Source organism: Molossus molossus, unplaced genomic scaffold, assembly GCF_014108415.1.
Source record: "Molossus molossus isolate mMolMol1 unplaced genomic scaffold, mMolMol1.p scaffold_m16_p_17, whole genome shotgun sequence".
Lineage (NCBI taxonomy): Eukaryota > Metazoa > Chordata > Mammalia > Chiroptera > Molossidae > Molossus > Molossus molossus.
The window spans coordinates 70,289,027-70,360,841 of NW_023425352.1; the positions used below are offsets into that span (position 1 = coordinate 70,289,027).

Sequence of the window (71,815 nt, forward strand, 5' to 3'; positions counted from 1 at the left end):
CAGGCTTTTACTTATATCTTATTGACTAGACTGAGGTCTATTGACCAACTGTAGCTGCAGCAGAGATTTCGAAGGAGAGAAGTCCACTTTCCTGCCTCTGTGATAGCAGGAACCAGGGGAAAGGAGATGGCGTGGTCATGAGGGTGGCCAAGAGAAGCCACCACAGCACACAGGCGCTGTCTAAGGCCTGCATCCAAGCCCGCAGCTCTGTCAACCCTCACGGCGTCCCTCCTCTATTTCCCTGGAAGGGAGTGTCCATTGGCCTTCCACAGAGTCTCCGTAGTTCTGGGCAGTGTCTCTGTGATCATCCTTGCAGTAATTTCCTGATATATTTGTCCTCCCACGTGGGGGCTTGATTTGTGTTTGGGTCCCCAGCACTGAGCCCAGCGGGGAGCCAGCATATGGTTAGATAAATGTCCACTCCCTCTGCCCTTTACCTTGTCCACTCTGCAGGCAGCTACCCGGACTCCTGCTCCCCTGCTAGCACTATGAGACCGACGAGGTGGACGGGTGGGGAAGGCGGGTTTCGAAGTCACTTGAACTTCCCGTGTGCAGGTGTCGCACGCCCCGCACCGGCCACCCCCCTCCGCCCAGGAATGGAGCGTCAGCACTAGGACCACACAGGCGCCCACCGCACCGGCCAGACTGGACTTGGCCTCCGTCTTGCAGCAGCGAGCACAGAAGAGAAGGTGAGACTCGCTCTAAAAAGAATGAGGCTACAAACATTGTTCAAATGCCTGGCGACGTCCAAGGTAGGACCTTCCTGTGGGAGCTGGACGGCAGGCCTGGGTCTTCGGATCTGGACAGTGAGTGTGGGACCTCCGTGCTTTCCCAGGACCCCGGTATCACAGCGCAGCGTGGTGGCCACGCGCACCAGCCCCCAGGGCCGTCCCTGTCAGTGCCTGCACTGTCCTTCCTTTGCCTGGACGATGCTTCTGCTGGATTTGCCAGGGATGGCCCTGGTTTATGCCTGGTGTCCCTGTGTAATTTTATTAGGGCCCTTGTTTGACAACATGGTGGTGGTGTCCATAGTCAGAGACAGCTCAGGGGCCAAGAGCGGAGGTCAGTTGTGAAGCATCGCCAATCCCTCCTGCTTAGGTTGCCCTCAGAACCTCAAACCAGCCAGTCCCTTTCAGAGCCAGGCCCACCAACAAGGACCAGATTCCCCTGCAAACCAAGCCCTCACTGCAGGCTGGCTCAGGGCCCACAACCCGTGTCCCTAGTACAGGACTGTACTCAGCCACCAGAAGCTCATGCGGATGTGGATGGAGGAGGCCAGGACACCGGAGTGCTCACTAGAGACCTCGTCTTGGACGACCCTAAGCTCCGACCAGCCAGCATTCCCTCCTCCCAGGATCTGCTCCACAACAGACACCTTGCACAAGACAGGTGGAGCAGGGCTGACCTTGCACAAGACAGGTGGAGCAGGGCTGACCTTGCACAAGACAGGTGGAGCAGGGCTGACCTTGCACAAGACAGGTGGAGCAGGGCTGACCTTGCACAAGACAGGTGGAGCAGGCCAACTTCTGCCTCTTGGCCGGGTGCCTGCCTTTCTCTGCTCCCTACCCCTTTTCCTTGCCCCAGAGCCAGTGCTCATGTCCACCCTGCGTCCTGGTGAGTGGCGCCTGCCTCACTTCCTGGACCTGAACCACCCCCAGGCCCCAGGCCCTCCAGGGTCGGCCCTCTACCTGCTCCCAGGCTTCCGCAGTGGCCCCTGCTCGAAGATTTCCGGGGCTGTGATCCACGAACCGCTCCCCCCACTCCCAGAAGCTTATGGGGATGCTGGATGGAGGAGGACACCCTCACATCCGTGGCCTCCCATCTTATTGCTTGACTTCCCAGGAGACGTTGGGGTGGGGGTCTTCACCCCAGCATACAGCAGACTCCTGGACTCCTCAGATGCACGACATTGCTGGGTTACGAAAGCCACAGGGACACAAGGCCTGCTCATGCTGCCCCTCACCCACCACAGTCATGTCTGGAGCTATGACGCAGAGACAGGAGCTGAAGCCGGGGTACATAGGTGCAGAATCCCTGGAGGTTGCTGATGCCCTCCCTTCCTCCAGTTGGTCCATTGCGCCTTGGCTCTGTGATCTGGGGCAAGTTCTGTAAACTCCCCCAGCCTCAGCTTCCTCATCCAGAAAACAGGAGGAGCAGCAGTTTAGAAGACATCACCTTAGCTATGAATGAAGCCGGTGACTTAAGGGATCACATGATCTGGGGCAGCAGAAAACAGACCTAACCTTGGTTACTATTCTTACCGTATTACCTCCCTGGTAAAAATGATTTCTTAGGCATGACTTGTCGCCAGATTCAAAATGTCTTTCTCATTTGTTTGTGAAGATCGTGTGTCCCAGAACTCCCGTAGACCTTGCATTCCTTTGCTTCATCTCTAAGATGTCTCTGGGCACAGTTCAATCTCATTGTCTATGAACTTGAATTTCTGCCTCAGCGCACAGAAAATGTTTGGTGCCAGGAAGGGGCAGGACAACCCTGTTCTTCAGAGAGGCTTTGATCCTGCAGAGAAGGCTTGGGGGCCGTGTTCCCACTGATGAAAGGCCTTGATCGACACTTTGAGTCTGAGCCCCTGGCACATCTCAGAACAGATCCAAGTTAAAAGGCCCCTGACCCACCAGGCTCATTGCCTGACACACAGCGCCCCCTGGCGGGAGCTGCTCCTGCACTTGTTATCAGGCAAATCGCGTCATCCCTGGGGCTGTGAACACTTGCTAATATAAGTGATTAACGCTGGAATGATCTAGATTCCAGGACTTCAGTTCTGTTTCCCTTAGTGGCACACAGCTGCTAGCATGCCCGGTTGAGAAGTGAGAATAAGAAATAACGGAACCAGCCCTCCTCTCTTGCCGAGAACAGTACTTCTCAGCTCCTCAAATAATTGAAATAATATTAATTCTACATAAAGTGTTCCATAAAATAGAAAAATAAAGGAATACGGAGAACGTAAATTACTTCCCAACTCATCCTTCGAGTTCAGTGCTGCCTTTATATCAAAACCCAAGGAAAAAGACTGCAGCCATGTCTCCCTCCCGAGCATGTAAAATCCTTAGCCGAATGCTAGTCAGTGGAATCCAACAACAGATGAAGAGGGTGATACATCACAACCAGGTGATGATTACCACACAAATGCAAGGCTAGTTAGACTTAGAAAAGCAATCAATGTAATCAACCGCATTAGCAAACTAGAGCAGAGAAAACATATGGTCATCCTAACAAACACATTTGACAATAATACATATACATTCATGATTTTTTAAAATCCCCAAATGCTAGGAATACATGATACTTTTTTAAAGGTGAAAAAGAGCATCAATGAAAAACAGGTGATCTACAGCTAATATCATACTTAATGATGAAAGACTGAATGTTCTTCCCCTGAAGTCAGGATCACACACTGGGTTCCTAATGAATGCAATAAGGCAAAACCAAGAGGTAAAGTCTGTAGATGGGAAATAGAGAAACACAACGTAAATAAACCCTTAGAAAATTTCAAGGAATCTCCAAAAACATGGTAGGATGAATAAACAAATGTAAACCCATTGCAGGATATAAGATTAATACAAAATAAATAACTGAAAATGGAAATTTAAAGAAAAACTTATCATTTACAATAGCACCCCAAAATACAATAAATAATTAGGTATAAATTTAACAAAATATTTACATGATACGTAGACTGAAACCATGCAATACTGATAAAATAAATCAAAGAAGACCTAAATAAAGAGATGTACCATAGTTATGAATTGAAAGAAGATTTTTGAATTGCCCTCTCAACTGATCTATCAATTCAACTCAATCCTAATCAATTGTTTGATTCTAAAATCTATTATCTGAATCTAAAATTTATATGGACTATCAAAGGAGCCAGAAAAGTCAAACTAACTTTGATGAAGAATAACAAGTCCTGGCCAGTTTGGCTCAGCAGTTAGAGCGTCGGCCTGCGGTCCGGAGAGACCCGGGTTTGGTTCCCGCTAAGGGCACGTACTTTGGTTGCAGTTTGTCCCCGGCCCTGGTTGGTCGTGCGGGTGGCAGCCACTCGATGTGTCCCTTCACATCGATGTTTCTCTCTCTCTCTCCCTTCCTCTCTCTCCCTCCCACTCTATCTGTACAAAAAATGGAAAAAGTATCCTCGGGTGAGGATAAAAAAATAAATAAATAAATAAGAATAACAATGTTGAGAGACTCACATTACTGATTTCAAGGCACACTATGAACTGTAGTAACCAGGACAGTGTGGTACTGGTGAAATGACAGACGCGTAGATGAATGTAACAGAACACAGAGTACAGAAACAGACCCACACATATGTGGCTAATCACTTTTTGACCAAATGCCAAGGCAATTCCATGAAAGCCTTCTCAACCATTAGTGCTGGATCAACTGGATGTTCACATGGAAAAAAATAAACCTTGACTGCCTACTGCATACACAAAAATGAAGGCAAAATGGATTATAGAGTGAAACCTAAAACAATAGGGCTTCTAGAACAAAACATTAAAGACAAGGGCTGTGACCTCAAAATAAGCAAATCTTTCTTAGACGTGGCACAAAAATATGAATCATAAAAGAAAAATGGATAAACTGGAATTTATCAAAATTAAAAACTTGATGTTCAAAATCTATTGTTGAGAGCATGAAAAGACAAGCCACAGCCCGGCCAGTGTGGCTGAGTGGTTGAGCGTCGACCCTGCACCAAGAGGTCGTTGGTTCGATTCCTGGTCAGGGCACATGCCCAGGTTGTGGGCCCGTCCCCAGTGGGGGGCGTGCAGGAAGTGGCCAATCGATGTTCTCTCTCCCTCTCCCTTCCTCTCTCTCTAAAACAAATAAAAGAAAAAAAAAAAAAAAAGACAAGCCACAGATGGGTATATATGCAACAGATGTATTAGCAAAAGGCTCACATCCAGAATATAAAAATAACTCTTACTTTATCGACAATAAGACAAAAACTCCTCCCTACTCCCACTTCCAACAAAGGAGCAAGATTCAAACAGACATTTTATCATAGAATATATACAAATGGCCAATAAATATATAAAAAGATGCTCAACATCATAACTCATCAAGGAAATACAAATTAAAATCACAATGAGAAGACACTACATGCCCATTTGAATGGCTACAGCGAAAACGTCTGACTAGACCAACTGTTTGTATTAAGGTGGAAAAATTGGAGGTCTCACATATGGCTGGTAGGAGTTTAAATTTTAGAAAACAGGTAGTCTCTGAAGACATTAAACATGCATTCCTGTCTACCAAAACTAAAAATATATGTCCACACATAGACTGACACTCACATTTTCACAGCAGCTTATTTGTAAGAGTCACACACCTGTAAGTCTATCAAAACATGAGTTGATAGCAAACTGTGGTCTATTTACAGAATGGACTATTACTCAGCAATTAAATAAATGAACTAACGGGACACGCAACAACATCGGTGAATCTCAAAATCACTGAGGTAAAAGAAGACAGATACAAATAGTCCATATGGTATAATTCCACTGATATAAAATTTTAGAAAATGTAAACCAATCTGTAGTGTTTGGAGATGGAGGAGCATGAGGAAGATCTGGGGACGAGGACGATATATGTCATCATGATCATGGTGACAGTTTATGGGTGTGTAACACAAGTCAAAACTCACTAACTTCTACATTTTAAATATGGGTAGCTTATTGTACATCAATTACATACCAAGTTGTAAAAAAAATAAACAGAAAAAGTATACATTTATTATATGATTTAGAAGTGACTGAAAAATAGAATAAAGAAAATCAAACAAATGCATGTTCCCTTTGATTCAGCAAGCCCAGGGTTGGACATTTATTCTACAGAAACAGAAGCCCTCGTGTGTTCAAGAACACTTACCACAATGTTGTTTATAGAATCAAAAACAGAGTGGCTCGGTTGGTTGGAGCGTCATCCCATCTACCAAAGGGTGGTTGGTTCAACTCCTGGTCCGGGCACAAACTGAGGTTGTGGGTCAGGGCCATATAGGAGGCAACCGATCATTGTTTCTCTCTCCCATCAATGTTTCTCTTTGTCTCCCTTCCTCTCTCTAAAATCAATGAAAAACATGTCCTCGGGTGAGGATTGAAAAACAAATAAACAAACAAACAAAAAAAACAGAAATGGCTAAGTTATCCCTCATTAAGGAAACAGATCAGTAAGTTATCAAGGACTATTATGCAGCCATTAAAAGGATACGTTTTTGCATATGCTTCAACTTGGAAGAATTTTCCCCTGTACATTTAAGTGAAAAACAAAATGCAAATTACTGCTTATACTATTATGAGATAGATGGACAGATGGATGAAGAGGTAGATTTTCTACATATGTGCTTCCAGTCTGAACACATTAAACTGTTACTATTGGCTGGGCTAGAACATTTTTGGGAAAAGATTTTCACACATTTAGGAATTATTTAACTTGTAAAAATATGTTTCAGTTTTATTCTTAAACACTTTTTTTTTTTTAAAAAAAAAGAGTTAAAACAAAGACAAGATTCAACTTGCTTTGAATTGCATCCCAAAAATATCTTGGCTTGATGGTTAGAGAGGGAGCCAAAGAGACAGAAGATAAAGACAGGGTAATAAAATGTCTGTGGTAAAATCTAGGTAGATAGTACGTGGTTATTTGCTATACCACTTGAAAATGTTCACAATGACCTTTGAGGGAAAAACTAACATGAGATAATAGATAGACAGATAGATGATAGATAGATAGATAGATAGATAGATAGATGATAGATAGATAGATAGATAGATAGATAGATAGATAGATAGAGATGTGGGTGGGTGGATAAATAACCAGACAAGGCCTGTGACCACCGCAAGAGTGAATCCGCGATCTCACAGGTGACTGCTCCTCCTGGACTGCCCAGGGTGGAGGCATACTTTTGTTGACCATCCCGAGAGCATGCCTTCCGAGGCATTTGTCTTAGGCCAGGGTCACTGTGGGGTGTGATCGGAGTGAATACCAAGCCTGGGCATTTCTCAAATGTACAAACTCTCCAAATATACACAGGTTTGTGGGAGGTCGGGGGCCTCAGAAGCACCTGGTATCCCCGGGTCCCAAGGGCAAAGCCTGCGTCTTGGGGTATCCCTGCCCGGCCGCACAGAGGAGGTCTGGCCCCGCCTGCTGCGCCCCAGCCGCGAGCTCTCGGATTCTTCATACCTGCAAACACTGCAGCGACTGTGCCACGAGGGTTTCTCCTCCCGAGGAGGCCAAGGCACAGAGAAGCCATGTCACCCCATCTACGTCTCTGCCCTAGAAAGCAGTAGGGGACGCTCCTAAGCCCACATTCTTGACGCTCTGCCCATGTGGCTGTTTGTACAAGTGAGGGGGAGGCAGGGTCTTCCGACTCCATCGAAACTGCAAACTCACCCCCACCATCACCCGGAACTCCCTGCAGCCCCTGGGCCAGCGGCCAGCAGCTCCTGGCGCCCCTCTGGGACTTGCACAGAACGTGCTCTCCTCAGCTGCTGCCCCTGGGGGCCAGGACACCGCCAGCTCCTGGAGAATATGGGGCACTTTGGGGACAGAATTTCCTCCCACAGAGCTCAGGCCACACGGGGGGCACAGCTCGCCTCTTCTTGCAGGAACTGTCTACTCACACAACCCAGTGACTTGCAACAAACTCCGGTTCAGTTTCTCCTCCGCGAGGCTCTGGGCCATCTGCCTAAATCAAGACCAGCAACAGCTCCAGGCATCTGATCTCAAGATTGCATTTGATTTGTTTTCTTTATTGATTTTAGAGAAAGAAGAGGGGAGAGGGAGAGAAATACAGGAACATTAATAAGAAAGAACATCGACTGGCCGCCTCCTGCACCCCCCCCCCCCCCCCGACTGGGGATCGGGCCCACAACCTGGGCATGTGCCCTGACTGGGAATCAAACCGGCAAACTCTTGGTGCAGGGTTGACGCTCAACCACTAAACCACATCTGACAGGCTCAAGATTGCATTTTAATAAGAGTTCAGGGCAGCATTTTCCCCCAAAAGAGACTTATTCCAGTTCATCCTCACCCCCCACCCCCACCCCCCGCCCAGAGGCTCTGCCGGGGCTCCAGCCATGACGGGACGTTGTCCTCAGAGGACCAGAATGCATGCGCAGAGCTGGGAGCCCCGTGCGGAGGTGGAGCAGAAGGACCGGCCCTGTCAGCAGGGACCGCGAAGGCCTTATTATTATTATAAACCAGGCTCACTTCATTGGCTGCCAATAGTGGAGTGATGTGACCATATGTCACTTGGGCATTAAACAAATCCTAATGAGCTAAAAATATGTTTCTTTTAGCTAATTGACCTCCTTGGCCTTCATAAACCACTTGGTAAACATCCTCAGATAATGATTTCCAGAGAGTATAATGTGGCTGTCAAGTGGCTGAGAAAGTCCCCGCCCCCACCCCAAGGCCTCCTCCGGGGCCTGCGGAGGCGCACATGCGCCCCCCCTGCCTGCCGTCTGCACAGCGCCAGCGCTGCATGCTGGATGGAGGTCAGGGGCCGGTGGGGGCCAGAGCCAGGCACTGCCCCAGCGCTCTTCCCTGGCGGTGGGGCTGCCCTTGCAGCGGTGCTTGTCTCTGAGCCACAGCCTCTCAGCGTGACGTGAGGGGAGGCCCACCCCTGGAGGGATGGGAGAAAAGGCAGGGGTTCTCGTCCTAGGCGCGGGGAGGAGCAGAAACTGGGAACCTGAGAGTCCAGCAGTTGGTCACCTGGGACTGGTTCATGTGCCCCACGCAGGTAGGGAGAGCGATCTGGTCACCGTGGGGCCTGGGACCCCAGGGACCCAAGTCCTACTGCTCAGCGCCCTCTGTGAGCAGCGGGCCGTGGGCTGGGCTCTCACCCAGCAGAAGGGACGCTCCGCTGACCTCAGCTGGAGTCACTGGTCCGTGACGTCTGAAGGCAGGTCCCCTCTCGCTCACAAACCCCACGTGGAGGTCCAGACGGGTCATTCCTGTCACGTGAAAGCCGTCAGGAGGGCCACGGGGATAAGGTTCAAGCCTGCAGTTGATGCGCTTGAAGCTGGACTCAAACGGCACTGTGAGCCGCTGACCTCACAGGCGCTCTGTCCACCCCCAATCCTCCCTCCTCCTGAACTGCTTCTCCGCCATGAAGCAGCGCATACCCACCGGAGAACACATCAGGAGCTGGGTGCTTCCCTCTTGCTTCATTCTGTGAGGTGCTCTGTGTGCACTGCCTCCCTTAATTACACAGTGAGTGAGACCTCAGGCCTGCCCCGGGTTCTGCTGCTCCCAGAGACAGGGAGCACCCAGGGCAGTGGGGAAATGCTGTCACTTGCAAGTGATTAGCTCCACTTTGCAAGGAAGGCTGTTGGCCTGTAAAGCATGGGGCACAGTCCCTGCATGCGGCAGGAACTCAAAATAAATGATAGTTATTCAAATTACTGTGCACAGAGGTGACATGCGAGATGGGATTCAACATACCTCCTGGGTCAAGCCGCCCCGTCTGCGGCCCCTGGGCTGATGAGCTTGACTTAGCCAGGATTAAGGGCTTACTGGGGAAGGCAGCACCTCAGCTCCCGCATTTAGCCTCAGACCTTCTGTCTGTGCGCTGAGAAGGACGACGGCCGGCAGCGCCAGGGCAGCTCCGAGGCCTCCCACATGGTCAAGGCAGCTTTGTGGGGGAGCCAGCCCTCCTGGATCCCCATGACCAGAGTGTGGGCCCTGCTGTTGTCCACGCTGCTCAGTGGCCTGGCTGGCCCCACACAGCTCTTCCAGCCGAGCCTGGTGCTGGACATGGCCCAGGTCCTCCTGGACAACTACTGCTTCCCAGAGAACCTGCTGGGAATGCAGGCAGCCATCGAGCGGGTCATCAGGAGCTGGGAGATCCTGGACATCGCAGACCCTCACACCCTGGCCCAGGTACTGACGGCTGGGGTGCAGAGCTCTCTGAACGACCGGAGCCTGGTCATCTCCTACGAGCCCGGTGCCCTCGTGGCTGTCCGGCAAGTCCCAGCACTCACCAACCTCACACAGGAGGAACTATTTGCCCGACTGCAAAAGGGCGTCCGCCACGAGGTTTTGGAGGACAACGTGGGCTACCTGCGGGTGGACACCATCCCGAGCCAGGAGGTGATGAGCAGGCTAGGGGATTTCCTGGTGTCCACTGTCTGGAGGGAGCTCAGGGGCACATCCGCCTTGGTGCTGGACCTCCGTCACTGCGCGGGGGGCCATGTTTCCGGCATCCCTTACATCATCTCCTACCTGCACCCCGAAAACACAATCCTGCACGTGGACACCATCTACAACCGCCCCTCCAACACCACCACTGAGATCTGGACGCTGCCGCGGGTCCCGGGAGAGCGGTACGGTGTAGACAAGGATGTCGTGGTCCTCACCAGTGCCCACACGGGGGGTGTCGCCGAGGACATCGCCCACATCCTCAAACAGATGCGCAGGGCCATCGTGGTGGGTGAGCGGACTGTGGGGGGCGCCCTAGAGCTCCAGAAGCTGAGGATAGGCCAGTCCGATTTCTTCCTCACAGTGCCCGTGTCCAGGTCCCTGGGGCCGCTGGGCAGAGGCAGCCAGGTGTGGGAAGGTAACGGGGTGCCACCCTGTGTGGGGACACCCGCCGAGCAGGCCCTGGAGAAGGCCCTGGCCATTCTGACACTGCGCCGGGCCCTGCCGGGAGTCGTGCGGCGCCTGCGGGAGGCCCTCCAGGACCACTACACGCGGGTGGACCGCGTGCCCGCCCTGCTGCACCAGCTGGCCAGCACGGACTTGGCCAGCGTGGTCTCCGAGGACGACCTGCTTACTAGGCTCAACGCCGGTCTGCAGGCTGCGTCCGAGGACCCCAGGCTCCTGGTGCGGGTTATCAGGCCAGAAGAAGCCTCTCCTGGGCCTGCGGCGGGAGCCGATGGCCCCCCGGAGGTGACCCCAGCAGTGCCAGAGGATGAGGCTGCCCGGCAGGCCCTGGTGGACTCCGTGTTCCAGGTGTCGGTGCTGCCGGGCAACGTGGGCTACCTGCGCTTTGACAGCTTCGCGGATGTGTCGGTGCTGGGCGCGCTGGGCGCGCACCTCCTGCGCCGGGTGTGGGAGCCGCTGCAGGGCACGGGGCACCTCATCCTGGACCTGCGCCAGAACCCGGGGGGGCCGTCGTCCGCCGTGCCGCTGCTGCTGTCCTACTTCCAGAGCCCCGGCTCCGGCCCCGTGCGCCTGTTCACCACCTACGACCGCCGCACCAACGTCACCCGGGAGCACTTCAGCCGCGCCGAGCTGCCGGGGCCGCGCTACGGCTCCGCGCGCGGGGTCTACCTGCTCACCAGCCACCGCACCGCCACCGCCGCCGAGGAGCTGGCCTTCCTCATGCAGTCGCTGGGCTGGGCCACGCTGGTGGGAGAGATCACAGCCGGCAGCCTGCTCCACTCCCACACCGTACCCCTGCTGCAGACCCCAGAGGGCGGCCTGGCGCTCACCGTGCCCGTGCTCACCTTCATCGACAACCACGGAGAGTGCTGGCTGGGGGGCGGGGTGGTGCCCGACGCCATCGTGCTGGCCGAGGAGGCCCTGGACCGAGCCCGGGAGGTGCTGGAGTTCCACCGCAGCCTGGGGGCACTGGTGGAGGGCACGGGCCACCTGCTGGAGGCCCACTATGCACGGCCAGAGGTCGTGGGGCAGATAGGAGACCTACTACAAGCCAAGCTGGCCCAGGGGGCCTACCGCACGGCCGTGGACTTGGAGTCCCTGGCCTCCCAGCTCACGGCTGACCTGCAGGAGATGTCTGGGGACCACCGGCTGCTGGTGTTCCACAGCCCAGGTGAGCTGACCGCAGAGGAGGTGCCCGCGCCACCCCCTGCCGTTTTCTCCCCGGAGGAGCTCTCCTACCTCATCGAGGCCCTCTTCAAGACCGAGGTGCTGCCTGGCCGGGTGGGCTACCTGCGATTTGATGCCATGGCCGAGCTGGAGACGGTGAAGGCCATCGGGCCGCAGCTGGTGCGGCTGGTGTGGCAGAGGCTGGTGGACACGGCCGCGCTGGTTGTCGATCTGCGCTACAACCCTGGCAGCTACTCCACGGCCGTGCCCCTGCTCTGCTCCTACTTTTTTGAGGTGGAGCCCCGCCAGCACCTCTACTCTGTCTTTGACAGAGCCACCTCGAGAGTCACAGAGGTGTGGACCCTGCCCCAGGTGGCTGGTCAGCGCTACGGCCCCCACAAAGACCTCTACGTCCTGACGAGCCACACCAGTGGGTCAGCAGCCGAGGCGTTTGCTCACACCATGCAGGACCTGCAGCGGGCCACGGTCATTGGGGAGCCCACAGCTGGAGGGGCGCTCTCTGTGGGCATCTACCAGGTGGGCAGCAGTCCCTTATATGCCTCCATGCCCACGCAGATGGCCCTGAGCGCCAGCACAGGTGAGGCCTGGGACCTGGCTGGGGTGGAGCCCAACATCACTGTGCCCATGAGCGAGGCCCTCTCCACAGCCCAGGACATAGTGGCCCTGCGTGCCAAGGTGCCCACTGTGCTGCAGACAACCGGGAAGCTGGTCGCCGATAACTATGCCTTCCCTGATCTGGGGGCCAAGGTAGCTGCCAAACTGAGCCACCTGCAGAGCCGCTATTCGAGGGTGACCTCTGAAGGGGCCCTGGCGGAGATGCTGGCTGCTGACCTGCAGATGTTGTCTGGGGACCCACACCTGAAGACAGCCCATATCCCTGAGGATGCCAAGGACCGCATTCCTGGGATTGTGCCCATGCAGGTGAGATACAAAGGATGCTTGGCCAGCACAGCCCCGGGAGGGAGTTGACCAGTTGTCTGCACATTCAGGGTTCTGTGTGTGGTGCAAGGCAATGGCTTTCAGTCAATCTCCTCCTGTCTCTCACTCTGCCATCCCACCCACTCCATGCCCGTGGGTTCGGGAGCACCTCCAAGCAACACAGGCACCCACAGAACCCACTTGGGAAACCCTGGTGCAGGAGGAGCTACCCTCACATCTGGGCAGTGGACGAGTGTCGCAGGGATTCTCGCTGTCGGTGTAGGAGAGAGCGTCAGCAAGTCCCCTGAGCTCACAATGTCCCCTTCCGGAAGTAGCCCCCTGCTTGCCTCGCAGGCCCTCAGTGTGGGTGCATTGAGGGGGCGGGGACAGGGAAGCCGGTGATACCCTGGCCTCACAGTGCTGGGGCCTCAGCATGGAGCCTAGACACAGGCCCTGCAGAGGTCAGGGTGGCAGGGCGCAGCCCAGAGAACCACAGCGACGACTTTTGCTTGGTTTGGGGCCCAAGGCCCCTCCTCCCTTCCCCCACGCCCAGCACCGCGTCCTGAAGGGGCAGCACTCAGCGGCCTGAGGCTGCTCCAGGGGCAGCTGGGCGGCACTTTCTGCGCCAGGTGTTGTGGGCAGAGCGCATGAAGCCAGCACTGACGTTCCGGGACGCGTGCTGCTGGGTGGATGGAGAGGACCCGCCAGAGGCAGGGTGAGCTGGGAGGCTCCGCTAGCTCCCATCAGCTCCGCGCTCCAGCGACGCCGCATTTACAGCTCTCCGCGTCTGGCATCGTCTATGATTTCACTGCTAGTCAGCGAGGCAGCTGTCGTGGGTTCCCCCACAAACAAGGCCTAAGGCACGAGCTTGGGTGTAGGCAATGTATGTGAGAGGTGGTCCCCGGAGCAGGAGTGAGGGAGCAGGGAGAGCGGGCGGGAAGAGGGAAAGCTGACCGGTGGGCACGTTACTGGTTCCAACAGGACCTGCCCGCGTGAGGACTGCCTCCCGGAGCCAAGCCCTGGGCTCCAGCCCTCCACTGGCTGAGGGCTCCCCAGGGCGCACCGTCTCTCTCAGACTCTGAGCAAGCTTGGAGAAGGGTCTGAAGTGGAGCGCAGGGAAACAGAGGTGTGAGGGAGGCAGAGCCCTTTCGCGGGGGTCCAGCTGAATTCAAAGGAGGGCCGAGGGCACCAAAAGCATCTACTGCAGAACTGGCATTCCATTTACAAAAGGAGAAACTGAGGTCTGGAAGGGTGCAGAGGGAGCAGCCCCAGCAGCTGGTTCGTGAGGGCAGAGCGTGACCTGCAGCCAGGCCGTGTGTCCCGGTCCACACTGGCGTCCTGCCGGCTCCTTGCCCTGGGGCCAGCTGGCGAAGCCGCAGGCAGCCCCGGAGAGAGAGGAGGAGCCTAGTATAGGCTCACAGCACCTCCAGACTCACCTCGAGGCTCACCCCTTTCCAGCGTAGGCACAGTTCACAGTCTGGTGTCCCCTGTGGGTTCAGATTCTGTCTCTGCTACCACTTGCCGCTAGTACAGCCTTGGGGAAGTTACTTAATCACTGTGTGTTTCAGGTCTTCATAAAAAAGATGGGGACTGATTGGCTCCCTTACCGACAGGGTCTCCATGAGGCTGATGGCCAGGCCCCTGGTAAAGACTCAGGGGCCGCATAGCTCATGTCATCCCTCCCTGCTCCAGGGGAGAAGGAGGAGCGAGCTCAGGGACATCAAGAAGTGTCTGGTGAGGTCAGGGAGACAGAGTGGAGACAATGCCTAGCCTTTCCGCTTCAGGGCATGGGGTTGGCATAGATGAGTGTCCTTGGTAAGGAGGCTGCCAACCACCTGTGGTTTCATAACCCAGGGCCTCTTGGAAAGGTCCTGGCACCTACTGCCTCCTTCACAAAGGTCCGTTCCCTTGGCATATCCTGCATGTTTCTCCATATTGAAGGAAATCTCTGGGGTCCACTTTTCTAAGCTTTAAACGCTGCTCCTCTCCTGACACTGAGGGGAGTCTCTCAATCTTTCAGATCCCTTCCCCTGAGGTCTTTGAAGACCGGATCAGATTTTCCTTCCACACTAACGTGCTCGAGGACAACATCGGCTACCTGAGGTTCGACATGTTTGGAGACGGCGAGCTGCTCACGCAGGTCTCCGAGCTGCTGGTGAAACACGTGTGGGAGAAGATTGTGCACACGGACGCCATGATCATCGACATGAGGTCAGTGAGCGGGGTCAGGCCAGGGCCGCTGCTGGAAGACAGGTAAAGTCATGGGCCTAGTAGAGAAGAAGAAAAAACCTTGATAAGTGTTGAAAAGGATTATGCCACCCGGCTAGAACCCTGGCTCTGGGGTTCGCTTTTAATTGGCTAGGTGAGACTCCAGCACTGGTACATTTTTTAAAAAATAATTTTTCTTTATTGATATTGGAGAGAGAGGAAGGGGAGGGAGAGAGAGATAGGAACATCGATGAGAGAGAACATCAACTGGCCGCCTCCTGCATGCCCCCCACAGGGGATCAGACCCTCAACCTGGGCATGTGCCCTGATTGGGAATCGAACCGGTGACCTCTTGGTGCAGGGTCGACGCTTAACCACTGAGCGACATCAGCAGGGCCCAGCACTGGTAGATTTTAAATTTCCTCTGCTGATCCCAATATCCACAGCAGGCTGAGAATTACTGAGCTAATTCAGAAGTCCCCAAATGTGCCTGGTCACAGGATTCCTTGGGGAGGGAGAGGGAGACAGGAACAACACTGATTCCAGTGCCCCACCCAGTCCCCACTGAGTCAAAAGCTCCAAGGCTGAGGCCCCGCGATCCGTATATTTGACGGGCATCATCCTGGGTGATTCCGATGACCAGTCATGTTTGGAACAGCAAGGTCTCCACCTGTGGTGGTGGCTCGCGTCATACAAAACCAGCCCACGACCACCCTGGTTACGAGAATCATAAAGCCAGAGGCCCAGAGAGCATTTCCAAATTAGCCACTCTCGTTGCAGAAAGGATTCTTTGCCTCACAAAATGGTTGTCGGAGGGATGCTTTCGGTCAGCCACCCGCTTCTGCTTTTGTAAAGATGTGCCCGATAGAGGTGTGTTTCCCTCCGAGAACGGGGGAAGCATCCCTGTGACACCGGCCAGAGTCGGCCAGAGGCCAGAGCCGGGCTTCCCGTGACTCCCAGGCCCATCGCTGGCTTGCTTGGGCACCCTCTGTGGCAAGGGGAGGGGCAGGCTACTAGACAGATGCCGCGGGGATTGGCTGACATGGGGCGCCCAGCTCTGGCCGCTGGCCTGCAATATTCCCGTTTTCTTAGTCGTCACTAGGTGGCGCTGGATCCCGGAGGCTGGTTCTCCTCCCTGGGAGAGAAAATGTCTCCCAGGGCTCCAGTGTGCTGCCCAGAACTTGACCTCGGGGGCTCCTGTGTGTACCTCTGATCCCTTCATTCTTCAAATGCTCTATAAACCTCTAAATACTTCCATGCTAAGTCCCTTTCTGCTTAATTGTGCCACACACATTTTTTTTTTTTTTTAATAAAAGGAGACCCAGCCTATGGGTGTGCTTTGCTTAAAGAGCCTTCCAATGTGAGATTTGGAGGTTCAGAGGCTAAGGTCACAAGCCCTGAACCCGCCAGGTCATCCTAGACCATCAATCAGCTCTGCACTTTGTTTCCCAGATGAAGATACTGGGGCCTAGGAAGACCATGACTTGGGGCAAATAGAAATGGCCTAGGGCAGGCGCAGTTTTGCTCACTTCTGATGCCTTTTCATAACTCTGAATGTGCTGTCATGCTGTCTGTCCCATTCGAACACCTCATCTCCTAGTGGCTTTTGTGAAAATATCGAGCATGCAACTGGGGAGGACAGTGTTCCCAGATGAGTTCAATTCCCAGGAAGCATGGGTGCAGGGAAACAGTCCATGGTCATGAAGTGAGGGAAATGTATCAACAAGTTCCTGGCTGCAGGACTTGTCAGAGCCTTTAATGTAATGTAGATAGTATGCATAACACAATAAATTAATATGTGATCAGAAGAGGCAGGTATGGTGTGAAGTAAATTCTAAACAGATTTGACGACAGCGTCTCTAGTTTTCAAGACACTTGTACACTGGGGAACTCCGACGGAGGGATTCTGGAGGGGGAGGGAGGGGCACTACACGGAGGCTGCCTGGAATTAGAACCCTCCACAGGACGAAGAGCCAAGCCTCCCGGAGGGACGCCAAGGGCCGCACTGTGAGCTCTGCTCTCAACAGCCTCCGTCTCCTTCCCTCAGGTTCAACATCGGCGGCCCCACCTCGTCCATCTCGGCCCTGTGCTCCTACTTCTTCGACGAAGACCCTCCCATTCTGCTGGACAAAATCTACAGCCGGCCCAGTGACTCTGTCAGTGAGCTGTGGACCCACAGCCAGCTCGCAGGTGCGTGCAGAAAACGTTCCCTGTCTGTTCTCACTCTAGAAGCTTCTGGAAAATTAGAAAAAGACAGCGTGGGTTCAAGTAAAAGTAATATGTGTATGTGAAGCCCCTGTCCTGTGCCATGCACTCTGCACATATGGTCTTTCATTACGCCCATTCTCCAGAGGGGAAGGATGGCTCTCTCCTGGGAGAATATGCTGTCTGACATCACCCAGCTAGCAAGCTAAAATGCCTCCCATCCCCCCCACACACCCCTCCACCTGCAAGACGAAGGCAGAACTAGGCTCCCCCTGCACACCACCAGACCCCACAGGGTTTCCAGCGCTCATCTCACTGATCTCCCGTCAGCACTCAGCACACCCCAAGAAGGTTCCGACGCTGTGAGGGCATCCACTTCCAGCCCGCGACCCTCCCAGCCCTGTCGCTACTGGACAGCCTCGCTCTGTCCCCTGCCCAGCACCCCAGGCCAGGGACCCTGCACTCCCGTGGACGAGAGGAGTCTGGGAAGCCAGCGGGTGTGCATGTGACCGGAAGAGCACCTGCCGTTTTCATTTGCACACTTCCTTATCACACGAGCATTTGGGCGAGCTTCTAGGACACACTGTCAACAATAATTCAACATGTAACTAAAAATCAGAACCAGGTCAATTCTAAAGTCAAATGGACATTCAAGACCAGGAGCTAAGCATAGACAGATCTGCAGACCAGGGGTCCTACAGCTTTGATGGCCAGCAGGGGACTCTCTGCTCAAGGACAGGTCACCCAGGGGAATGATGGTTTGTACTGTTCATGTGGATTGTGAAGCGTAAGGTGAATGCCAGATTTTGAAGATATTTTAAGAAGTAAAAAGCTTTAAAATATCTCATCAATACTTTTATTAGCTACATTGTTTAGATGAACATAGTTTAGATATACTGAGTTCCATAAAATGTTGTTAAAACTCTTTTCATCGGTTTCTTTTTACTTGTTTAACGTAGCTCCTGGGAACTTGAAATGACACCTGTGGCTGGCCCCCTGGCTCATGCTGCAGTTCTGTTGGATGTCATTGTCCCAGAGGCTAGTTGTCAAGTCACACATTTGGCTTTTCTGAGGGTCCCAGTGAAAAGAGTCGGTCACGTTAGCTATTCTATTATTAATGAAAGGGAACAGGCCTTTGCTCAGAGTCGAGCCCTCGGCACTGGGCGTGGGAGTGTGCGCGGGTGGGGCGGCCGAAGGGGCCAGGCACCCAGGCTGGGCACGTTCTCGCCCCGTGTTCTGGACGCAGGGACGGGGCGCAGGACGTGGGGGGACTCCCGAGTGCGCACAAGGCGGCGGACCCAGCCTCCTCCCACGCTGTCTGGCCTCCCGCCTGAAGGGCCCTGTCCCCGCAGGCCAGCGCTACAGCCCCGCGAAGAGCGTGGTCATCCTGACCAGCGGCGTGACGGCGGGCGCGGCCGAGGAGTTCACCTACATCCTGAAGAGGCTGGGCCGCGCGCTCGTCGTCGGGGAGGTGACCAGCGGCGGCTGCCAGCCCCCGCAAACCTACCACGTGGACGACACGCACCTCTACATCACCATCCCCACGGCCCGCTCCGTGGGGGCTGCGGACGGCCGCTCCTGGGAAGGGGTGGGCGTGGCGCCCCACGTGGCTGTCCCCGCAGAAGCAGCCCTGGCCCGGGCCAAGGAGATGCTCCAGGGCACTCTGATGAGGGCGAGGCGGGGCTCGGGCGGCGGGGCCACCTGGAGGGCCTCCGTGGGCAGAGCCCTGGCCCTGGCAACACCTCTGGGCCACACACCAGGGGAGCTCGGGTCCTAGGTCCTGCCTGAGGGCCCCGAGGGGCAGGAAAGGGGCCTGCTGAGCCCCGGTTAGGCTTAGAGATGGAAGGGCCCCCGGACTCACCCATCCGGTCTCCTCACCACCATCCTGTTTGGACACCCAGGGAGCTGGCCTTCTCCCTAATAGTTGTTCTGGGGAGGTGAAGTCCAGACCTACCCACCCGTGCTCCTTGATGGCCAGCCCGGGGTCCCCATGCGGTCAGCGAGAGCAGCCCTGTCGAGTTGCCTTGCAAGGTGACCGCAGGCTCCAGGTGCGGATCAACGTCCATTTTTTTTGTAGCCACATTTAGAAAAGTAAAAAGAAGCAGGTGAAATTAATTTCAATAATATATATTATTTAACCCATATTTCATAGTTGTATCATTTCAACACCTACTCAGTGTAAAAGTTACTCTGAATGAGATGTTTGTACAAAGTCTTTAAAACCTTACCCTCTCACCGGCCGCCTGTCCAGTGCTAAATGGCCAGCAGGGGCTGTCGCTGGTGGCTCCCACGTGGGTCAGTGTCCCCACTCTGCCCTCCCTGCACCTGCATGTCCCCGTTGGAGCACCTCTCCCATGTCCCCACCTGCTGTGTAGCCCTCAGGGCCAGCGTTGTCCTACTCAGCTTGGTCCCCTACTGCCCGTCTCCTGTGCTGGTGCCTGGTACAGGTGGAGGATGCCTGTGGACACCAGTGAATATTGGCCGCAAGTCTTTTTCCCTCAGGTGTCAGCACTCAGACACTTGAAGAGAAGTCCGGGTTCACTGAGAATCCTCCCCTCCCCGCCCCAGCCTCTCCCAGTCCAATTCTACGCACCAAGTCTGTTCCCTTCACACGTCCCGCCCGCGCCCTTGTCCTCCAGCTTCTGCCAAGGCTCGAAGCTCAGGTGCCGAGCAGCACCCTGGCACGCCAGGGCAGCCCGTTCCTGCCTGGCTCCGTGACCTAGCCCGCTCCTGACCGGTGGGAAGCTTGTAGCACACGGATCCCAGGGCCACCTCCACAGATGAACAAGCCCAGAAGGAGATGAGGAGCTCAGGGGTGACCTGGAGAAATGAGGACCCTGGCTGGTGCTCTGGGAGCCGTGCAGCCCTACTCTGCTGAGTCACCGGGGACCCCAAACTGAGAGACCTTTAGTGCCCTGCTCAGAGCCGTGGTGGGCGGGGCCAGAGGAGCAGGGGACACTCCAGCCTCCAAGACGCCTCAGTGAGATGAGTACCCATGACTTCCGGCCTTGGTGCCTGTTGAGTCCAAGCTGCAGATGCCACGGGTCACTTCCCCAGGGCACTGGGCTGACTTTACCACACAACCCCGATGTCATCAAGCTCCTCCCGGGCCCCAGAGCTTTGGAATCTGGGCACACTGCCAGGCTGCCACCAATACTGAGGAGTTTGTCACTGAAAAACTTTGAACCATACCTGTCTGAACAGGAGAGTCTGAATGGAAGGCAAGATTTTACTCCAGTTCCTTTTCCTTCTGCTAAATTCAAATAAGATTGTGCGTGTGATTGAATTTTAGTGGTATTGTATGCTATGCTCTCACCCTTCCGTCATTGGGTCTATTCATGTCCAGGCCAGTATGCGGCCCCTGATATGGTTACATTCTAGGTTTTCCCTCTCTGTCTCTGTCTCTGTCTCTCTGTCTGTCTGTCTGTCTCTCTCACACACACACGTATATATGGCTATCTGATGATCACCTACATCAAACCTACACGATTCCTTCTAAGTGGTTGAATCAGGGGTGATATTTTAACTTTCTTCTCTATGTTTTTATTTTTTCTTACAGTTTTATAAGGATCACATAAGATTCTTTTCAAATGCAGTCATTATTGCTAACATAAATAAGATAAAACACATTATACAGTCAGGTCACGAGTCATTCCTTAGCAGCCATGAGTGGTCATTAAATTTTTTCCATGGGTTTTACTTTCATGACTTTGGATTTCCCCGATTGGCACCAGTGGCAGGCATGGACAGTTTATTTCACTTAAGGGGTCAGGCCAGGGGCTGTGGGGTCAGATACAAAGGTCCTGGTGGGTGTTAAAGAGGGGGAGGGGCGGGACGGCTCCTGGGCTGGGCCGTGAGCAGCGGTCTCTCTTCCAGCCCACGGCAGCCCTCGTTATCATCTCCACGGGCCGAGACTCAGAGGGGCTCAGTAATCCGTAGGCGGCCACACATCCAGCACAAAGGCCATCTGTCCTGCATTTGCCACCAGCATCTGCCCCTGCTTTGGACAGAAACAGGCTCACTGAGAAGCAGTGAGGGGGTTGGGAGCCCAGGTTCCAGCTTCAGCCTGTTGAGGCAGGAAGGCGGCCCAGCCCCTTCCGGTGGTGAAACTGGACAATTCACTTCACCTCTCTGGGCCTCCGTTTTCTCAACTCTGCAACGAGAGAGGTAATAACAGCACCTTTGGGTGCTAGAAGGTGCAATGAGTTAGTTCAGTGTCCAGCCAAGGCTAGCGGTCACCATGTCCCCAGTAGGTGGCTGTCCACCCAGGAAGCCTACTTTCCCGGCTCCCTGGCACATGGTCCTGCCTGAGCCAATCAGAGGCTCCTGTGCAGGACATTTAATCTGCAGTAAGTGACCCAGGGGATCTGGGCAGCCGCAGTGGCCAGATGCCCTACTCAGAGCTCTCCTGCCTGCCCCCTGCCCCTCTACCCTGCGCCCACAGAGTCATCAGGGCCCGAGAAGCATTACCTGGGTACTCTGTTCCCGGCCCACCTACGTCCCTCTCCCTTGTCGTGGGTCCTGGCTTGATGTCTGAATCCCTCCACAGCCTGCCGCCCCAGTTCTGTGCTGTCCCTCCATGCGACCTTCTCACGTCTCCCCTGCTTGAGGGCCTCATGGCCCCACTGCCTGGCAGAGAGAGGGCTGGGCCAGGCTGTTGGCTGTCTCCCCACCTCCCCCCTGGTTTTCTCTGGCCTGTGGACACCTGGACCCCACCATCAGCAAAGAGCCTATGGTGCATTAGGTCTTCCGTGCTCCCTAAGCCCCTTGCTCCCCAGACCTAAGCTGATGTCAGTGGGCCGGATGAAGCCCTGACGTCCCTGTGCCCTCGCTCAGTGCCCTGGCACCCCGCCACGTCGCTTGTTTCTCTTGTACCGTCGGTCTCCCCAGCGGTTCTGTGGGGCACTCCGCGGTGGAAGCTTAGCCTGCGGGTGTCTGTTCCCCAGGCCTGAACAAGTTTGGCACCTGCGGAGGAGGGCTCAGCACACCGTGAATGAATGCATGCACGAATGAATGAATGCATGAGGCCCTTCACTTCAAAGGCATTGTGATATGAGGCAGATATTCCAGGGATCTTCTTTCTCTGGCCCTCCCGGAGACGTGGCAAGGAGAGGGGTCAGCCAGGGTGAGCAGGGAGGGCTGAGAGTGGCCCTTCAGACCTCCGTGCAGAGGTGCTGGGCGGCTGCAGGACTCCAGCTGAGCTGTGTTGTAACAACAGCAAACTCAGACCACACTCCGGGCAGCCAGACCGTGGGGTCAGGATGTGGGTAAAGAAACTCAATGGCATTCTGGGTCCATCTCCCCCTTCTGCCCCCACCCAGGGTCAGGCTTAACCATGGCAGGTGGAGGCAGAGAAGACCCGAGGACCGAGGGGAGCAGCAGAGGGGGGGGGCGGGGCACCGTGGAGCACGGCTGCGTCTGCCAGGCTGACGGCACAGGGACAGGGTGGGTGGGGTGAAGGGAGCTGGTGCTGCAGGGCAGGGGGCCTGACCCTGAGGGCTCTGCCTAGGGCTAGCCGTAAGTGTGTGGGCTCTTCACTTCGTGTACGAAAAGTTCACAGCCCGAGTCCAGGAGCCCGCGAGAGAAGGTGCATCAGAGCCGGGGACAGCGAGACTAGGCAGGGCTGAGCACAGAGGCAGCAGCAGGAGGGCTGGCGGGGCTGCCAAGCCCTCGGGGAGTCAGAGGAGAGGGGGCCTTCACTTCAGGGTCCTTGCTAGAGACTGGGCCCACCCGGCCCTGGGAAGCAGGGGTCAGGGACCCGTCCCATCCGGGAGGAGGGCGAGAGGCACCTGAGAGACCCCATGGGCCCCTCTCCAGGCAGAGCTGGAGCGCTGGGGGACAGGACCGCTCTCCTCCCCCCCACACTCCTGCTTCCTTTGCCCCTGCCCACACAGCCCTCCACCCAGCCAGCGGCCACCTCGGAGGGCCCTGGCTACCCACGCAGCTTTAACGCGAGGAGAGGACACAGCTCAGAGGAAAACGATGCAGTCCGATGCTCTGGTGGACAAGGAAACCGTCCTCTGAACCGCCCAGTGGACGGAGCCCGTCCTGCACCTGGTTCCCACAGGATCGGTGCCGCGGGGCCCAAGGACCTATCCATCGCCTTGCCGACCAGGGCAGCCGGTGCTAAAACAGCCTCCTAATCCAAGCAGCTTAGAATAGCCAGGACAGCAGGGGCCACGGGCTTCCTGCCTCCTGCCCCAGGCAACTCAGGACGGCCAGGAAAGAAGTTTGGTTTCAAGAACCCCAACCTTCCGCCCAGCATGCGCCGCTCCCCAGTCCCCGTTCAAAACTGGTTTCCACAAATTACTTTCTCCCAAGAAGGGGCGCACATCAAAACACATCGGGAAGTGATTTAGTTTCCCAGTAACAGGTTTATTTTCTGTGGGATTCGTATCTTACCATGTGATCTTCAGACCTCCCACGTGACTCCATGCAAAACACACATGACATTATGCAAACAGCCAGGTCCTGCTAAGCATGTCTCTGAAAAGAACTGGCTGCAGGGGAGGCCTGCTGCCTCCAGGGGGTGCCAGCTCCTCCAGAATGAGGAATGTTCACCTGGGAACAACTCCACTGCCTTGCGCCCTAAGAGGAGTCTCCTGTGCCCAGAGCTGGGGCCGCATGGATGAGGCCAGCAGTCCCGGCACCTGGCCTCTCCCAAGGCTGGGTCCATAACCGTCCGGGGTCTCCAGCTGGTTTTTCCTGCCTCTCCCCATCCGCTACTGTGTTTCCTTAGGTCCATGCACTCCATTCTGGCCGTCAGCGTTTACAAAACAACGGAAGTAGTTGACCTCTAGTTTCACAAACAATCCTGAGTTTTGGCCTGCGCTTGGCCTGGGCCAAGCCCTTCCCCAGAACACCTGAGCCCCGGGCTGTCAGGACTGCCTTCCCTCCTCTCCCCTCTCTCCCCCCAAATCGAGTGGGATTCACCCGCTTTCTCTAACCTAATTATACAGTCATTTGAATAGAGCCCATGGCCTAAGATTTAGAAATAGGCCAGCAGTTGAAATCCAGGATCCCAGACTTACTGAGATGTTACTTCTCTTCTGGATAAAAACAGAGAGAAAAGCAGATTTTGGTTAAAATTAAGAAATAAAATGGATCTGAGTTCAAAATGTCTTATTTTAACCTCATTGGCACCTTGGAGACTTGGATAAATCTCCATCGAATGGCTGCCGGGAGATACTTTATTAGAGTACAATTAGCCCTTTCTCTAGCCACTGGAGGTATTTTCCATCCCCTTGTCTAAGAAGTGAGCCAAGACTTTCTGCTCATTGACTGGGTGGCTTCTGTGTTACCTCCCCAATGACAACACTGCCAGACCACCGTCCAGACCCACGGCCGGGGCGCGGTGGAGGAGAGGACACAGCACGTCGGGAAGCGGTGGCTGAGACACCAAGGCAGCAGGGGCGAGCGTGGTGTGAAACAGGCCACCTTCTAGCCCGGCCGGGGTGGCTCAGTGGGTGAGCATTCACCCTGCCCCGAGAGGTCGCAGGTTCGATTCCCGGTCAGGGCACATGCCCAGGTTGTGGGCCCGATCCCCAGTGGGGGGCATGCAGGAGGCGGCCAGTCGATGTTCTCTCTCATCCATGTTTCCATCTCTCTCTCCCTCTTCCTTCCTCTCTCTCTAAAATCAATAAAGGAAGAAAAAAATTTTGAAAAAGAAGAGGTCACCTTCTTGGGTGTGGGGTGCTGGGGGATTTCCTCTGAACCTGGGGGGCAGAAGAGGAATTTCCGGAAGACAGATTGCATGTCCTACCAAAGCCAAGGGATTGGGGTCTGAGAAGAGTACATCCGAAATGGGGAATTTGAGGACTGTGGCCATTTTCACCCAAGAACTGGAGAGGAAAAGTCACACCTGCTGATGTGATGTGACGCGGCAGTGTCAGTGTCCCCAGCCAACCCTTGAGTGGTAATGCAGGGGGACAGGGAGCGCTTGGACGGTCACAATGAAAACTGACTCCTGCCCCGTAGGTAAGGGGGCGGGAGGGAAGAATAAATGAGACAGGATTCAACTGCCGAGAGGACTCTGGGAATCCAGCGGGTGACAAGCAGCGACTGCCACATTCATGAGCCGTGGGACATCACTCTGTGTCATCTTCCGTCAGCTTACATGTCTGCAGGGCGACTTGTACTGACAGCATTTTCCACCAAAATACGCTGCCTCTTCAAAGTCAGTTTTCACCAAACTGAATTCCATCTTAAAAACTGAGTTGGGGAAAGATGTTTTGTTGGGCTTCTTCCTAAGTTTAATTCAGTTCATTAGCTTTGGTTTATTTAACTTGTTTTCAAAATGTCTCCCTTGCTTGCGAAGGGTGTGGCCTCAGCTCTAGTTCCGGTGGAGGCCTAGCCGGGGCTCCCCGGGGTGCGGGGCAGGGCGCACACACACCTGGGTCCCGGGGTGCCTGGAAAGCCGCTGGGCCTCCGCACCTCTCCCTGCGTCCCTCTGCAGGGCGGCTTGTCGGTGGACATCACCGCTTCCCACTGTGGGATGAGGGACACTAGAATTCTACTGTCTCTGTCAATTCTCAGTCTCTCTTTTGTCTTGTTGTGATGCCTTCATGTGATTTCAAAGTGATTTCACAGAAGGTGTGGACCAATCCAATTAGCCATGGAGGACGGCTGTGCACACCATTTGACAGATGACAAAAGCCTATGGAAGTTGTCCGGCCGGTGAGGCTCAGTGGTTGAGCGTGGACCCTGCACCAAGAGGTCACCGGTTCGATTCCTGGTCAGGGCACATGCCCAGGTTGTGGGCCTGATCCCCAGTGGGGGGTGTGCAGGAGGCGGCCAGTTGATGTTCTCTCTCATCGATGTTTCTATCTCTCTCCCTCTCCCTTCCTCTCTCTATGAAATCAATAAAGAAAAAAAAAAGAAAAAAAGGTGATTGAAGTGTCCAGTGGCCAGGCTGGAACCAGGCATTTCTCTCCTCCCTCCCGCGGCCTGCTGAGACTGCTGCACACGGGCGGCGTGCCTGCCCTGTCCCCGCCGCGGGGACTGCAGCCGTGCTCGGAGCAGCTAGGCCCTCGCGGAGCTGCATTCCATGGACGGGACACAGGTGTCAAACAACTTGGTGGGAAGGAATGAAAAGCACTAGAGAGAAAGGCAAGAAGAAATGTGTGTGGTAGGGCAGCGTGCAAGGTGAAGTCAGTGTCTGTGCTAGTTTTGAGACCATCCACGAGGCCACGTGAGCACACGGGCAGATGTGCGCCGGCTAGGAAGGATGTGAGCCCCACGTGAGGGGTTCTGGGGCCTTGTTCCTGCACCCACGGTCTTAGGACAGTCGGTGACCTCTTGAAGTTCAGGGAATGAACCGTCCACCGCCTGGGTCCATCATCTGGGTTCAGTGGTACACGTCAATGCAGTGTGGACCCTCAGGTTCGAACCCTGGGAGGTGCCCTTTTCTGTCCCGGAGGGGCCACAGAGGAGACAGCTGCTTTGGGCACAGCCTCCCTGTGGGCACTTTCTGCCCCCACCCAGCTCCCCCAGGCGCTGGCCTGCGATCCTTCCTCCAGCCTCCCGTGAGAATGGGGTGCTCCGCTGGCACCTGCAGGGAGCCCCCGGCTCCTTCCACGCAGAGGAGAATGCTCAGGGTGTCGTCTGCACTCCCCCAGCTCATTCTTCGCTTCCCAGTGAAGCCAGAGGCCCCTCAAAGAGCCCCTCGGTCTGGCCCTCCGTCGCTCTGGTCCAAACCCTTCTCCTTTGAGGCCTTCGTGTCTGCATGTCCTCCGAGGGCTGCCCCCCGCTCAGAGCTCCTGATGCTGGCCTCGCAGCGCCCCAGCGTCTGCAGCTCTGGCCGCCTCCCTCCCGCACTGCCCGTGTCTGAGTCACCGGCACCTGCAGGACTTCGAGGCTCGGCTCACGTCCCTACTGCGCGGAGGCCTCCAGGGCGCCACGCCCTCCTCCCACAGGTCTGACGTAGACATGCCCCCAGCACCCCAGCTCCTTCCCACCACAAGCCTGAGCTCTGTGATGGGCCCCCAGAGGGCTGCCAACTGCGGCCAATGAAGACATCCTGAAAGTAAGTGGAAACCCGTAAAAGAACCCGCATCAACTCCAGAGAACTCCCAACAGGTGGCGTCTGCACAACCAGCCCACGTGACCCCAGGGCTGGTGACCTGCTGCCGCACAGACAGACACGGGAAGCCGGAGACGCTGGCGGGACCCGAGCTCGCCCGCTCTCACAATGTGCTGGGCCTCACACCTGGGCACACTCCTCCCTGAGGGCGAGGTGTGCGGAAGGTGGGAGCCACGCTGAAGGTGGGCCCCAGGTCCTCACGCCCCTCTAGAGGGTGACACCCAGCCCCTCATCAGGGCTGCGCTCCGGGCAGCAGGCGCACGTCACTCCTTCACCTTGAGCTTGGCCGTCGACTTGCTTTGGCCAAAGAGCTGTTAGCAGCAGTGACCCAGGCAGAGGACCGAGACGTGCTTGTGTATCTGGACTTTTCCTCGTGTGCTCTTGACATGACCACGAGGGAAGCATGAGCTGGGTAGCCCCCAGTTTCAGAGAAAAGAGCACAGACCTACACACGTGGCCTGGAGCCAAGGCCGGGGAAGGCCAGCTCAGCCCAGCCACCCACAGACCGGCGGGGGGAGCCCAGAGGTCTGGGCTGTCTGCCACTTAGATTGTTGTGTGTCAGCAGCTGACTAGTCTGGACAGTGACAAGTACCCTTTCCACAGTGATCACACCGTTCCAGGCGTGTGCTGGTCCTTCTCCTCGCGTCTGTCCGTGTAACCCTGACAGCATGTCCCCCAAATCCAAGTGTCATCATCTCCACTTTACAGATACGAAAACTGGGGCTCCGACAGCTAGCGCAGGCTGTTCAAGGGCAGGCCCAGGGGGTGAAACGGCCGAGACCAAATCCAGGCTTGTCTCCGTCCGCAGCCTGTGCTGCGAGCCGGACGTGGCCCGAGCCGGACGAGGCCACTGGAGCCAAAGGAGGGGCCCCACTCCTGAACGCGTCAGAAACACTTTGTGCCCAGTGGCCCGACACCCTGGGCTAGCAAAGCGCATCATTTTACTCCATGACTTTATTGACCCAAGCACATCACAGTCAAGGACTGTCTTCTGCCAGTTACGGCCCGCGGTCCACCTGCGTGTCGCAGAGCGGCCGCCCTGCACACCCTGCCGGCGGCTTCTCGCGGGCCGCCGGCGAGCTGCCCCGCCGAGGCTGGCACTGCGCCCGGAGGCGGCTCGCAGCCACCTGTCACCTGTGAGCCGTCAGGTGCCGGGAGAGATGGTGGCGCTCCCGGAAGTCCTCCCGGCACACGGGGCACGTGAGTGCCTCTCTCCTCAGCTGCCTAGAACGTGGGTCAGGCCTCACAGGTTCCTTTTTGTGGCGGGACCGCATGTGGAGGACCAGGTCAGAGGTCAGGCGGAAGGAGGCGCTGCACTTTGCGCACCAGTTCTGGGGGGTCGCGCCCGGGGAAGAGCAGGTGGGCGGCAGGAGGGCCCAGGAGGCAGGGGAGGGTGACGCGGGGGTGGGTGTTTGGGTCACAGCCTGCTGCAGCCACAGCGTGGGGGCGCCCAAGAGGCCACCGCGGAGGGGAGCATACTGAGGCGGCACAGACAGGCTCCAGAAACCCCCCGCCAGAAGCTTGGAACTGGAAAGATGACCCCGACAAGGCATGTCTACCATCTTGACGAGTCCCCACAGCTCCCCCGGGGCATCTGCAGGCCCGCCCGCCTGGAGGAGAGAGGCCGAGCCCGGTCTCCCTGACGGGCACCCCGCTGGTTGGCTGAAGGCACCTCTCTGCTCCCTGCCAGCTCCGCGGGGCCACCCAGAGAGGGCCGTTCTGCCGCCCGGGGCCCTGGGGGTGTCCCGGGCCAGCTGCCGAGGGCCAGGCTGGCCTGTGAGGTCAGCACGCTCTCCGTCCTTGGCCCGCCTTCCCCGCAGCCTCTTCTTGAACCGAGGTACCTCCGCGAAGGCGCTCCGGCCCTGTCCCCAGCGGGCCGGTGGCGTTCCCAGGCTCAGCGTGCCCGGGGGTGTGGACGGTGCCTCACCCTGGCCCGCACCGCCCACGGCAGCCTCGGAGCTGGGGTGGTTTCTTTTCTCCAGCAGCACCGGCTGGGGTTCACTGAGCCACCCTCTGGTTTCCACGGGAGGGCTCCACAGAACCCCCTTCCCAGCAGCCATGTGGACTAGCAGGGCCGGGACAGCTCAGCAAGGTGGACACGCCAACAGCTGTCTTCGGGGCTTCGGCATTCTGGAGGGTCAGGCCTGGGAAGAACTGTGGCACTGGAAGGCTCCCCGATGGCGGGCCAGCCGCACCTGGACCACAGAAAGCTGCGGAGAGGAAAACACAGGACAAGCAGTTGTTTGCACCCAAAGAACCCTGAGTAGTCTAGATGCCACAGCTCATCCTGTCTCAGATCTGCCACCTGCGTTCACCTCCTGGGCTCTGTCCCAGAAAGACAACCACGCTGCACAACGCTGCCACCCCGAGGCGTGACTCGGTACTGTCTCCCTCCTGTCAGCATCCGCCAGCCTGCTTTAAAGTTGACAGCTCTGACGTGTCTGCGTGGACGGAGGGCAGTTTGCAGCCCTTGCTGCACAGCCAGGCCCCCCAAAATCATCAGAAGCACCAAGAACTTCAAGTCCCTGGGGACAGGAGCTCCTGCAGTACGGGTGGCCAGAGAGGAAGCTGAAGCAGTGAATTCCCAGGCGTGACCGCGTGGGTCCGGAGCTGCGCCGGCCTTTGCTCCTGCCCCGGGGGGACAGCCACCTCTGCGCCTGGCCTTCCCCTGGACAAGTGGGGGTTTCTCCTGTCTCGACTCTGAAAGTGCCAACACTTGGCTCTCCTCACTCTTAACCCCTCGCTTTTCTTCTGCTCACCTGACAACTGTTCTCTTGTGCCCACCTGCTAGGCACACTCAGGTGGCGTAGCTTCCACAGGCTCGTGGGGCTTCGAGGGGAGGTATGTAGTGGCCACACGTGGGGTGGCCCAGAGGAGGAGAGGGTGGCGTCAGCCCTGCTCATTCACCCTTGCCTTTCCCTAATCAGCTCCACCAGCAGGTTCTAGACGTTGGGAAACCGCCTCCAAGCCCCGCCTCCGCTGGGGAGCAGTGCTGCTGGGGGACTGGGCTGCGTGCTCAGGTTGTCCTCGCTAGAAAGCGGCAGCCCCAGGCCCAGGAGGACCCTGAGGAGCAGGTGGCTGGGCTCTTCACGGGCACTTCCATGGGCTTGTTATGCATAAACACCATGGGGGCGCTGGTCAGCTCCTTCCTCCAGCCCTGCCGCCTGCTCTGCCCCACGTGGAAAAGGAGGCCCCGGCCCCTGCCCTCCTCCCCCCTCCGGCTCGGAGGCAGGGGTCGGTGGCAGGGGGCAGCTCCTTCCACCCTCTCCCTTTTCCACCAGCAGGGGGACGCAGGCTTGGGAAGGCTGCACAGCCTGCCCGGGTTCCCTGCAGGCAGGAGGTGCAGCTGGGGTGACACCAGGGGCGTGTCCCCAGAGCTGCTTTGGTTGCACCACCCACGGTACCCTCACAAGGCCCCTGGTGGTGAGCACCACGTCCGAACTGTGCTTCCAGGGGGTCTGAGCCTGCCGAGCCCCTTTCCAAACTAATTCCTCCGAAGGACGCCACCCACGTCAGAGACCAGTGCGGCCAGGGTCCAGGAGGGGAGGTGGCCACGGGAGTCCCCTGAAGGCCCCAGTAACCGTCCGCAGCTCGCAGCCTCAATTCCCGGCTCTAGATGAGGGCTGAGCTAACGATCCCCACAGGTCTCCCCAGAGTAGGACTCTCGGGGGGAAGCCAGTTCTGTCCAGTCCTCAGGCCGGCTGGGTGGCTGGAAGCCCTTTGCTCTGCGAAGGAACACACCCAGGCACACGCATGTCCTCACACTACACATACATGCACACACACACTCACACATTCACACACATACATACACTCACACACAAATGCACATCACACACACACACACACACACACACACAATCTCTCTCTTCCTCTCAGATATTTCTCTCAGCAACAGTTTCGAATTGTCATCTAGATGCGTCTCCAAGGCCTGGGCAGGAGCCCCCAGTTGTCCTCCGGTCCCACGCACCCCGACATCCCTCCGCACACAGCCCCGCTGGGCAGCCCTCACAGCTCAGGCAGCCTTGGCAGCCACCGCCCGTTGCCCGAGCACCCCGAGCACCCCGAGCACCCCGAGCCAGACAGGGCTCCCTCTTCTCAGCACTCAACGTCGGGCTGTGCGGCCTCACTGCAGGGTGGGACACTTCACTGCCAGGGTCCTTCATGACATAAAGACAGACGCCACTGTTTACTGATGACATAAGTCTACAGCCAGAGGCGCAATCACCTTACTGCGTGAAAACGTCAGAGCCACGGAAGGAGCAAAGCGCCCGTCCCAGCCCCAGTGTGTTCCTCTGCACCCGCCTCAGCAGCTGCCGAGCTCAGCGCTGCGCTCCACTTCCCGGGACCACCGTGGGTCTGAATTCTGCCGTCGGCCGGGTTAGCTGCCCATCCGACTTCATCCTCCGTGCGTGCTACAGGACGCATTTCGCAATGAGAAGGAGAAGGAGCAGAACAAAGAAAAGAAGATGGTATAATATGAAAGTACTAATAATGAGGAGGAGGAACAGGAAAAGGAGGAGGACACAACGGAGCAAACGAAGGTGCTGGCTGGGGCCTTCAGCGTGAGTCCCCAGCCCCCTGAGGCTCATCACTGTCACAGGCATCAGCACTGCCGGGAAGGTCACCCAGGCAAGGGCGAAGAATGTCCTGCAAACTCTGTCTGCACCCCATCGAACCTCCGTCCACTCTGTGTGCAACAATCACAGATTGAAGCTTCTCACAACGGAAGATGATGTGAGTTGGACACAGCTTGTCCCCAGTGAGTCCCTGCCACCCTCTAAACTCATCTCATCTTGCTGATGGACTCCCAGGCTCCTTCCCAAGGTCAGCGTCGGACTTCAGGTCTCATCTGGCTCCAGACTACGTGCACCTGTCTTGGACCCCCACGCCTCTGAGATGACCTCTGCAGACATGTGAGGTCATCTCTGGGGTCACTCAATGCCCTGGCCAGTGAGTTCTGGGACAGGAGACCACAGGCACTGTCTCAGGCCTCCCTTCGTGCCTTGACCCACCAATGCCCTCTGCACCTGGGGGAAGGTTCTCTGTCCCTGGGCAAAGCAAAGCTGCTCCTTCCTCTTTGTCCTTCCAGACACCAGCTGCCCTGAGAACCAGTCGGTCAGTGCAGCCCGTGTTGTCCTTGTTCCGATCAACACTGACGAGCGCTCTGCTGCCCTCCACTCTCTGCAGGAGCCTCCATCGATCCTGGGGCCTCGCCCCGAGCTGGGCTACTGCTGGTCCTCGTCACGCCCTACCATGCGTGTCCTGAGAAGGGGTTTTTCATATCCTCCTTAGTTCCTTCAGTCTGAACTCAGTAACATCCTCTGAGCCGCAAAGACACCTTTCAGCAGCACCCATATTCTTCCTGTTCGAAGAAACTGATTTCAATCCCCAACTCTCCAACAACTTCTGAGCCCTTCGGTCATGGGATTACAAAGTGATGATCTTTGAAACCACCTGCACTGAGTTGTCAAGTCCACAGGGTGCCCGACCACATCCAGCCATCTCTACCATGGGGATGCTTCTCCTTCCTGCTCCCAACCCTCCTGGCCACCAACCGGTGTTCTACTGACCAACCTGGGCAGTGCTACATTCTGAGACATGAAGCTTCACCCACCCACGGGTGAAAGCACATATCTTTGTTGATTACCCATCCCCCAGCCTGACTGCAGACTGATCATTGCTTCCTCGGGGAAGCACTGGCCCAGTCTCCCCTATGGGTTCCCTTTTCCTGGCAAACCAGGCCACCAGGCTCTTGGGTCAGATGCTTAGATCAAACCTGACTCTTTTACCACACCTGTGACCCTGGGCAAGTGCTGATTTTCTCCCTGCCTCTGTTTTCTTATTTGCAAAAAAAAAGGATCACCTTGATGCCCACTTTATTACATGGCTGTAAAGATTAGATGCGTGAAAATATCTAAGAGCTAAAGAGCCTGGCTCAATAAATGTTAGGCTGTATGGATTTATCAATTTATTATGACACTAGAGCCAAAGTCAGGGCCGCCTTTGCTGTTTTCCTGACACCCAGTGGTGTTTAATGAGTGACCAAGGGGCCGGGCACTTTCCTTCGTCCCCTCTACATACAGAAGAAAGATCTGTTAGCGAGTGACTGGGTGACCTCGCATTCCTGAGATACCTGGAGATGCTCTCCATCCCAAAGAAGCTCGTTAGCGCCCAGTGGCTGCTTACGGCAGCTGGCAGCTCAGGAACCCGTCATGTTCAGTGACACCATCCACACTGCCAGCCCGTGCCCTCCCATGTCAGCCTCCCTCTTCAGCTAAAACAAACAAGTGCAGAGAGTATCTCCTGCGCTTCAGCCCGTTGGTTCCCTAAACTCCGGGGATGTCTTTCAGACCCGTTTGGAAGAGGATAATCATGTATCAACCTCTTCTAAATGTGGAGTGAGATCCCAGGTGTTCATGAGAAGAGAAACACATGTTTTCCAGGTGAATTCTTAACTCTGGTGCCCTGGGAAAATTAAAAACTGAAGAGTTACCCAGGCTTCCCCAGAGACTGGCTGGTGGTGCCATGGAGCTGGGAGAGAGGAGGGCTTCCCTGCCAGCCCCCACTGGCTCCGTGTCCCGCTCTGCCTGCACCCATCCAGCCTCAGTGCCTGCTGTGTTCAAAACCACACGCAAGGTTCCCAGGATGCAGCCAGCCACCAGCCTGTAGTGAGGTCGGCTGCAGCCCTAACCTGGCCCTGCGGACCGATCCCAGTGGCTGCCTTCAGGGGAGGCCCGAGTTGGTGCATCAGATTCCCAGCCAGACTCGAACTGATGCCAGCCACAGTGTTGTGTACTGCAAGGACAGTTACAGCCTACTTAAAGAAAAACACTGAATACACTGTAGTTCAAGACTCAACCTTGAATTAAAAAATATAGCATAATTATCTATTTAAAAGAAAAGTTGTCACTTCCTGGGTTTCTGACAAAGAAATCTGAGCAAAATACAAAAGACAATTCTAAATAATTTGAAAAGCATCCATTTCACCCCACCCCACCCCAGAATTAAAATGCATTGAAAGTTAGTGGTTAAAACTACATAAATATGATTTGTCCAATCAAGAAAATAGTCTCCTAAATCAAAGTCCCATGCATACACCTATGAATTTGTCCAACATTCCTTGATCTAAAATGAAAGATTCTTTCAATAAGCACACTGCAATCTTTCCCCAACATATTTAATTTTTTCACTTCTTCTGTGTGATTAATCTATTGACAATTTTCCTTTTCCATATCTGAGCAGTTAAATAAGCTGAATTATCATTCAAAATCATAATAAACTAAAAGGAGGTTAAATTATTTATAAGGACCCAAAGCTTCAAATGTTAGTTGGTAATGAATGAGTAGCTTTAAAAATAAACAAGTTTTCTTTTCACAAATATATATATATATATATATTACAAATATACACACACACACATATAGTCATTTAAGTATATGTGCTTGAACACATAGCTATATATATTATAAAATATCATTAAATAATGAAATCATGTCTCTCTGAGAAAATTCAATTTTTAACAAAAAGCAAAAAATTGCTTTGATATACAACACTTCTATTTTGTTCCTTAAAATCACTCAGATTTATCTAGATTTCTTCACTTAGAATGTGTCTAATACAATCTTTGACGTTAAGATAAAATATTTCCACAATGATCCTACCTAACATAAAAAAGTTCATTTCAAATGCCATAATAATTGCTATAAAATGTCTGTCTCATTCAACATTCATTATGCAACTTAATTTCTGCACATCAGCAGCATTGACAAGTATATATTTTGAAAATATACAGTGAATTTTTTATTTCAATTCTCACCCAAATGTTTCACATGCAAAGCCCTGGCCTCCCTACATCTGAGCTCTGACTCCAACCTCTCTCCCCACCCAGGTGGCCTTGCATTGCCTCCACACCAAGGTGTGTGGGTCTCAACGTCCCCTAAATGTTCATGCAAGGTTTAGCCTTGTGGGGTGCTGTCTGTGGTTATTACTAAAAGCAAATGTCAAGAAAAGGATTCAAGCAATGCCTGTCTCTAAATCCAAGTATTTTTGCAGCTCACCCTGAAAACTCAGAGATTTATAACTTGATCATTTGTACATTTTCCCCACAACAGTCGCTGAACAACTTACAGGCACAGCTCTTTGGACAGAATCTGCTGGAGAAAGGATCTGGGGCAGATGCCCCTTTATTAGCCTCCAGCCCAGCACAAGCCCTGGCTGAGACTAAGGGAGGACACAGAATGAGCGGATGGGTGGGAGGAAGGAAGGAAGGAAGGAAGGAAGGAAGGAAGGAAGGAAGGAAGGAAGGGAGGGAGGGAGGGAGGGAGGGAGGGAGGGAGGGAGGGAGGATGGATGGGTGGGTGGATAGGTGGGTGGGTGGGTGGATAGGTGGGTGGGTGGGTGGATAGGTGGGTGGGTGGGTGGGTGAAAAGAACTGCAGCCCAAAAGTCAACCTAGGAGAAAAAATCCAACGCAGGCTTGTTGTGGGAGAACAGGGGAGGGGGAGGAGGAGAAGGTGGAGAGAGAGACAGGGGAAACAGGGAGCAAAGAAGAGAGAGACCAGAAAAAGTGAGATAGGTGGCAGAGAAAGCAAGAAGAGACAGGAGGAAAACGACAGAAGACAGGCGGACAGCGGGAGAGGGTGGCGCTGGAGAAAGCAGTGACAGAGGGAAGGGAAGAAGGCGACAGTCAAAGGCAGGACTGAAACTCCCCTGGGAAAAGCCACAGGACGTTGAAAGGAATCCCGACCCCACTCACGCGCGGCGTGGTCCCGAGGGGCAGGACAGCACACCCCGCCCGGCTGTCCGACGCCGGGCGCTGGGAACTCGCTGGCCGCCAAGCCGCCTCGGGCGGAGCTCCGCGCGGCGCGGGTAGGACCTGGGCGCCTGAGCCCTGAGCGTGGGCGACCCCGCCGTCCCGCTGCTCCCGCCTCCGGGGCGGGGCCTCTGGTCACGCCCACCCCGAGGGCCCACCTGCTTCCCAGGAGGGGCGCGTGGGACACTAGGGACCTCGGAGAGGGCGCGAAGCGCCGGCTTCCCGGGAACCGCTGGCCGCACCTCCGGCTCCGAGCTCACGCCTGCACCCGGCGGGCCCGGCCCTCCCGGGGGTTCAGCTCCGCATCCCCGCCCTCGTCCCAGCTGCTCGCCTTTGCCGGGTGCCTGGCAGCTGTGGGACTGAGGGGCTTCCTGGCTGCAGTGGCCCCAGGGGTGTTCAGCCCGTTGCCTCTGCAGGTGGCGCCTGGCCAGGTCCCGACTTCGCTTAGCGCTGTTCCCTCGCTCGTGCGGGGCGACCTCTCGTGGGTGTGCGGGACCCCGGCGACAGCCAGGGTGAGAGTCCCGGCAGCGCGCGCTCTGGGCCGCGGGTGCTCGGGCTGCCCGGTGGGTGTCCTTCCCTCCCGAGCAGCCGCCCCGCTGCTTGGTGGGGCCCGAGAATCTCCCAGCCCTGGCGCTGGCCTGCCCTCCGCCTGTCTTGAGCCTCCTCCGCTGCGAAATGACACGCTGTGTCAGATCATGGCGAGCTGGTGAGTGCTGACACCCCAGAGAACACGCGGGGCTTGGGAAGCTGACCACGGGGGAGAGAGGGCGAGGCTAGGACCGCCCTGAGCTTGCCCTGTAGGGACAGGTGCCGGAGAGGCAGCCCCGCCTCGGGTAACCAGAATGCTTGCGAATGCAGCCAGGTGTGGGGTCACATGGTGCGAGCCCAGTGGGCGTGCAGAGCGGATTGCACTGGGGACGGCTCGAGCGAGGGATGAAGGAAAACCAGCTCTGAGTCCCGGCTCCTTCCTTCCTCCCTCTGGACACCTGTGGGTGGAAGGAGGCACCGAAACACCAGGTGACAGGCCCTGTGCTCTCCCAGGGTTTTGGAGCATCTATTACAAAGATTAGATTGTAAAGGACAAAATTGGTAAAACTGAGGTGGGAAAAACAGGCAGAGCATCCCTGACGACCTGGAGATAATCTGGGCTCTCAGCATTCTGGGTCTGACTGCACTGGTCTGCAAGAGGGAGCACATGCCAGGTGGGTACTAGACTTATCGGGGGGCCACTACATAAATTATGTAAATGTCAAACCACTACGCTGCACACCTGAACCTAATATAAAATAATGCTTAATGCCAACTCTAATTGAAAAATAAAAATTTTCCGAAAAGGGTGTTCACAAAACAGATGTTTTCAGATGTACAAAGCCCAAGGTTATCAACTTAATAGAAAAGTTACTAAAGAATGTGCTTCAGAATGAAAGAAGCTGAACACAAACGAAAGAAACAGCCCAGGTGTCCATCAGTAGATGAGTAGATACAAAAGCTGCAGTACATTTATATGATGGAACACTATACAGCTATAAAAAAAAAGAACTATCTCTTACCCTTTCAGACAGCATGAAGAGACCTGGAGAGTATTATGCTAAGTGAAATAAGCCAGTCAGAGAAAGACAAGTGTTACATGATCTCACTTATTTGTGGAATCTAATGAACAAAAAAATTATGAGCAAAATAGATTCAGAGACATAGAAGTAGGAAACAGACCGACAAACCTCAAAGAGAAGGGGGTGGAGGGGTGGGAAGAGATAAACAGAAGAACTTATATGCATGTATGCACAACGAATGGCCACAGACAATAGTGTGGTGAAAGCACGGTGGGGGCAGGAGCGGGGAGGAGGAGGCCAATGGGGGTAAAAAAGGAGGGACATTGTAATACTTTCAACAATGAAGATAACTTTTTCAAAATGAAAAAGGAGGATTTCAAGAAACAAGGGTGAGCAAAGGAGCCGAAAAACCTGAGAATTACTGAGTGGAATACCCATATGCTGAGACCGTAGGGACAATCACCAACTTACAGAATTATTTTTAAAGGATGGAGAGAATGAAGTCAGGTTAGGTGGGCGGAGTCTCCGAGGATAGAGCAGTTCAAAGAGGCTATCAGCCATGCACCTGGGGTCCTGGAGCCATCACCAGGGGGAGCTCTCCTAGGCTGGGTCTGCATCAGTGTCCCTGCTGGGCTCAGTCACTGGCTGGCAGTGAGGGTGTTTCCTCTGATGATTTGAGGGGGTTGTGGTGGTGCGTGGGGAGCCCACACAGTCTCCCCTTCAATTACAGTCCCTATTGTCAGAGATCCAAGTGGTGCATTTCCATGGCCCCCACAATGTAAATGGACTTAACTTACAAGGTAAAGACAGAATTTGACACGCTTGCTTGTTTTTAATCTAGCTATATGCTTTTAAAAGAGACACATCTGATACATAAGGACATAGAAAATTGACTATGAAAGAATAAAAACACATATGCCAGAGAGGCGGGGCAAACTAAAAGCGGGCTGAAGTCTACCACACAGCAAAAACAGTAGTTGGCTTAAAGAGGGTAAATCTTTTATTTTATTTTTTTGTTAATCCTTACCTGAGGATATTTTCCCATTGTTTTTTGTTTTGTTTTGTTTTGTTTGTTTGTTTGTTTTGGTACGTGCTCCTAGCAGAAACCGAACCCAGGATTCTCTGGTCGGCAGGCCGATGCTTCAACCGCTGAGCCAAAGCGGCCAGGGCGCCGTTGGTTTTTTAGATAGAGTGAAAGGGAGGCAGGGGAAGAAAGAGAGACAGAGAGAGAGAGAGAAATGACTTGAAAGAGACACATCAATTTAATCCGCACAGCCAGGGGATTAAACTTGCAACCCAGGTGCATGCCCTTGACTGGAAATTGAACCCACAACCTGTGGAAATTGAACCCAGGACACTTTGGTCCCCAGGCTGATGCTCTAACTGCTAAGCCAAACCCACCAGGGAAGAGGGTATATATATTCTTAATAATAGTTTTACTTTCCAGAAAACTACAAAAATGTTAAATTGGCATACACTAAACTAAAAATGACTTAAAAATGAGAAATAAATAAGGAGAAATTTGTCAAACCCACTACAACAGTGAGAAATTTCAATAGTCATTTGTCAAGAAGACAAAATATTTCTTAAAACATAGATTTGAGCAACAAAATAAAGCTGGTTTAATGGGTTTATAAATTATCCTCCACCCAATCATGTATTGAAACAAGTTTACATAAAATTCAGAGAAATAGTACCATACAGACCATGTTCTCAGACCACAATGCAACTAGGGTGGGAATTAATAAAAATAATTTTTGAAAAAATATGTACAATTGAAATTTAAAATCTTACATATAAATATTTATGGATCAAAGGACCAATTAGAACTAAAATTAAAATATACTTAAAATCAAATGGTAATGAAATATGACATGAAAACTTATCAGTTACAATGAAAGAGAAACTTAGAGGAAAATTTATGGCCCAAAAGGCTATGTTACAGAAAAAAAAAAAAGGGTGAAAATAAATGATTTAATAATTTACCTAAACATATTAGAATAAAAATAGTAAAATAAACCCAAAGAAAATGAAAAGACAGTTTTAGATAATAAAGTAAATAAAGTAAATTATATAAAAATTAAGAGTAAAAACAAGCCACAAATTATTCGAAATGTTTACTAATGTAAATAATACTCTGGTTAAATTAATCATAAATTAAGACAGTGCTTCCCAATGTTTTAAAAATATAACTTCCGCCCTGGCCGGTTTGGTTCAGCGGTTAGAGCGTCGGCCTGAGGTCCAGAGAGACTCAGGTTCGGTTCCCGCTAAGGCCACGTATCTCGGTTGCAGTTTGTCCCCAGCCCTGGTTGGGTTGTGCAGGTGGCAGCCACTCGTTGTGTCCCTTTCACATCGATGTTTCTCTCTCTCTCTCTTCCTCTCTCCCACTCTATCTGAACAGAAAATGGAAAAATGTCCTCGGGTAAGGATATATATATATGTGTGTGTGTGTGTGTGTGTGTGTGTGTATATATATATATATATAAAACTTCCCCCGGGAGCTTTTAAAAATACCTTTTTTGTTATAGTCACCTCATGAAATTTTATAGCATACACTTACTGTATATCTCTTATGTACTCTGCTTTTTAATGAAAAGATTAAGTCTAATTTTATCCCCTGGGGCAATATCCTTTCTGTTGGGAATGCATAGAGTAAGAAAATAAATAATAAAATAATAGGAATTAAAAAGAAGATATAAGCCCTGGCTGGTTTTGCTCAGCGGTTAGAGCATTGGCCTATGGACCAGAGAGCCCCAGGTTCGGTTCCCGCTAGGGGCGTGTACCAAAAAAAAAAAAAAAAAAGAGAGATACGTATAACTATGATAGAACAGAACTATAAAAGTCAAAATATTCTGAGCAACATTATACCAACATATGTGAATAAATGCCTAAATTCCTAGAAAACTGTCACCTAAAATGACTGATAAGAGAAATAAAACCATTAAATAATAATCTATCATGTTAGTCTCCTTGGGCTTCCATAACAAAGGCCATAAACTAGGTGGCGTAACCTAACAGCCATTTCTCTTCTCACAGTTCTGGAGGCTGGAGTCCAAGGGCGAGGAGTCAGCAGGGCCGACTTCTGTTGAGGCCTCTCTTGGATTGCAGAAAGCTGCCACTGTGTCTTCACCTGGCCTTTTCTCTGAGTCTGCATAGAAAGAGAATTCTGTTATCTCGTTCTCTTCTTATGAGAACACCAGACATACAGGATTAAGGCCCAACTCTTATCACCTCGTTTAACCTAATCACCTCCTTGAGGGTCACCCTATGTGCTAGGGCTTCAAAATATGAATTGAAGGTGAAGGGGGAATTCAATCCATAATGTTCACTAAATATTAAATAAATTCAGCAGTTTTAAGGACTTCTAACAAAGAAAATCCCAGCCACAGATGATAGCATAACAAAATTCAATAAGAAGATTATTTGGATCATGTTCAAAGTCTTTCCAAGAATAAAGAAAGTAAAGAAAAACCCTTAGTGAATTTTATGAGGCTGTTATTACCTGATATTACCTAATATCAAAGCCAGTTAATGTCACTACAAAAATAGAAGATTATAGGCCAGCCCCTCTAACAATCATAGGCAAAACAAATAAATAAATAAAACTAAACTAATAGTAAATTTAATATATTGGTATTTTAAAATATTATCATGGCCAAGTTGGGTTTAATATAAAATGTTAAAATTGGTTTTATGTGCATTAATGCAATTAATCATATTAATATATTACTGGAGAAAATATATATTCATCACAATATATGCATAAAAAGAATTTAGATAAATTCAATACTCATTTATAATTTATAGAAAACCAAGAATAGTAGGGGTTTGGTGGCAGAAGATGGTAGAATAGGAAGGGTCTGAACTCACCTCTTCCCACAGACATACTAAATATACACCTATAAATAGAGCAACTCCTCCTGGAAAACAACTGAGGGCGGATTGAATAGCTTCTACACAACAAACAAGAGAGGGAATACATAGTGAGAGGTAGGAGAGTTAGATATGTGGTAACCATGGGAACCATACCCTGATGGAGGCACCTACAGCAGGGAAGGATAAAACTGAGAGGCCCATACTCGGATTCACCTGCCCTGGGGCACTGTGACAAAAGAGCAATTTAAAGGGCACCTAGACTATACATTAAAATCCATTTACTGACCATTTACATCAAGGCACCTGCCAGATGTGTGGAGAAATGTAATAACTTTCTGAAATCTATGAGAGCTCTTCAAGATAGAAAGTTCTGGTGAGTACCATTTTTATATTGCCTCTCTACTTAGATAGCAAGGCTGTAGCTTGGTACAAGTGGTCTAGCCAACTTTGAAAAGCCACCACAGTGCCCCTTGGCCCTCCTTGGCCAGTGCCTACCCCAGGCAGCTAGCCCACCAGTCATACCTGGACACACATGCCCAGAGTCCCTTGATGTGTACCTGCCACTGACACAGCCAGCCAGTCCACTATAGTATCCAGGGGCTGTGCATCCAGGGTATCTGGAACCACCATGCCTAGCCCAAATTCAGCCATCCATCCCATAAGGGAACCCCAGGTGCCATAGACTCACTTTGACTCCAGCTGGACTGCCAAAGCCACCCTACACATGCAGTCTACCTAAAGGTTACTCTTACTCAAGGCCACTCCTTCAGAATAAGGAGAGGTTTAATTTAATTTATAGAAACCAACACAGAAAGTCAAACACACTGAGAAAACAAATGTATTTCAGAAGAAAGAATGAGAACTATACCCCCACCCCAAATAAAGCCTGATGAAAAAGATAAGTAATTTGCCTGATAAAGAATTTAAGGTAATAACAATGCTTATCAGACTTGGGAGAATAGAGAAGCACAGTGAGAACTTTAACAGAGAGTTAGAAAATATTTAAAAAATAACCAATCAGAACTGAAGAACACAATAACTGGATTAAAGTACAAAAGAGGGAATCGATAGCAATTAGATATTACAGAAGAATGGACTGATAATCTTGAATATAGAATAATGGAAATCACCCAATCAAACCAACTAAAGAAAAAATAATTATGAAGACAGGACAGTTTAAGGGACCTCTAGGACTTTATACATATTAACATTCACATTAAAGGAGGCCCAGAAGGAGAAGAGAGAGTAAGAAGCAGAAAACATATTTGAAGAAATAATGGCTGACAATTTTCACAACTTGGGGAAAGAAACAGACATCCAGATCCAGGAAGCACAGAGAGTACCAAATTAAATGAACTCAAAGAGATCCAAGACATATTATAACGAAGATGGCACAGTTGAAGATAAAAAAAGAATCTTGAAGGAGGCAAAAGGAAAACAACTACTCACATCCAAAGAAAATCCCTAAGGCTATCAGCTGATGGCTCAGCAGGAATTTTGAAGACCAGAGGGAATGGCTGGGTATATTTAAAGTGCTCAAAGGAAAGAGCCTACAACCTAGACTGCCAAAGCCACTCAGAATTGGGGGACAAGAAAAACCTAAAGAAGTTTATCACCTCTAAATTGGCTTTACTAGAAATGTTAAAGGGCTTTTTTAAGCAGAGAAGAAAAGATCAAAACAGAAATTTAAACATATATGAAAGAAAAAAATCACACTAGTAAAGGCAAATATACAGTAAAATCAGTGGATCAGCCAAATTAAAGCTAGTATGAAGGTAAAAAAAAGAAGTAGAAAAATAAATTATAACTACAATAAGTAGTTAGGGGATTCACAAGACAAAAATATCTAAAATATAACATCAAAAACATAAGGCATGGATGGGGTAGTAAAAATAACACTTTTAGAATGTATTGCAAAGGTATTTGAAAATAAAGTTTTAAAATATTTATTGCTATCATGAATAAATGTTTGTATGTATTGATATATTTACTCAACTTACTAAACTCTTTTATTCTGAAATATTACCTGCAGAGTTAAGTTTCTACGTAAATTATAAACAAAACCTAAAATCATTACGCTGATTAGTTCTCTAGTGAAATGTTGACTAGAGAATGGAGACATTATTTTTTTCTTTGTTGATCTTAGACAGAGAGGAATGGAGAGAGAGAGAGAAATAGAAACATCAATGAGAGAGAACATCGATTGCCCACCTCCTGCATGCCGCCCACTGGGGATTTGGCCCACAACCTGGATATGTGCCCTGACCAGGAATTGAACCAGCAACCTCTTGGTGCATGGGTCCACGCTCAACCACTGAGTCACACCCACTGGGCAGAATTTCTTAAATGAGCTATAAAACAGTGCAAATCTTAAAAGTTCTTAAAAATGAAAAAAATAACTAAATTAAAATAAAAAACTGGATTTTTACAAGAAAATAATTCAATGAAAAACAAGCCACACACTAGAAGATGTTTGCAACAGCTAAGAAAAAATTAACATCTGGCATTTATAAAAAATGCTAAAGAATAAATATGAAAAAGATGAACTGAATCAGAGAAAGGGCACCAGAAAAGGAACTTCAAAATGAATGACTCAAATCTCTTGAACAGAAAACCCATTCCACCAGTAATTAGGAGAATGCAAATTAGGACCACAAAGAGATGTCTAAATTATAGGTAAGTATACAAATATCTGATAATATTAAGTATCAGGAAGGATGTGCAGCAAGAAAAAGAAAATATGCTAATGAAGATGTATATCGATTTCATCCATTCCAATATATCATCTATTTACGAATTTCCAAAATTTTGAATACCACAGGGGGAAAAACCACAGTGAATACATGCTTTTTACTGCATGTAATTTTAGTTATTTTGAAAGACCTATTTTAGACATTAAAGAAGGCTTTTTACTATATATGACCCTTCATTTGTGCTTACAAAACAATAAAACAAAATACACTGGTTAAGATATTTCTGAAAACTTTTTACACTCTAAGTCTGAGTTTCTGAATCTTTTTGACTCAGAGATGCTATGCCCATGTTCTTCCATGGGGCAGACAAGCCATCCCCACTCACAGAACCTGTGTCCATAATAACATGGTTCTTGTTTATGTCATTGAGATTGGGGTGTGTGTGTTTCACAACAGTAGGTAACTGGAAGGTCCCTCATGCACAAAGGACTTGGCATCTTTGCACAACCGTCTTCCCCTTCTGGCCCCTTCCATCCCCTGGCTGACTTCAGTGTCCACACGCATGCCCACTGGAACACTCTAGTCTCCCAATTCCTTCACCTCCTCACCTGTCCTTATCTAATTCACCTCAGCTGCCCTCTCGGTTTACAAAAAGGTAGAATCTCAAGAACACTAATGACCACTTGTGAGGGTTTGAGTCAAGGGACAAGTGGAGACCTGCTTTTACTGTCGCTCCAAAGATGCCAGGACCCCACCTAGGTTGTCAGTAGGCAGGTCACTGAACAGAGCTGCAGGTCACAAAGTCACCATGCCAACCTTCATGTCCATCAAAAAAAAATCAGAATTCTGCCCCCATGGGGTGGGGGAAGGGCCAAGCAGGTACTGGGGTCGGTCACTTGCCCCAAAGTTAGATTCTGGCCACTTCTGCCTAAAAGGCAGGTACCAGGTGAAGGCTCACAGGGTGCCCTGGTGAAAACCCTGAGGGGCCAAGTTCCCTGGGCACAGACAGAGGCAGCAAAGGAGGGGGCCTAAAGTAACCTGAAGTGGCCGAGCATCCAATGGTGTCACAGGGTGGGCAAGAAAATGGAGAGTGATGACCCCAGGTTGCTGGTTCCCATGCTCTTCTTGCTTCTGGTGATGTCTGCTCCCCTGCGGAGTATAGAGAGCTTCCAGCCCACCATCCCGGGCTGGGGAAATTTAAACCACCACTTCGGCGAAGAATGGGAGGGCTTCAACCAGAGATCCAGGTATCACAGAAGCCAGACAGAACCAGACCTTACAAGACTCTGCGATGGCAAGTTCGACCTCTACTTTCTGGTGGACGCGTGAGTGGCCTTCCTGCCTCGGCCACGGGTGTCCCTTAGGGTACCATTCCTCCCAGGGTCACAGCGGGCAGAGAGCAGTCTCAGGGAACTCCTGTCCCTTAGAATGGAGAGACAGGGCCAGTGTTGGTCAGACCAAAGGAACAAGGTCCCTGTGCCTTCTTTATTTATTTATTTATTTAAATTTTCTATTTCTATTTTTTTGTTACAGATGTTTCTCCTTTTTCACCCCATTGATACCCTCCTCCCCACCCTCACCCCCCGCCCCATCCTCGGCATTGTTGTCCATGTCCATTGATTATGCATACATGCATATAAGTTCTGTAGTTTATCTTTTCCACCCCCCCACCCTCTCTTCTGAGGAATGTCAGTCTGTGCCGTACTTCCATGTTTCTGGGTCTACCGTATTCCTCGGATTGTTATGTTCATTATATACCGTATATAAGTGAGATCATGTGGTATTTGTCTTTTTCTGCTTGGCTTATTTCACTTAGGATAATACTTTCGAGGTCCCTCCATGTCGTCTCAAAGGATAAGAGATCTTTCTTTCTTACAGCTGCATAGTACTCCATTGTGTATATGTACCACAGCTTTTTTATCCACTCGTCTACTGATGGACACTTGGGCTGTTTCCAGATCTTAGCTATTGTAAATAGTGCTGCTACAAACATGGGGGTACATATATTCTTCCTGATGGGTGTTTGAGGCTTCTTAGGATCACTGGGTCAAATGGAAGTTCAATTTTTAATTTTCTGAGGTAACACCATATTGTTTTCTATAGTGGCTGCACCAGTCTGCATTCCCACCAGCAGTGTACTAGAGTCCCCTTTTCTCCACACCCTCTCCAAGACTTGTTTGATGATGGCGGCCATTCTGACAGGTGTGAGGTGATACCTCATTGATGTTTTAATTTGCATCTCTCTGATGATTAGTGATGTTGAGCATTTCTTCATATGTCTCTTGGCCATTTGTATGTCCTGTTTGGAGAGGTGTCTATTCAGCTTCTCTGCCCATTTTTAAATTGGGTTCTTTGTCTCCTTTTGTTGAGTTGTATGAGCACTCTATATATATTAGAAATTAACCCCTTATCTGATATATCATGGGCAAAGATGTTCTCCCATACACTGTGTTGCCTTTCCATTTTGATGATTGTTTCTTTTGCTGTGCAGAAGCTTTTTAGTTTGATATAGTCCCATGTGTTCATTTTCTCCTTTGTCTCTGTTGCCTTAGGTGATGTATCAGTGAAAATTCTGCTCCATATGATGTCCGAAATTTTGATGTGTACATTTTCTTCTAGAATTTTTATGGATTCACGGGTCACATTTAAGTCTTTTATTCATTTTGAGTTTATTCTTGTGTATGGTGTAAGTTGATGGTCTAGTTTCATTTTTGTGCATGTAGCTGTCCAATTTTATCAACACCATTTATTAAAGAGGCTGTCTTTACTCCACTGTATGCTCTTGCCACCTTTGTCAAATATTAATTGAGCATATTGCCTTGGGTCCATTTCTGGGTTCTCAGTTCTGTTCCACTGATCCATATGCCTGTTCTTGTGCCAGTACCAGGCTGTTTTGATTACAGTCGCTTTATAGTATAACCTGATGTCTGGTATTGTGATCCCACCTACTTTGTTCTTCTTTTTCAAGATTGCTATGACTATTCAGGGACTTTTTTGGTTCCATATGAACTTTTGAAGTATTTGTTCTAGTTCTGTGAAATATGTCATTGGTATTTTGATGGGGATTGCATTGAATCTATAGATTGCTTTGGGTAGTATGGACATTTTAATGATGTTAATTCTTTCAATCCATGAACAAGGTATGTGCTTCCACTTTTTTTATATCTTCCTCTATTTCTTTTTTTAAATGTCCTGTAGTTTTCTGCAAATAGATCCTTTACTTCTTTGGTTAAGTTGATTCCTAGGTATCTTAATTTCTTTGCCGCAATGGTAAATGGGATTGTTTTTTTAGTTTCTTTTTCTGTGAGTTCATCATTGGTGTATACGAATGCCGTCAACTTCTTGACATTAATTTTGTATCCTGCTACTTTGCCAAATTCCTTTATTAAGTCTAGTAGATTTTTGATGGAGTCTTTAGGGTATTCTATGTATAATATCATGTCATTTGCAAATAATGACAGTTTCACTTCCTCCTTTCCAATTTGGATCCCTTTTATTTTTTCCTCATGTCTGATTGTTATGGCTAAGGCTTCCAGTACTATGTTAAATAAGAGTGGTAAAAGTGGGCATCCCTGTCTTGTTCCTGTTCTTAATGGAAATGTTTTTAGTTTCTGCCCATTGAGTATGATGTTGGCTGTACGTCTTTCATATATGGCCCTTATTATGTCGAGATATGATCTCTTTATTCCCACATTGCTGAGCGTTTTTATCAGAAATGGATGCTGGATTTTGTGAATGCTTTTTCACCATCTATGATCATGTGGTTTTTATTCTTCATTTCGTTTATGTGATATATCACATTTATTAATTTGCAAATATTGTACCAGCCTTGCATCCCGGGAATGAATCCCACTTGATCATGGTGAATAATTTCTTTGATGTATTGCTGGATCCGATTTGCTAGTATTTTGTTCAGGATTTTGGCGTCTATGTTCATCAGGGATATTGGCGTGTAGTTTTCTTTCTTCATAGTGTCTTTTTCTGGTTTTGGAATTAGAAGTATGCTGGCCTCATAGAACGAGTTTGGAAGTCTTCCTTCTTCTTGAATTTTTTGAAATAGTTTGAGGAGAATGGGTGTTAGTTCTTTTTTGAATGTTTGATAAAACTCCTCCGTGAAGCCATATGGGCCTGGGCTTTTGTTTGCTGGGAGAGTCTTGATTACCTCTTCAAATTCCTTAGTTGTAATTGGTCTGTTCAAGTTTTCTATCTCTTCCTAGTCCAGTTTTGGGAGACTGTGTGTTTTTAGAAATTTGTCCATTTCGCTTAGATTGTCGAATTTGTTGCCATATAGTTGTTGATAGTAGCTGTTAATGATCTTTTGTATTTCTGTGGTGTTGGTTGTTACTTCTCCTCTTTCATTTCTGATTTTGTGTATTTGGGTTCTCTCTCTTTGTTTCTTGGTGAGTCTAGCTAAGGGTCCATCAATCTTGTTTATCTTTTAAAAAAAAACCAGCTCTATGTTTCATTTATCCTTTGAATTGTTTTTTTGGTCTCTATGTCATTTATTTCTGCTCTGATCTTTACTATTTCCTTCCTTCTACTTGCTCTGGGGTTTTCTTTTTGTTTGTTTTCTAATTCTTTAAGTTGTGAGGTTAGACAGTCAATTAGAAATTTTTCTTGTTTTTTGAGGTAGGCCTGTAGTGCTATGAACTTTCCTCTCAGAACTGCTTTCGCTGCATCCCATAGATTTTGTGTTGTTGTGTGTTCATTTTCATTGGTTTCCAGGAAGTTTTTAATTTCTTCCTTGATTTCCTCAGTAACCCATTCATTGTTTAATAACATGTTATTTAGCCTCCATGTGTTCAAATGTCTTTGCATGTTCTTGTTGCAATTGTTTTCTAGTTTTATGCCTTTGTGGTCTGAGAAGATGCTTGATATGATTTCAATCTTCTTGAACTTGTAGAGATTTAGTTTGTGTCCTATCATGTGTTCTATCTTTGAGAATGTCCCATGTGCACTTGAGAAGAATGTGAATTCTATAGTTTTGGAGTGTGATTCTCTGTAGATATCTATTAAATCCATTTGGTCTAGTGCTTCATTTAGAGTCTCTGTTTCCTTGCCATTTTTTTGTCTAGAGGGTTTATCCAGTGCTGTCAACGGGGTGTTGAAGTCCCCTGCTATGATTGCATTGCAGTCGATTTCTCCTTGGAAGTCCTCCAGAAGATTTTTAATGTATTTTGGTGCTCCTATATTGGGTGCATATATGTTTATCAAGGTTATATCTTCCTGTTGGATAGATCCTTTCAATATTATGTAGTGGCCTTCTTTGTCTCTAGTTATGGCCTTCATTTTCAAATCTATTTGATCAGATATGAGTATTGCTACCCCAGCTCTTTTTTTGCTTTCCATTTGCTTGGAAAATTTTTTTCCATCCCTTCACTTTCAACCTATGTGAGTCCTTTGTTGTGAGATGGGTCTCTTGTAAAGAACATATAAATGAGTCATGCTTTCTTATCCAATCAGCTACTCTGTGTCATTTATCGGAGCATTCAGTCCATTTACATTTAAGGTGATTATTGATATGTAATTGTTTATTGTCATTTTTTTTTTAGTGTGGTTTTATTTTTCTTCCTATTTCTTCTACTAATTACAGCAGTCCTTTTAACATTTCTTGCAGTGCTGGTTTGGTGCTAATGTATTCTCTTAGCTTCCTTTTTTTTTTTCTGGGAAGCTCTTTATTTGACATTTTATTTTGAATGATAGCCTTGCTGGGTAGAGTAGTCTTGGATTCAGATCCTTGTTTTTCATGACCTTGTTTACTTTATGCCATTCCCTTCTGGCCTGTAGTGTTTCTTGTGAGAACTCAGCTGAGAGCCTTATGGGGTTCCCTTTGTAGGTAACCTGTTGCTTATCTCTTGCTGCTTTTAGGATTCTCTTTTTGTCTTTAATTTTTGGCATTTTAATTACTATGTGTCTTGGTGTGGGCTGTTTAGGTTTTTCTTACTTGGGGCTCTCTATGTTTCTTGAACTTGAATGCCTTCTTCCTTCACCAAATTAGGGAAGTTTTCTGTCACTATTTGTTTGCATATATTCTCTAACCCTTGCTCGTTTTCTTTTGTTTTGGGGACTCCTATGATGCGAATATTATTACGTTTCCAGTTGTCCCACAGTTCTCTTAAGCTGTCTTCCTGTTTTTAATCATTTTTTCCTTTTGTTTTTCTGATTGGTTGATTTTTTTCTACCCTGTCTTCTAATTCACTGATCCGGTCCTCAGCTTCCTCTACTCTGCTTTTTAGACCTTCCAATGTGTTTTTCATTTCAGATATGTCATTTTTTATCTCTTCTTGGTGGTTTTTAATTTCCAATTGGTTTATTTTCAGCATCTCTATGTCCTTACCCATACTGTTGAGCTTCCTCAAGATCTTGGTCTGAATTCCAGCTTTGTTAACTTGCTTAGCTGCTCCACATTGATCTCATCTTCAGTGGAGGTCTCTTGCTCTTTCATTTGGCTTCTGTTTCTGTGTTTCACCATTTTGGCTATCACAGTGGGCTTTGGAGCCTGTCAAGTTTTCCCTGTGGGTGTTGGTGTTCTGCTGTTTGTGGCTCCCTCTCCTGGGTTTAGATGAGCGAGGGAAGACCCACGTTAAACACCACTGACAAGTCTTACTTTCCTGGTTAAAGTTGCTAGCCCAGGAAAGGTACTGTTATCCTCTAGCTTTTTGCCTGGAGGTTAGCAGTCCAGGTTACTTGAAGAGTTTTAGGTTGTCAGTTGATTGAAAAACTGCCTCAGGTGCTCAGCATAAGGGATTTCCGAGGGTGGGGCAGATGCTGGTTGCTAATAAGCCTCAATTAGCATTTCAATGGCCCACAGGGTGGGGTTGGATCTCCGAGGGAGGGGCTGTTGCCTCTCCCCAGAGCCCTGGGAAGGAGCAATGTGGCCACCATCCTGAGTGGAAGCAACTCAGCAAAAGCTCTGAGCGCCCTCCAAATCCCGAGTGTCCCCACACAGGTCCAGTCCAGTCCGCCCTCCCTCTGCCGGAGCCCAAGGTGAGTGGCTGTGGCTGTTTCAGCCTCTGTCCCGGCTGCGCTGTGGAGCCTCCGGGGAGTGTAACCCGAGGGCGCCGCTCCCAGCTGAGGCCGCTGCCGAGCTGCCGACCGTGGGCTCCCAGCCCCTGTCTCGCGCCTTCGCAAGCCTACCGGGATGGAGTCGGTGTCCCTCGCTGTATGGTCCTCGCAAGCTTCTTTTCTGTTGGTTTTTCCCGTCGATTTGTCTGTGTTATAGTTGTAATTCCAGGTTGGTCCTGGGAGACGGTCTGTGCAGCTCCGTTCACTCCGCTGCCATTTTGGAATCTCCCCTGTGCCCTCCCTGTTCCCAAAGTAGAAGGACTACCCTGAGCTTTGTTCCCTGGGACGGTTCCTTAGGAAAGGAAATGCGACTCCATAGGGTTTCAGGGTGGCTCTCAGTCCTCCATCCACCTGCCAGGGTCTGTGACCCGATGCCCTTAAATAACTGGTGGGACAGGTGTCGGCTAGGAGCTGCCTCTGAGCAGTTGTTAGAGGCTCACTGAGAAAGGGAAAATCATCCAGAACTGAAACCCTGGAATGTCTAACACCAAAACAAACTCCAGAAACTACAAGGCTGGGCAGGTGCCAGACATCCCCTGCACTGCTGGGGGACAAACCCAATCTATCACCGCAGGTTGCTGTTGAGTGGTTTCCTCCCCGGTCATTCTTCATGTTCCTTATTTATTTGTTCAGTCATTGGATTAAATTAGATGAAAGGATTTCCTCTCCCATGAGCCCGCAGTATTGCCCAGTGTCCTGTGAGAGCCCAGGAGCCTCAGAAGAGGCCTGTGCAACGACCAAGCAATGAGGTCCTCGGGTGATCCCAGAAAGTCAGCCTGCGATGGTGTTGGGCGGGGGGGGGGGAGAACAAGGGAACAGGTTAATGGTGGGACCTTGGGCCACGTAGGAGATAGACGAGATATGTTTTTAGCTCTAGTGCCTTTGTGGGTCACTGAAAAAATGGTTTTTCTCCAAGGAGAGATGGGTCAGATCTGTGTCTTTGAAAGCACCCTGGCTGCTTTGGGAGAGTGGGTTAGAAGTGGGGAGATGGAGTGTGGCTGGCGTGAAAAGGGCAAGCGTCCCAGGAGGCCTCAGCGATGGGGAGGGCAGGTAGGAGTCCAGGCAGGTTTGCCCAGTGGGAAGAGAATGGGGAGCCAAGACCCACGGAAAGACCCACATGAGTGCCCAGGCGGAGGAGAAGGCACTGACACAAAGGACAGAGCAGACCTCAAAGATCCCTCTAAGCCAGGAACATGCTGGCTTCAGGATATGTCTCTGTGGGTGCACTGGGGGGGTGGTAGTGGCTTATAACTGCCTTGCGTAGTGTTAAAGATAAGAATTTCTTTCAGCCTTCATGGAGTCATGTTGGACTACATTTCACCCATGTTGTTAGGAGGAACACTCCATGGCAGGATGCAGACGCAAGGTTTTTATAGAGATGATGTGGAAGGAAGGCAGACTGTGTGAATGGTTGTAGCTTAATCAGTTGAAGTATTTGGGAAAGGCTGTTTTGCTGTTTGTGTTTGGTTTGCTTATGTAGGCTTCCAAGCATTAGAGCCATCTCAGTCTAAGGGCCTCCTTGTTTATAAAGCATAGCAATTCCTCCTTTGGGTCATCCTCTCATACACGGGAGCCTGACCAACCAGTTGGGGTTACCACCACTCTAGTTCCACTCGAATTAGGTTGTTGTGGTGTTGTCGTGAAACGGGTAGGTTGTGATGTCAGGTCGGTGGGAGAATTGCCTGGCCCCTCTCTTGTGCATCTTGTTTCTGATTCTCCAGGTGAGGTGAGACCTTCTGGTGCCCTGCTGATGGCTGTGAACATGGGTTTTGCTACGCCTCATTCACCACCTTTGGAAGTTCCCTAGCAAGCTTCATTGTCTAGAACTGGCGCTGGTGGAGCGTTTTATCTCTTTGAAGCCATCTCAGTCCTGAGAAGAGGTCAGTTCAGTCACACAGGTGCACCCCCTTTCAGGAGGCAGTGTTGCAGGTGGGCTCTCCGCGTTAGGGGCCTATGGTGTGAGCAATCAGATATGTGATAACAGCATTTCTATGGAAACAAATGGACACGGTGAATGGTTGGAGCAGACTGCTTATATGTCTTTGAGTGGAGGGCATCCAGTTGAGAAGACTTCCAAACCCTGGATTCTTAGACATTGGCCACAAAGCATGTTTTGTAGTTTGAATGTATCTGGTGACATCTTTGGTTGTTCTAGTGACCTTTCTGGGTGGTCCACACAACTGGCAACAAGGTTGTCTGCACGTGAGCCTGCGTGGTGATTTTCTCTGACGTTTATGTGAAGCCATCCAGCTTCAGTTTGCAGGGTTTGGGGGCAAAAGCCAATTTTTGTCCCTAGTGAAGTGAAGTCAGAGGGGTAGAAGAAAATCAGAAACATTCGTTTGGAGAGTTGTCACCAGATATTGGAAGAAACTAGAATTTAGGATCCAGTCCACTTTAAAGTAGAAGATAAAACTTCAAAGACAATAAACAGGACTAGAATCTGGTCTCTATTAGGATGTGTTAGCATTTTCTATGGAAAAATTGTTTTTCTCTACAATTATCTCAGTTTCTAGCAAAAGTAATCATAATTAGAATAACTTGTTTACAAAATAAGTCTAGTTTTATTAAACTTGGGCCTGATTACATAAGTGCAGCAACAATCGGTATTTCAAGTATATTCTCAAATATGACATCATTTTTAAAGCTCTGATGATGTCTATGGAGATTTATTGTGTCCATGAGGTCTACCTTGGTAAAACTTAAAACTGGTAAAAAATAATTTCAGACTACATTTAAAAGCTTCTCTAGGCTAAGAAACCAACCTAAGTACTTCCCAATTTTATCCTGTTACAAGAAGAACTGATTCTAATTGAAGTTATACAAATACCTATAATGTCATGAAATATAAGAATATATTTTCAATAATAATTTCTGAATACTAGAAAGATCAAATGGAGAGAAATATATAAATATTTTCTTTTTCTTCATAAAAGTTTACATTAATCAAGTGCTATAAGTTATAGATAAATTAAAATAAAGAAGAAAAATGTTTTTAAATATTGGGAAAAATATAGAAGAACTGGAAATGTTTCAAATAGAGTTATAAAAATTTGAATTATCCTTACCAGTTCACTCTGGTCTTATGTAAGTAATTTTAAAGTAATACTTGTTCTTCTATTAGCAGGTTGATGAATCCATCAGTTTCTCCATTAGAGTTCAGACAGTTGTTACTCAGTTTAGTTGTATGATCTAAGACCTATCAGAGAAATGTACTTGTCAGAGTCATATCCATGAATCCCTTTGAAGAATAAGTACATTTGTAAAAGAGTTGCAGTAAAATAGTTAACTAATTTTATTTTTTTATTAATTTATTACTTTTGCTACAGATGTTTCTCCTTTTTTCCCCATTGACAACCTCCTCCCAATCCCGTGCCCCCCTTCCCTTACAGCATTGTTGTCTATGTCCATAGGTTATGCATACATGCATATAAGTTCATTGATTTATCTTTTTCCTCCACCCAACCCCCTCTATGAAGTTTGTCAGTCTGAACCATGCATCTATGTCTCTGAGTCTATTTTTGTTCATCAACTTATTTTATTCATTATAGTCTACAAATAAGTGAGATCATGTGATATTTGTCTTTCTCTGATTGGCTTATTTCTCTTAGCATAATTCTCTCCAGGTCCCTCTATGCTGTCTCAAAGGATAAGAGATCCTTCTTACAGTTACATAGTATTCCATTGTGTATATGTACCACAGCTTTTTTATCCATTCATCTATTGATGGACACTTGGGCTGTTTCCAGATCTTAGCGATTGTAAATAGTGCTGCTATGAACATAGGGGTGCATACATTTTTTCTGATTGGTGTTTCAGGATTCTTATGATATATTCCTAGAAGTGGTATCACTGGATCAAATAGCAGTTCAATTTTTAATTTTTTGAAGAAACACCATATTGTTCTCTGCAGTGGCTGCACCAGTTTGCATTCCCACCAGCAGTGTACTAGAGTCCCCTTTTCTTCACACCCTCGCCAGCACTTGTTGTTTGATGATTTGTCGAAAGAAGACATTCTGGTAGGTGAGAGGTAATACCACATAGTCATTTTAATTTGCATCTTTCTGATGATTAGTGTTGTTAGCATTTTTTCATATGTCTCTTGGCCATTTGCATGTCCTGTTTGAAAAGGTGTCTATTTAGGTCCTCTATACATTTTTTAAATTGAATACTTTGTTCTCCTTTTGTTGATTTCTATGAGTATTCTATATATTTTGAAAATTATTTTTATTCATTAATTTATTTTTGTTATAGATGTTTATTTTTTCCTCAGTGAACCTCCTCCCAATCCTGCCCCCCTCCACAAGCATTGGTGTCTTTTCCATTGGTTATGCATACATGCATATAAGGTTTTGGTGTATCATTGGCAATTATGCTCTCCCATAAAGTGGGTTCCCTTTCCAGTTTGATGTTTGTTTCTTTTGCTATGCAGAAGCTTTTTAGTTTGATATAGTACCATTTATTAATTCTTTCCTTCGTTTCTCTTGCCTTAGGTGTTGTATCAGTGAAAATTCTGCTGTGTGTGATGACTGAAATTTTGTTGCCTACATTTTCTAGAATTTTTATGGATTCATGAATCACATTTAAGTCTTCTATCCATTTTGAGTTTATTCTTGTGTATGGTGTAAGTTGGTGGTCTAATTTCATGTTTGTGCATGTAGCTGTCCAATTTTTCCCAACACTATTTATTAAAGAGGTCGTCTTTACTCCATTGTATGCTCTTGCAACTTTGTCAAATATTAATTAAGCATAATGTCTTGGGTCAATTTCTGGGTTCTCTGTTCTGTTTCATTGATCTATAGACCTGTTCTTGTGCAAGTACAAGGCTGTTTTGATTCCAATCCTTTGTGGTATAACTTGATACCAGTATTGTGATCCCTCCTACTTTCTTCTCTCAAGATTGCTGTGGCTATTTGGGGTCTTTTTTGGATCCACATAAACTTTTGGAGTAGTTGTTTTAGATCTGTGAAATATGCCTTTGGTATTTTATTGGGATTGCATTGAATCTATAGATTGCTTTGGGTAATATGGACATTATAATAATGTTAATTCTTCCAATCCATGAACAAGATATATGTTTCCATTTTTTTATATCTTCCTCTATTTCTTTTTCCAATGTCTTGTAGTTTTCTGCAAACAGGTCCTTTACTTCTTTGGTTAAGTATATTCCTAGGTATCTTAGTATTTTTGCTGCAGTGGTAAATGGGATTGTTTGTTTAGTTTACCTTTCTGTGAGTTTATTATTGCTGTATAAGAATGCTGTCAATTTCTTGATGTTAATTTTGTATCCTGCTACTTTTCCAAGTTCATTTATTAAATCTAGTAGATTTTGATGGAGTCTTTAGGATTTCCTATGTACAATATGATGTCATCTGCAAATGATGACAATTTTACTTCCAATTTTCCAATTTAGATCCCTTTTCTTTTTCTTTTCTTCTTCATGTCTAAATGCTGTGGCTAAGATTTCCAGTATATGTTAAATAAATGTTTAAAGTGGGCATCCCTGACTTTTTCCTATTCTGAAGGGAAGTGGTTTTAGTTTTTGCCCATTGAGTATGATATTGGCTGTTGGTTTTTCATATATGGCCTTTATTATGTCAAGGTATTATCCCTCTATTCCCACATTGTTGAGCGTTTTTATCAGAAATGGGTGCTGGATTTTGTTGACTGCTTTTTCAGCATTTATTGATATGAACATATGGTTTTTATCTCTCATTTTATTTACATGGTGTATCACATTTATTGATTTTTGATTATTGTACAGCCTTGCATCCCACTTGGTCTTGGTGAATAATTTTAAAAAATATTCCTGGATCTGATTTGCTAATATTTTGTTAAGGATTTTGACATCTGTATTCATCTGGGATATTGGCCTGTAGTTTTCTTTCTTTGTAGTGACTTTATCTGGTTTTGGGTATAGAATAATGCTTGCTTCATAAAATGATTTTAGAAATCTTCCTTCTTCTTGAATTTTTTGGAATAGTTTGAGGAAAATAGGTGTTAGTTCTTCTTTGAATATTCGGTAAAACTTCCTTGTGAAGATGTCTGGGCCTGGGCTTTTATTTGCTGGGAGTTTCTTGATTACATCTTCAATCTCCTTAGTTGGTATTGATCTGTTCAATTTTTCTATCTCTTCCCAGTTCAGTTTTGGAAGACTGTGTGATTCTATAAATCTGTCCATTTTGCCTATACTGTCCAATTTGTTGGCATATAATTGTTCTTAACTACCCTTGTATTTCTGTGGTGTTAGTTTTTACTTCTCTTTAGTTTCTGATTTTGTATATTTGGTTCCTCTCTTTTTGTTTTTTAGTGAGCCTGACTAAGAGTACATCAATCTTTATCTTTTCAAATAACCATCTCTTTGTTTCATTGATCTTTTGAATTGTTTGTTTTAGTCTCTATGTCATTTATCTCCACTCTGACCTTTACTGTTTCTTTCCTTCTACTTGCTCTGGGTTTTCCTTTTTTATTACTTTCTAGTACTTTAAATGTTAGTGTTTTTAAGTCAATTAGAAATTTCTCTTGCTTCTTGAGGTAGACCTGTAGTGCTATGAACTTCCTTCACGACTGCTTTTGCTGCATTTCATAGATTTTGTGTTGTTGTGTGTTCGCTTTCATTGATTTCCAGGAAGTTTTTAATTTTTTCCTTGATCTCCTTGGTAACCCTTTCATTGTTTAATAACATGCTAATTAGCCTCCATGTATTTGACTGTTTTTGAGTGTTTTTATTGTAATTAATTTCTATTTTCATGCCATTGTGATCTGAGCAAATGCTGATATGATTTCAATCTTCTTGAACTTGTAGAGACTTAGCTTGTGTCCTATCATGTGGTCTGTCTTTGAGCATGTTCCATATGCAGTTGAGAAAAATGTAAATTTTGCAGTTTTGGGGTATAATTCTCTGTAAATATCTAATAAATCTATTTTATCTTTTGCATCATTTAGACTCTGTTCCTTTGTTAACTTTTTGTTTACAGGATCTATCCAGTGACGTCAGCGAGGTGTTGAATTCTCCTTCAATGATTGGATTGCTGTCATTTTCACCTTTGAAAACCTCTATAAGTTCTTAAATATATTTTGGTGCTCCTATATTGAGTCTTTGTATGTTTGCCAAGTTTATATCCTCCTGTTGGATAGATTCTTCAACGTTATATAGTGGCCTTCTTTGTCTCTAGTTGTCTTCATTTTAAAGTTTATTTTATCTAATATGATTATTGCTACCCTAGCTTTTTTTTTCTATTTGTTTGAAAAAAATTTTTCCATCCCTTCACTTTCAACCTATGTGAGTCTTTTGTTGTGAGGTGGGTCTCTTGTAAACAACATATATATGAGTCATGCTTTCTTACCGATTCAGCTACTCTGTGTCTTTTGATTGGAGCATTGAATTCATTTACATTTAAGGTCATTATTGATATGCACTTAGTTATTGCCATTTTTGGTTATGTTTCTCTTCTTATTTTTACTGCCTATTACAGCCATCCTTTTAACATTTCTTGCAGTGCTAGTTTGGTGCTAATGTATTCCCTTAGCCTTTTTTTTTTTTTTTTTTTTTGTATGGGAAGCTCTTTATGTCACCTTCTATATAAAATAATAGCCTTTCTAGATAGAGTAGTCTTGGATTCAGATACTTGTTTTTCATTACCTTGAATACTTCATGCCATTCTCTTCTGGCCTTTCATGTTTTTTTGAAAAATCAGCTGATAGCCTGATTGGGGCTCCTTTGTAGGTAACCTGTTGCTTATCTCTTGCTGCCTTTAAGGTTCTTAATTTGTCTTTAATTTTTGGCATTTTAATTATCATGTGTCTTGGTGTGGGCCTTTTGGGTTCTTCTTACTGTGCTTCCTGAACTTGTATGCCTTTTACTTTCACCAAGTTAGGAAAATTTTCTGTCACTCTTTCTTCAAATATATTCTCTTCTTCTTTTGGGATGACTACAATATAGATACTGTTATGTTTCATTTTGTCCCACAGTTCTCTTAAACTGTCCTCCTGTTTTTTTAATAGTTTTTTTCTTTTTGGTTCTCTGATTGGGTGATTTTTTTCTACCTGTCTTCTAATTCACTGATCCAATCCTTGGCTTCCACTAATCTGCTGGTCATTCTTTTCAATGTGTTCTTTATTTCCACTATGTCATTTTTCATTTCAGCTTGGTGGTTTTTCATATTCAATTGGTTGATTTTCATTGTTTCTATACCCTTACTCATTCCGTTGAGCTTTCTCATAATTATGACTCTGAACTCTACCTCTGATAACTTGTTTAATTTTATTTCATGTATTCCATCATCTGTATAATTATCTTGTGCTTTATTTGGAATTTGTTTTTTTGTTTCACCATTTTGGCTATCTCAATGGGTTTTGGAGCCTGTCAATTTTTCTCTCTGGGTGTTGGTATTCCACTGATTTTGGCTCCCTCTATGGGGTTTGGATGAGTGTGGAAGGACCCATGTTAAACACCAATGTCTACTCTTACTTTCCTAGGTAGAGTCGCAGGCCAAGCAAAGATTCAGTTATCCTATAGTTTTTGCCTGAATGCTATTAGTGTCAGTTACTTAATGAGCCTCAGGTTGTAGCCCTTAGCTGAATCAAAAAATCCCTTGGGTGGGCAGGGTAAGAGGATTTCCAGTGGGTGGGGCAACTGCTTTCCTCTAGGTTAAAGTTGCCTTGATGATAAAGTTTCTTCAGTGTGTGTTATTGGCTCATCACAGGGGTCCAGAACTCTTCCTTCACAGCTCAGTCCCCAGAGCCACAGGGTGGTGTTAAATTCCTGAGGGAGGGGCAGTGTCTCACTCAAGCTAAAACTTCTCTGATGGGGCTATAGACATAGGTGGCTACTGAAGCCATCAGGGAGGGGCTCAACATAAGAACTCAGGCCTCAGCCTTCACATTTCAGTCCTTAGAGCCATGATCCCCAACATTGAGAGCCAGGTCCAAATTTCAAATCTCTCTGGAAGCTGTTTTTTTTCTGGCTCTTTGCTGGATGATAATCTCTAGGTGTTAATGAGCCTCTGGTTGCATTTCTCAGGTCAGATAGTGTTAGATTTCTGAGGTGGAGGCCTTTGTTTCTCTCTGGAGCTTTCAGAAGGGGCTTTTTGAATAATATGGCTACTATCCTGTGAGGGGGTGATTCCGCATAAAACTCCCAATGGCCTCTTTCCCAGCTCCCCAGTACCACAAACCCCCAACTCTCTTCACACAGCTCCAGTCCAGACTGCCCTCCCTCTTCTGGAGCCCAAGGTGGGTGGGTGCAGCTCTGATTCAGTTCTCTATCCCTTGAGGGGAAGTGCAGGCGTTCCCTGCACCTCTCCCTGCCAGACACAACCTCTGCTGCAGTGTTTTCTCGGCCAGGTGTTATGTGGGTGCCTTTTTTGTTCTGCCACTCTGTGTGGGGGAGCTGGCTTGGGGTTTTAACCCCTGACTTTTCTGAGGAAAAACTTCTCAATCTAAGACAGCCTTCAGCTGCTGCCCATGGGCAACCGGCCATCCCTCTCACACCTCCGCAGCTCCTACCGGTCTTGATTTGGGGTCCTCTTTACATCCTCAGTTATAAGAGTTCTCTCCAGTGCTCTGCAGTTGATTTTTCCTGATGATTTGTCTTTACTGTAGTTGTAATCCCAGTCTTGTCCTTGGAGACAGTGTGTGGAGCTTCCCATTCACGCTGCCACCAGTTTTTCCTCTTCTAATTGTCAGAAGTTTGTAAAATAATATGAAAAGGTTTAAACACTTTATCAAATATAATACTACTTACATATTCATCTAAAGTGACAAAAACTTCTGAGGCAAAGACAGAAGTTAGATCATTGTAAATCATCTAACTCTTGTAAAAAATCTTAGCTCTTTGAATAAAGACTCTATTTCCCTAGTAATGAAAGACTTGATAAAGACCATGGAAGGTACTGCAAATTATTTTAGAAAGACAAAGTTATTTGTTTTCCAGATAGATTACCCAAAATAAAAAAACAATCCTTTTACAATCTCTAAAGACCAAACCAATAATCCAACCAAATTTTATCTTTTTAACAAAAAAAAATAATTGTTTCAATTTCACAATTAAATATTAATGTTAAAGCTTACTTTATAAACTTTATAATAAATTAATTCAATTTTAACCATTTTCACCACATAAGACTTCCTCCTCCCCCTGCACCAACTTCTTGCTTTCTATTTTAATTTTGCTTCTGTTTTTTATTTTCCATTCTGAAAAAAGCAGTTATTCTGCTTATAAACAAAATCATTCTTTTTCATTAACAAAAGGGCATTTTTATACCTCATATATTTTTATACCAAAAACATATAGAATTCCCTTATACAGAGGCCTTTCCTTATTATTTCTAGCATTTTTAATTGCACATGTTGATTGGAATTATTAACCCTTATAAACTTTAATTTCTGGTAAAAACAAAGAAGTGAGCAATTATGGACTTTATACCAGGATTCTGTAGCTTGGTAAATTTTTTAATACATTTCAATTCCCAGAAGACAATTTTTCCTCATAGTAATGGGCTCAGGACATGTTTATTAACAAAACCAAATATCTTTAGTTCCTTGATAATAGGATTCCAAAAGTAGATAAAACTATGTTTAGTAACAAATATTGCAGTATTTATCTTAATTGGGAATTGTTTGGAAAAGACATTCTCTTGTGTGCAATCTTATGACCCCCACTCAGCCACCTAAGAATGGACTTTGTACCTGGAACACTTCTCTAGCAAGAATTAAAGAGTGCCTACTGGGTGTTTGCCTCCTCCCAGGACTACATCAAAATTACAACTAAATTATGGAGCAACCACCCTTGAAAACCACCTGATATCTAGCTGAACAGAAGTCCTACTCTAAGGATACAAAGGAGAAGTCATGGAAAGACTAGTAGGAGGTTCAGAGACATGAAACAGGCTTGTCTCACACCCACAGGTAATGGTTAAAGATCAGGAGGGACATCTCAGCTGGAGAGGCATCTCTGAGGAGCAACGAGTCCCAGCCCCACCTTGGGCTCCCTGTCTGGAGCAACAATGCCAGGAAGAGGAGTTCCCACAAAAGCTGGCTGTAAAATTCAGCAGGGACGCTGTCCCAGTTAAGAGGAGGGATGCTGGAGTCCCAAGGGTTCCTCCAGTGGGCACAAGCACAAACTCGCTTGATCACAAACATTCACACAAAGCTCCAGTGAAGAGACAGCAGTTCAAAAATCACCAGAAACACACAGGGAGGAACTGAATTATCTGGCTTCAGAGTGAGGTCTGGAGGGGGAGATCTGTCCAGGAGTTACCACTGATCCTCAGCTGAGGCCTCATGGACCCAGCCTCTAGGAACAGACAGCAAAGAATCTAAATCTTCATTAACCTGACTAACACCACTCTCACCCCACCCTGGTAATTCTCTGAGACACTGCCCCATCCGACTCCTGAGAACCACAGAATCTGGTTGAGTGACTATTCCTCAGAAGTGGCCAGCCAGCCTCAGACCATGCTTTGGACTTTTCCTAAAATCTCTAAACTGTACACAACCCCCAAACGAACAGCAGCTGGCTTCAGCAGGCATTGTTCCACTTGCTAAGAAGACTTCAAGTCAGGTGATATTGGCAGCCAGCCTTAGTTCACAGAAAAATCACAATAAGGCACCGCTAAGGGCACGTACCTGTGTTGCAGTTTGTCCCCAGCCCCGGTTAGGGTCATGTGGGTGATGACCAGTCAAATAGGCCTCTCTCACATTGATGTTTCTCTTGTTTCTTCCTCCCTCTCTATCTGAAGATAAATGCAAAAATGTCCTCAGGTGAGGATTAAAAAACAAAAACAGCAAAAAATAAATAAATAAATGAGGATAGTTTAAGGGATCTCTGGGACAATATCAAGCATAAGAACATTTACATTATAGAGTTACCAGAAGAACAAAAGAGAGAGCAAGTAATTGAAAACCTATGTGAAGAGATAATGACTGAAAACTTCCTTGATATGGTGAAGGAAAAAACAAAAACAAAAACAAAAACAAAAACAAAAATATATATATATATATAGAGAGAAAGAGAGAGAGAGAGAGAGAGAGAGCGCTAGGGAGGACAGAGAGCCTGAAACATGATGAAGCCAAAGAAACCAATTCCAAGACACATCATAATTAAAATATCAGATATTAAAGACAAACAGAGACTCTGAAATGTAGCACAAGAAAAACAGTTCATTTTTTACATGGTTGATTTCGTAAGATTGTCTGATGATTTCTCAACACAACCTTTGCATGCCAGGAGGCATTGGAATGACTCTTCTAAGGTGCTAAAACCAACATATCTCTCTACCCAGCAAGGCTATCATTTAAAATCAAAGGGGAGATAAAGACCTTCCAAAATTAAAATGCCAAACATTAACAAATGGCATGAAGTATTGAAGGTAATGAAAAACAAAGATCTGAATCCAAGATTAGTCTATCCCACAAAGATATAATTTAAAATAGAAGGTGAAATAAAGAGCTTCCCACAAAAACAGACCAAAAACTAAGGGAATATATTAGCACCAAACCAGCATTGCAAGAAATGTTAAAGGGACTGCTCTAATAAGCAGAAGAAATAGAGAAAGAAACATGGGCATAATAAAAATGGCAATAAATAACTGCAAATCAATTATAACCTTAAATGTAAATGTATTAAATGCTCCAATCAAAAGACACAGTGTAGCTGAGTGAAATAGAAAGCATGACCCTTATATATACTGTCAACAAAAGTTGCACCTCAGAACAAAGGACTCACACAGGTTGAAAGTGAAGGGATGGAAAAATATTTTTTAAGCAAATGAAAATGATAAAACAGCTGGGGTAACAATACTCATATCTGATAAAAGAGACTACAAAATGAAGAACATAATAAGAAACAAAGAAGACAACTACATAATATTAAAAGGATTGCTCCAACAAGAGGATATGAACATATATGCAGCCTATACAGGAGCTCCAAAATATATTTTAAAACCAAAAGAGGAATTCAAGGGATTGATTGACAGCATTACAATCATTGTAGGGAACTTCACCAACTCACTGACATCACTGGATAGATCCTCTAGACAAAAATTAGCAAGGATGTAGAGACCCTAAATTACATACTAGATAGAATTTTAAAATACATATATACAGAGAACTGCACCCTAAAACTGAAGAATATACATAATCTCAAGTGCACATGGGACATTCTCAAAGATAGATAACATGTTAGGATACAAACTAAGTCTCTAAGTTCAAGAAGATTGAAATCATATTACGCATCTTCTCAGATCACAATGGCATAAAACTAGAAATTAATTACAATAAAAACACTCAAAAACAGTCAAACACATGGAGGCTAAATATCATGTTAAAAAATAAATGGGGTTGGGCAGGTGTGGCTCAGTGGTTGAGCATCAACCCATGCACCAAGAAGTTTCCGGTTTGATTCCTGGTCAGGACACATGCCCAGGTTGTGGGCCCAATCCCCATTGTGGGGCATGCAGGAGGTGGCCAGTGGATGTTCTCTCTCATCGATGTTTCTATCTCTCTCTCTCTCTCTCTCCCTCTCACTTCCTCTCTCTCTAAAATCAATAATGGGAAAAAATTCTTAAATAAATAAATGGTTTACAAGAAAATCAAGGAATAAATAAAAAGCTTTCTGGAGATCAATGAAAATGAATACATAACCACACAAAATCTGTGGCACACAGCAAAAACAGTTCTGATACAGAAATTCATAGCATTACAGGCATTCCTTAGGAAACAAACCAAAAAAATGTCTAGTAAACTCTTACAACTTAAAGAACTAGGAAATAAACAAAAAGAAATAACCAGAGCCAGTAGAAGGAAAGAAATAATAAACGTTAGAGCAGAAACAAATGACATAGAGACTAAAAAAACAATTTAAAAGATCAATGAACTCAATAGCTGGTTCATTGAAAAAATAAAAAGATTGATTCACATTTAGCCAAACTCACCAAGAAACAAAGAGAGAGGACCAAAATGAAAATAATCAGAAACAAGAGAGAAGAAGTAACAACTGACACCAAATACAAAGTATTGTTAGAAAATACAATAAACAATTATACACCAACAAATTGGACAACCTAAGTAAATGGAGAAATTCTTGGAATCACACAGTCTCCCAAAAGTGAACAAGTAAGAGTAAGAAAACCTGAACATATCACGACAACAAAGAAAATTGAAGTTGTAATCTTAAAACTCCCAGCAAACCAAAGCCCATACTGGATGGCTTCACAGGGGAGTTTTACGGAATATTCAAAGAACTAATATCCATTCTCCTCAAACATTCCAAAAAGTTCAAGAGAAAAAGGTCTCTCAAGCACTTTTTATGAGGCCATCATAATCTTAAATCATAAATGAGATAAAGACACTAATAAGAAAGAAAACTGAAGGCCAATAAATCTGATGAACATAGATGCAAAAATCCTCAACAAAATGTTAGCAAATCAGATCCAGTGATATATTAAAAAAGTATTCATCATGACTAAGCAGGATTAATGATTAATATCAAGGATGCAAAGATGATAAAATAGTTTCAAATCAGTAAGTGTGCTACACCACATACACAAAATGAAAGATAAAAATCATAAGATCATATCAATAGATGCTCAGAAAGCATTTTACAAATCTTTTACAAATCCAGCACTCATTTCTGATAAAATCACTCAGAAAGGTGGGGATATAGGGACATATCTCAACATAATAAAGGCCATATATGACAAACCTATAGCCAACATCATACTCAACAGGCAAAAACTAAAAGAATTTCCCTTAAGAACAGGACCAAACTGGGATGCCCACTTTTGCCACTCTTATTCAATATAGCAATGGAAATCTTAGCCAAAGCAAATAGACAAGAAGAAAAAAATAAACAGAATTCTAATTGGAAAGGAAGAAATAAAACTGTCACTATTTGTAGATGACATGATATTGAAAACCATAAAGACACCATCAAAAATCTACCAGATCTAATAAATGAATTTGGCAAAGTAGCAGGATACAAAATTAACATCCAGAAATCAATGGCATTCTTGTTACATCAGTAATGAGAAATCAGAAAGGAAAACTAAACTAAAATAAAATAAAACCCTACTTAACATGGCAACAAACACCCAAAAAATAAGATGCTAGGGATAAACTTAATCTAGGAGGTAAAGGCTTGTCTCAGAAAACAACAGGACATTAAAAAATAAATAAAGACTATTTAAGAAATGGAAGCACATACCATGGTCATGGATTGGAAGAATCAACATCATTAAAATATCCATACTAACCAAAGCAATCTACATATTCAATGCATCCCTATTAAAGTACCAACAGGCATGTTTCACAGATCTAGAATAAATACTCCAAAAGTTAATATGGAACAAAAAAGATCCCAAATAAACATAGCAAACTTGAAAAAAAAAACAAAGTGGGAGAGATTGCAATATCAGATATCAAGTTATATTACAAAGCAATCATAGTCAAAACAACCTGGTACTAGCACAAGAACAGGCATATAGATCAAAGGAGCAAAACAGAGAACCCAGAAATTGACCCAAGACATTGTGCAAAAATAATATTTGAGAGAGGAGGCAAGAGCATACATTGAAGAAAAGACAGTCTCTTCAATAAATAGTGTTTGGAAAATTGGACAGGTACATGCAAAAAATAAAACTAGACCACCAACTTACACCATAAACAAGAATAAATTCAAAATAGATAAAATACTTACATGTAACTTGTGAAACCACAAAAATCCTAGAAGAAACTGTAAGCAGAAAAGTATTAGACATCACATGTAGCAGAATTTTCACTGATACATTGCCTAAGGCAGGAGAAACAAAGGGGAAATTAATAAATAGAACTACATCAAACTAAAAAGCTTCTGTACTGCAAAAGAAACAAGCCTCACAATGAAAAGGAAACCCACTCTTTGGGAGAATATATTTTCCAATGATACATCAGATAAGGGGTTAATATCCAAAATAGATAGAATACTAGTACAACTCAACAAAAGGAAGACAAGCAATCCAACTGAAAAATGGGCAGAGGACCTGAATAGACACCTCTCAAAACAGAATATACAAATAGCCAAGAGACATATGAAAAAATACTCAACATCACTAATCATCAGAGAGATGCAAATTAAAATAACTATGAAATATCACCTCACACCTGCCAGAATGGCTACCCTTAACAAATTCTCAATCAAGTGCTGGCGAAGATGTATAGTTCTCTAGCATATTGCTGGTGGGAATGCAGACTCGTACAGTCCCTATGAAAAACAATATGTTTTCTCAAAAACTTAAAAATAGAATTTTCATTTAACCCAGTGATTGCACTTCTAGGAATATATACTAAGAAGTCTGGAACACCAATCAGAAAAAATGTATGTGCCCTTATGTTCATAGCAGCACTATTCACTATAACTAAGATCTGGAACTAACCCAAGTATCCATCAGTAGATGAGTGGATAAAAAAGCTGTAGTTCATTTACACAATGGAATACTATGCAGCTGTAATAAAGAAAGATCTCTTACCTTTTGAGATGATATTGAAGGACCTGAAGAGTATTATAACCAGCAAAATAAGCCAGTCAGAGAAAGACAAGTATCACATAATGTCACTTATATGAGGAATGTAAGAAACAAAATAAGCTGTCAAATTAAATCAAGGATATGGAAGTAGGGAACAGACTGACAAACCTCAGAGGGAAGTGGTGAGGGGGTACTGGAAGAGATAGGCCAAAAATTGTATATGCATGTATGCATCACCAATGGACACAGTCAATAGTTTAGGGAAAGTAGGAGGTGAGTGAGTGTGTGTGTGGGGGTCAGTGAGGGTTAAAAGGAAGACATCTGTAATACTTTCAACAATAAAGATTTTAAAAAAGAAAAACAACAAAACAAAACAAAACAACCTTCCCAGACATGAAAACAATAACAAAGTTCATCACCACTAAACCAGTATTACAAGAAATGTTAAAGGAAGTTATTTAAGGAGAAATAAAATATAAATATATGAATACTACTATGGCAATGACTACAGACCTATAATTAATTATTTTAAATGGAAATGGATTAAATGCTCAGTCAAAAGCTGTAAAAAAGAAGGATCTGTTTTCCTTTAAGGCAGCATGGAGGGACCTGAAGAGTGTTGTGCTAAATGAAATTAGCCAGTCAGAGAAAGACAAGTATCACATAATGTCACTTATATGAGGAGTCTAATAAACAAAATAAACTGACAATTAAAATACATCCAATGATATGGAAGCAGGGAACAGACTGACAAACTTTAGAGGGAAGGTGGGAGAGGGGCTTGGAAGAGAGAAACCAAAGAACTTATGTGTATATATGTATAACCAGTGGATGTGTATATATGTATACCCAGTGGATGTGTATATATGTATGCCCAGTGGATGTGTATATATGTATACCCAGTGGATGTGTATATATGTATAACCAGTGGATGTGTATATATGTATAACCAGTGGGTGTGTATATATGTATACCCAGTGGGTGTGTATATATGTATACCCAGTGGATGTGTATATATGTATACCCAGTGGATGTGTATATATGTATAACCAGTGGATGTGTATATATGTATACCCAGTGGATGTGTATATATGTATAACCAGTGGATGTGTATATATGTATACCCAGTGGATGTGTATATATGTATAACCAGTGGATGTGTATATATGTATAACCAGTGGGTGTGTATATATGTATACCCAGTGGGTGTGTATATATGTATACCCAGTGGATGTGTATATATGTATACCCAGTGGATGTGTATATATGTATAACCAGTGGATGTGTATATATGTATACCCAGTGGATGTGTATATATGTATAACCAGTGGACACAGACCACAGTGTGCTGAGGGCAATGGGTGTGGAAGCAGGGACGACAGGGTCAACGCAGGGGAAAAGGGGGACATCTGTAACACTTGCAATAATAAAAACAATTATTTTTTCAAATAATTCATGACACAGAAAAAAAATGTTAGGTAGCTGAATGGATAAGAAAACAAGACCTGTTGGAAAATGATGATTGGCGGGACCGGAGTTAGGGTGAGAGTGTGAGTGGATGAGCATGTGTGAGAGAGAGTGTGCATGGGTATGCGTGTGGGTGGACATCTGCCTCTTGGTGGCAGAATCCGGGGTGGGCTTTTTCCCATGCTCCAGGCAGAGGGAGCTAAAGCCACAGAAGCATGCACCTGCGCTGGGCGAGTTTCCTACTCTGGTCAGAGAGCACGCCATTTTCAAGGATCAGTAGGGTCCTTCTTGGGAAGAGGCTGCAGGAAACAACAGAGACCCAACATCTTGAGGCCACAGATAGGCGTGCCCAGCCCCACTGCCTCAATCCTGATAGCAGAGAGCTGCTGCTCTCGTGGGACCTCCCAGCCACAGAGAGGCCGATCCCACCACACCTGCCACAGCAGAGGGACCTGCTGCCCCCATGGGACCCACCAGCAGCAGAGGGCTGTAAGCCCCATTGCAGCCTGGAGCTGTAGGCACCAGAGGCCACCAAGCATCAGAGAGTGAGGTCTGATGGACCCTGCTGCAGCAGAGAGCTGCTGGTCCTGCTGCTGCTGAGAACTACTAGTGACCCTGGATGACTGGACCGGACCTGAGATTCAGTATGCACTACACAGGGGCAACTTCACACCCCTTGAAGCACCAACATGCTCCCCTAACCCTCCCACTGAACCTGTCCATGGACCACCATATTGATAAAATGGTGAACCAAAGACCAACCCCCAAATGAAAGAAAAGAACTATACACCAGCAAAGGAACTAAGAGAAACAGAGGCAATAAATTTATCAGATAAAGAACTCAAAGTAATTGTTGAGAGTACTCAAACAACTTAGAATTACAAGCAATGCAATGAGAATTATACAGAACTCAGTGAGAACAACATCAGCATGAAAAAAGAGGTAGAAGCTATGAACAAAAATCAAGTGGAAATGAAGAATGACGGCTGAAATACAAAAGAACCTGGAAGAATTCAATAGTAGGTTAAAAGAAGCTGAAGACTGAATCAGCGAGTTAAAAGACAAGATAGAAAAACCACCCAATTAGAGCAGCAATTGGAAATATAAATTTAAAAGTAGGAGGAGAGTTTAGAAGAGCTTTAGGACAATACAAAACGTACAACATTCACATCTTAGAGGTACCAAAAGGAGAAGCATCAGAGAAAGGAACAAGAACCCGTTTTAAGAAATAATGACAGAAGACTAATTTTTTTATTAATTTATTTTTGTTACAGATGTTTCTCCTTTTTTACCCCATTGACACCCTCCTCCCCATCCCCCATCCCGTACCCGGCTCTGTTGTCCATGTCCATCAGTTATGCATACATGCATATAAGTTCTGTGGTTTATCTCTTCCCTCCCCCTACCACGCCCTCTTCTGAGGGTTGTCAGTCTGTACCTTACTTCCATGTCTCTGGGTCTACCGTATTCCTCAGACTGTTATGTTCATTATATTCCACAAATAAGTGAGATCATGTGATAATTTTTAAGTTGATGATTCTGTATGGCCTGAGAATGATGTTATAAATATCCAAATGGCCCTTTGCAGGAAAAAGTTTCCCCACCCCTGAAAATGTACCAATCCAAAGGCATAGGGTAACTGAACAGTTAAAAAAAATATGACCCATATTTACGCTGTCTACAATAGACCCACCTCAGATCAGAAGACACACAGGGAAAAAGCGAAGGGATGGAAAAATATTTTTCATGTAAATGGAGATGAAAAAACCTGGGTTAGCTACATTCATATCTGATAAAATAGACTTCAAAATGAAGGCCATAATATGAGACAAAGAAACTTACTATATAATATTAAAAGGATCAATCCAATAAGAGGATATCACCCTGGTAATCATATTTGTATGCAATATGGGAACACCAAAATATTCTTTAAAACTTTGGGAGGACTTCAAGGGAGAGATCGACAGTAATACAATCATAGTACAGGACTTTAACACCCCATTGACATCTAAAGTCAATCAACAAAATACATAACAATAAAATGGAGGATAAAAATTATGACCATCTGAATAGATATAGAAATAACATTGTACAAAATTCAACATCCTTTTATCATAAAAGCTCTGAACAAGGAACATACCTGAACATACATGCTATATATGACAAACCCACAGATAATAGCATACTCAACCATGAAAAATTGAAATCTGTTCATCTAAGATCAGAAAAAAAGCAAGAATGCCCACTATCACAGCTTATATTCAACTTAGTGTTAGAAGTCCTAGTCACCTCAATAAGACAAGAAAAATAAAATAAAAGTATTCAAATCTTAAAGTAAATGATACTCTATATAGAAAACTTTATAGACTTCACCAAGAATACAATGAGAAATTATACATAAATTCAGTAAAGTGGCAGGATTCAAAATCAATATACTGAAATCACTTGCATTTCCATACACCAATGACAAGTAATCAGAAAAAAAAAATAAAAATAAAAAAACAATCTCATTTACAATTGTACCAAAAACATAAAATACCTAGGAATTAATTTAACCAAAGAGGTAAAATATCTGTACTCTGAAAACAATACAACATTGAAGAAAGAAATCTGAAGAGGATATAAAAA

At 47.3% G+C, this 71,815-nt stretch overlaps 2 protein-coding genes across 2 annotated transcripts; one reads left to right on the plus strand and one right to left on the minus strand.

Moving 5' to 3' along the window:
- The first annotated feature begins 9,539 nt into the window (after positions 1–9,539).
- RBP3 (retinol binding protein 3) lies at positions 9,540–20,670 on the plus strand. Its single transcript, XM_036265478.1, has 4 exons — positions 9,540–12,732; positions 14,750–14,940; positions 16,985–17,127; positions 18,495–20,670. Exons 1-4 carry the CDS (start codon positions 9,640–9,642, stop codon positions 18,917–18,919), a joined length of 3,852 nt encoding a protein of 1,283 aa, XP_036121371.1. The 5' UTR covers positions 9,540–9,639; the 3' UTR covers positions 18,920–20,670.
- Positions 20,671–28,353: 7,683 nt separating this feature from the next.
- ZNF488 (zinc finger protein 488) lies at positions 28,354–29,283 on the minus strand. The gene has a single exon (XM_036264861.1). It carries the CDS (start codon positions 29,281–29,283, stop codon positions 28,354–28,356), a length of 930 nt encoding a protein of 309 aa, XP_036120754.1.
- Positions 29,284–71,815: the final 42,532 nt, after the last annotated feature.

Excerpts from the sequence above, each read along its gene's own strand:
- ZNF488 (XM_036264861.1), bottom strand. The coding sequence starts at position 29,283 with ATGGCTGCTGGGAAGGGGGTTCTGTGGAGCCCTCCCGTGGAAACCAGA.
- RBP3 (XM_036265478.1), top strand. The coding sequence starts at position 9,640 with ATGGTCAAGGCAGCTTTGTGGGGGAGCCAGCCCTCCTGGATCCCCATG. Across the intron at positions 14,941-16,984 it reads GCCATGATCATCGACATGAG|GTTCAACATCGGCGGCCCCA; the intron begins GTCAGTGAGCGG and ends TCCTTCCCTCAG. Across the intron at positions 17,128-18,494 it reads GACCCACAGCCAGCTCGCAG|GCCAGCGCTACAGCCCCGCG; the intron begins GTGCGTGCAGAA and ends CTGTCCCCGCAG.